This window comes from Amblyomma americanum, chromosome 9 (genome assembly GCF_052857255.1).
Source record: "Amblyomma americanum isolate KBUSLIRL-KWMA chromosome 9, ASM5285725v1, whole genome shotgun sequence".
Taxonomy (NCBI): domain Eukaryota; kingdom Metazoa; phylum Arthropoda; class Arachnida; order Ixodida; family Ixodidae; genus Amblyomma; species Amblyomma americanum.
This window is the reverse complement of record NC_135505.1, coordinates 69,292,067-69,364,155: the sequence shown is the minus strand read 5'-3', so window position 1 is coordinate 69,364,155 and position 72,089 is coordinate 69,292,067. Positions and strand designations below refer to the sequence as shown.

The following is a 72,089-nucleotide window of genomic DNA, read 5'->3' as shown; positions in this document are numbered from 1 at the left end:
TTTATACAGCAAAGGGACGATACAGAGGATTTCACAATCACTCGAACGAGCAGATACGAAGTGCTTTAAAAATACAATGCAACTCGTGCAAAGTAATCATGGAGAGAGATAGCAATTCAACCAGACCTTTGCGAATAGAGTGCGCTAACACACACAGAGAAAAACAAAACACAATTTGTTCACCGGTCACTGCGACAGTCCGACCACCTGAGGAGCACGACTGGGCCGATCCGCAGGTTGGGGCTCGCTGCCTCGCTGGTCCTTGGCTGGTCGAGTGGTGTTCTCCCGAGAGTCGAGCGGGCGTGCTTCTCGGAAGTTTAAACGGCGGCTCGGCCTAAGCGACAGCGGTTGAAACCCCTCATTTTTAGGCGCAGTCCGCGTCTGTTTGTTCTTCGCGCGAAGGCAGGCGCAAACATACACGCAGCTTCAACTGCACAAGCTCCTTCTACTTCTCGCGCCAGGCGCGTGGCCCCATTTGTCGAGCGCGGAAATAGCCGTGCAGAAAAATCTAGGTCATTCGGGCCACGCGGAGTCATCGGCGCAGGAGCGAAGAGGATAGCGTATCACTTTAGCGCGGACAAGGTTACCCCCTTTTCGTCGACAACGAGCAAAAACTTCTCCGACATCCTAGAGAAATCGACGCCGTGTGTGGGTATATGTTTACTTTGGCGCCGTGCAGGCGACCTGAGTGGAAAGTTACGCACCCCCCGGGGTTACTTCTCCGATGTTTTTGTTTTATTTTACCGCACACGGGCGCGATTGCTTACGCGCAGCGCCGTTTTTTTTATTATGCGCCGAATTTTGTGACACTGCCCTTTCCTTTATGAATATTGTACAACAATATTCACAAAAAACTAAATTCGTGCGCACATGCTTGCGCTCACAAACTCGGTGGCGAATGCCAAAACACACACATCACTTCAATGATGTCTGCACACACACACTTAACAACCGTCAAAATTCACTTCAATACGTGCCGCAACGCGGCAACACATTAGCAGAACATTACACAGGGAGCACACAAGTACGATGCATATTTTAGCCGATACTTCCACATACATTTCGTATTTGCGCTTCCGTAATGCGCGCGTGACGACCTTCACAGTTGCCTTTTGTCGCCACAAGAGTCTCTTCGACTCGCTGGTCTTTTTCTCGGTCAACATGGGCTTGTGTTTTGCTCCACCTGAACCCTGTAGATAATTTGCCGGCTCGGAAAAGAATTGTGCGCTTAGGTATGTACACACAAACAAGGCAATCGATGAATTCTACTTCACCTGCGTCAAAGCACACAGGCTCACAATATTTACCGGTGTGAATACCCTCTTGGTAACATTCCGAAATTTTCCTGTGTGATCGAATAGAGGGAGCTGAAGTAATGTGCACAACAGCACAATGAACATGTCTACAACATGCCCTAAGCTGAGCTTAGCCGTATTTTCGGACACCTTGTACTCTTGAGCTGCCTTTCTTTCGCGTTTCGCACAGCTTTCTGCTGCAGTGCCCGTCCCTTCCTGCGGAAATGTTTTTTCTTCCTCATGATGTTCATCCGCGGGAGTCTTCCGTTCTTCATGCTTGACTGTCTGCTTCACTGCTTCTTTGCTTGAGCTAGAACGCTCGCGCTTCCTTCACCACTTCGTTTTCGCTTGGCGATCACTGCGCCGTCCTGAAGAGCAGGATTCGGATTTCTTTGTCTTACGGCTACTTTTTGGGCCGCTTGGAAATTTCTCCTCTTTTATATTTCCCAATATGAGGTAGTATACGGGGCGCTCCATGCACAGTGTAGTTTGTTTCCTGCTGCAGTAGGGAGTCCGCACATTTACTTCAGCTTCTGGCATGCGCTGAAACGAGCCGTCCACTTTCCTCACAAGACTCCTCGTTCCAGTGAGATCCTTATCTCTCACTAATCTTCGTTTTATGGTTACAGCGCTGCTTCCCGTGTCTCGCAACACTGTAATTGTTTTTTTTCTCCTACCTTCCCTTTCAGGACAGGAATTCTGTTCATCTCGGCTTCGGGCAGCGAGTTCACTACGGCGTTCACGACTGGTACCGTCTTGCCGTTCTTTAGTTCTACAAAGCCATTTTCATCTTCTTCATCCAGGAGGTCATCTGAGGAGGCCCGTACGCATGACACCTGAGGAGTGGGCTTGCTTGGGTTCGGACAAGCCGCGGCTCTGTGCCCCCCTGTCCGCACCCAAAAAACAAGCTGTTGGGCTACTGTTCCTAGCGCTGTTGCGGCAATAAAAAGCGTAGTGGCGCCTGACTTGTTTCCCAGGTAGCACTTTGGTGGAGCCTTTGGGGTAAATCGGGTATCACGACAGTCGGTTTTCCCGCGCTCTCCAATTTCGTACTCTTAATCTTGGCCAGACTCGCTCCTCCTTGAGCTTCAAGAAATTGGTCGGCAAAATCTAGCATTTCGTAGAGTCTGCTCTTGATTCCTTCAGGTACAGCGACAAGCTCGGGTGACAGCTACTCAGGAATTGTTCCTTGATGAGAAGCTCGCGAAGTTCACTGTATTCCTGTGCAATTTCTGAAAGTTCTATCCACAGATCAAAGCAGTGCCTTAGTCTTGCGGCATACAGGGTTGCCGTATCGCCATCTGTGGGCATCCCTGTTCTAAATTTATCTGGCAATCCCTCGGTGGTCAGTCCAAATCGCTTAAGCAAGGCGGATTTTACCTTGCGGTAGCTTGCAGCATAGTCCGGAGAAAGTCGTCCGAATAGGCTTAGAGCTTCCCCGCTGAGACATGTGCTAAGAACGGTAGCACGTTCACCTTCTGCCCAATTCTCACTTCCCATGATCCCTTCGAATCGCCTGAGGAACGCGTCCAGATTGTCCCTTTTTTCCTCAAATCTGGGAAGTAATCTGCTGGCATCTATCCGCAGGCCGCTGCCTTCTCTAGCGCTATGAACTTCCGCTGAGTTGTTCGCAGCACGTTGGAGCTCAAGCTTCATTTCAAGCAGTTGTTTTTCGCGTTTGAATTTTCTCTCTCGTTCTTTCTCAGCTTGTTCTCAAGCCTTCTGTCTTTCTTTTTCAACCCTCTCTCTCTTTTTGGCTTCTTGTCGAGCCTTCTGCCTTTCTTTTTCAGCCTTCTCTCTCTCTTGAGTCATCCATTTCCGTAGTTCAGCCTCAGACATTCCCATCTGGGTGCCGACCTCCACTAGTTCCTTCAAGTTCATTTTCGGATACTGAACATCTCAAGGCAAAGACTACATCTACATGCTGAGCCTCAATAAAAGCTTCAGCGAGGCACCTCACAATATCCCTCTGCTGCTAAACACTAAATCACGACCTCTGCGTAAACTCCTTCCGACTCTTTCTTCGTTATCTGCGCTTACAAAGTACCAAACGTCCTGTCGTCTACGCCAGAATATGTCACCACTTCGCGCACTTTTCTGTGCGCTCCCAGACACCATTATAGCGTGTGGGGGTAGCGATCTCGGTCACAAAGGAGATGCCCTCGACTCAGCGTGGCAAGCTCAGCCGGAGACCAGCTACCAAATTACAAGGGGGTTGGTCGTTTGGTGCAAAGCTTTCGCCGGTCGCAAGCCAGAGAATGGGTCGGAGCGAAAGGTTCACAAAACAAAACAAAGTTTATACAGCAAAGAGGCGATACAGAGGATTTCACAATCACTGGTATGAGCAGATACGAAGTGATTTAAAAATACAATGCAAGTCGTGCAAAGTAATCATGGAGAGAGATAACAATTCAACAAGGCATGTGCACCGAAATTGCGCGAACACAGAGAGAGACAAACAAAACACAATTTGTTCACCGGGAACTGCGACAGTCCAACGACTTGAGTAGCACGACTGGGCCGATCCGCAGGTGTGCGCTCACTGCCTCGCTGGTCCTTGGCTCGTCGAGTGGTGTTCTCCCGGGAGCCGAGTAGGTGTGCTCTTCGGAAGCTTAACGGCGGCTCGGGCTAACCGACAGCGGTTGGTGCCCCTCATTTATACGCTCAGTCCGCGTCTGTTTGTTATTTGCGCCAAGGCATTCGCGCACATACACGCAGCTTCAACTGCACAAGCTCCTCCTACTCGCGCAGGGCGCGCGACCACATTGGTCGAGCGCGGCAATCACTGTCCAAAAAAATATCTTGTTCATTCTCGCCACGCGGAGTCATCGGCGCAGGAGCGAAGGGGAGAGAGTATGACCTTAGCGCGGACAAGGTTACCCCTTTCCGTCGACAACGAGCAGAAACTTCTCCGGCATTGTAGAGAAATTGTCGCCGCGCGTGGCTATGTTTACTTTGGCGCCACGCCGACGAGCTGAGTGGAAAGTTACGCACCCCAGGGGTTCCTTCCCCGCTCTTTCTTTCATTTATTTTACCTCGCGCGGGCGGGATTGCTTACGCGCAGCGCCCTTTTTTTTCGAATAAGCGCCGAATTCTGTGACAACGGTTTCAAACAACGCATGCGTGTTAGAGTTTCAGTCTAATTAGTGAGTATAAAGGCAGCAATTTTATGCTGGGGTTATTTTCATGCTTGTGTCATAAAAATTTCAGTTTAGGCAATAGCGAATAAGCGGATGTCATCTATACGGGAATTCCGAGATAAAGTAGTAGAAACTGCGACAACTAAGTGCTTATATTTAATCTCTTCCTGCAACCGAAGTCAGCAAGTCTACTGTCACACAGCTGGAAACAGATAAAATGCTTAACTGATCTGCTAGGAAAGTTCCCAAGCCTACCAAGTAATATTAGATCGAATAAGCATTTTACAATTGCATTTAAGTTTGCCTTTGCAAGAGCATTACCCCGCTGATATATTCTGTAATCACTCTACGGTGACTCGTCCTCATCATCCTATTATATTAGAAATGTGAAAAAACCTCAGTCCGGAAGATCATCAAGAAAAGCGAATTTGCGCCACATTCTTCTTTTTAGTCACACTCTCGTAGAATGCCTTATATGCAAGGAAGTAAATAGTATAATGCCCACGCTTTCTCAATTTCGGCGACAGGGACCATTTTTTACCCAATAATTCTCGAGTAATCATTAATCGTGCATGTATGTGCCAAGCTGCATCGTGTGGTGCATGTCAGTGCCGAAATTCGAATTCTAGAAGAATGTTTCATTACATAAGGCATAGAGACAAACAGAACTAATCAAGATAAAAATACAGTGGAAACAAAACTGTGCTGGCCACAAGCCGTAGCTGGCTACACAGCACATTACCGGTAGAATAGTTGGTGAATCTCTGCGAAATAGGCACTGTTAATAACCACGTCTTGCAGCAAAAAGTGTCACCTGGTGTGACCAGAGATATGAATTCAACAGTACGAATGCCTAAATATATCTATATTATAAAGTGGCTTGTTTATATTCTGGCCAAAAAGATTGTTACTCAGATGTCATGAACATTTGCGTTGTTAAAGCTATGTGTGTGTTACAGCGTTGTTACAGCAGGTTGTGTTGCCCCGTCTACATATTGACGTCTCTTGTTACACCAGCAAAAAAAACGGACACAAAGAAACAGGCGGTAAGCCGTCACTGTGCGTATCTCATGGAATAGAAGAATTATGGCAAAAAAATAAGGGCATCAATCTTCATATGGGTTGTGAATTTACCTAATGACATAATTTTTAGATATAAATGAAGCGAAAAGAAAAACAGAAAATTAAGAAACGTCGACAGAGAAGGACAGTCGCTCCACTCACAATTGATTTATTGCGCCAATGCAAGGCGAATATAAAGGCTGTATCGCGCATGCGCAGAATAGAGAACGAAAGGCACGTGCCAACGATACATCGAAAGGTACATCTTTTCTTAATGCACAAAAATATGTCCTACTTCAAATTATACAAGATCGAAACATCACTTACGAAGTTCTCGCCCCGTTTCTTTTTATGGTAGCTTCTAGAATTCACATGCTGTTTTATCTTTGCTTTTGCCGTGCATCTTTTCCCTGTCAAAATACGGTGAGAAATGGTTGCAGAAACTGTAGTGCTCAATCAAGCGCACATCTGCGTTTTTCTGGAAATTTCATCCAAGCTTCGTCAACAAGCCGTTGATGCCTCTGTCAGACTGGTCGACGTACGCTTTTCCACAGGGTAATCTCCTACACCACTCCGGATTGACGCAACACATAAGGCCTGGTATGTATTTACACATTCAGTTTTCGTGGCCACTTTGCCGGACATAGTAGGGAAAAGCTCATCGAGCATTACCGGAGCTGAAAAAACGACGGCTACCCCAAACCAGCTCTCAACCTACATCATGTTATGCGAAACTATATAGAGCTGGGGGGGCGACTTCCTGTCTTAACGACCTTTGACCATCCCACGTCTTCGAGCTGGTTGTGCACTTAACTTTTCTCAGTAGGGTCTCGCAACAGCCGCCACGACCGACTGAGGGTACCCGAAGCCGAAATTCTTATTTTGAGATTAAATCTCGCCTGCAGTTCAAGTCGCACGTTTTCTCATGTGCTGATTTCAGGCACAAGTTTCATAACTTTTGAATGAGCAGAATCAAAAGGCAAGAGTTGTTTCTGCAAACGCAGGGCACATGCCGAATACACACAGTCTTTATCTACCGTCAGCCGTATATCTGAACACTGAATCATAACCTGGTTACGCGTCTCATAAGTGAAAGTCGGTCCATTTCCATGCTTTCATAAAACGTCTAAAACTCTCGCGTAGTAGGGCAAAGGGCTCCGCTTGCCTTGATGATAAAAAAATCATCAACATCTTGGTGAACTGCTATTGCTTAGTGCGGGTTAAAAACAGAGGCCCAAGTCTGGTCAAGACTGGCTGAAAAAATATTGCTCAACGTGTGTGCCACGCAAGACCCACTGCGTATTCATTGAGTTCGTAAATAGTGTTGGCTGTTAAAAGCAATAAATTTACCTTAGAGGTAAAATTCTAAAACAGTTAAAAACCTTTCGACAGACAAAAAGCGTAATTATGAAAAGCTAAGACGCCATACCTGTCAATGCACCGTTTCAATAATGTGAACAGCTTGTTCTAAGGCATCGAATAAAAAGAACCTTTCAGGTCTACAGAGAACGCGAATCGATTGTTAGGTTTTGTGTTTGAGAAATTATTTCTTTTTTGCAGCTGTTTACAAGAACAACGAAGACGCGCGCTTGGTTGACATTGCAGTTCCTACAAGAAACGTTTGCCGCACTTTCCAAGCGCAAACATACTAGCAAAGAGGAAATTTTAGGTGTCACACAAACTACTCGAAGCCTATACTTTAAAAGGAAACGGGGTGAGCGACCCTTCAATTTGCTTTTATAATTTGGAGTGCCGCATTTTTTCTCCAGCAAGATAAGATATACCTTTCGGAGCGTTGCTGGCATATGTCCTTCATTGTCTATCCTGCGCGCATACTTGATAAAGCCTTTATATTCGCCTTGCCCTGGTGCAGCAAATGTTCTGGTCTGTGGTTGGTTCTTCTGTTTGCATTTGTTGTTTTCGCGCTGTAATTTTGTCCCATTAAACTAACCAACTTACCCAAAAGCGACGCTATAGGGCGCATAAATCGGATTTGGACAAGTAAGCTAAGTCAGCTGTAATTTTTTGAAACTGTCTTGCTGCGGTAGAGGAGCTATTTCGTCTACTTTGCATGCCTTGTAGGAACGCAATCGGCATGCTTTGAAATAAAGTGCTCACATCCTTTTACGCACTTATTTAAGCGTCCCTCATTATCACCATAATTTTCAGAAAAACTTGGTGTGTAATCAATTCTATGCATAAACTTACCCTCTGCTGTAATGCATGCTTGCTGACCCATGTACTTAATGACATAGTTTGCGCGAGAAATTTTTAGATAGCCAAAATGATCTTTCCAACTCGAGCGCCGGGTGAAATCATGTGCTACTGCGGCCAGAGGGACTGTATTCAGGGCGCATATTTGAAAACAACTTGCGCACAGCTTTCTGTTCAGATACAGAGCTCTAGACTGAAGAAAAAATACTGAAGGAAATAAATCGTCCACTGAGTAATGTGCACTACGTTCGGAGTGTTTATTCGGATTTAAATTAGCTTTATATAGGAGAGAAGTATCAGGAGGTGAGCAACTCTTTTGATAAACCACTTCAGGTTGAAGTGGACTTTGGTTCATTTACCACGAAGGCTGAGCGTGCTCGAACCAGCCGATGACTCACACGAAGTTCGCCTCACTCCGACGCTACGGTACTTCGGCGAGTTTAACTTTAATCTAAGAAATCCAATTGGATAACCTCACGATGTCGTTCAGCCTCGTAGGCATCAACAAATCCCTATTTTCAGAATGTCGTCGACTTCACTTGTACAGATGGTGTTTGGCACAAGAATAATTTAATGCCTACCATTAAGATAAAATTATATGAAAGCAAAAACGATGCTGACTTTACTGCTTAACTCTTCTCTTCCCAGCTGGCTGTCCGTCGTTGTCAGGAAAAACCTGTATCTTTTCAACATTGAGCCATGTAAAATGCATCGAAGAAAATAACAAGGTTTTTATTAGACACAGGTCTTGCATTAGCAAAGAAAGGGAAGAAGTCAAAGAAGAGCCATCGTCCAGCGCTTTGGCTCTCACTGGGCGGTGACTGTTCGTATCACTAGCTTCTGATTGCCTGATTGTCTTTAGCTTTTGCAGGGCGCTTGTAGGTCGCTAGGGGCGCATGTCGACGTCCTCTCCTGGCGAGGGGAACTCCCCCTGGTCGGCCAGCCTCCCCCCTAACCAACTCCCCCTGGACGCCTTCTTTCGGGGTGGCGTCGGCACTATTCCCGTGGCCTTGGTTCCAACGGATGGTGGCGCCATTCGACTCAATAACCAGGATGCGGTTCAGACTGCGCTACAGGCGATTACGCCTCACTTCTTAAAAATCTGTGATGTCCGGCAGTACGGCAGAGGAGGCGTGGTGTGCAGGTCGGCCGACCAGGCCTGCATCATGGATTACTTAACGTGCACAGCTTTTAGAAGACACTCGGTAAGCGCATTTATACCGCCGCACTTGGCGTGCTCTAAAGGTCTGTTGCGAGGGGTTGACCCACGCCTTAGCCCTAAGGAAACGCTAGAGAAACTCTCCTCCGCAGGGGTGTGTTCTGTACATCGGTGCACTCGGGTCGTCGAGGAAACAAAACTTCCAACTGAAACGGTAATTCCCACTTTTGCGGGTCTCTCCTGTCCATCTGAGTTGAAGGTGTGGCCGCTGGTTTTCAGGGTCGATCCGTATTCAAGGCCACTTCGATGCCGCAACTGCTGGAGGTTTGGCCACAGCGCGAACGCCTGCAAGTCGAGCTCAAGGTGCAGTGTGTGTGGTGGGAATCATGACCGTGAAGGAAGGCGTTCAAAAGATGAGATGTGTTGCTTGTGCAGCGGTAGTCACTCCGCCACATATTCTAATTGTCCTGCAAGGGCTGAGGAGGTTAAGGTGCTGAAAGTGTTAGAAAAGCGCCGGTGCTCAAGGCGCGACGCTATGGCTATTGTTAAGGAAAGGACGTACGGGTACTCAAGTGTGGCAGCACGGCAGACGACTGCGGTCGTGGATTCAAGCCTGTCAGATGCGATTGCTACAGCGGTTGAAAAGGCAATGGCCAAGGTCATGGATCGGCTAGTGAATTCAGTAACAGAGTGCATATCGCAAGTCATGGTGGCGCAAATGACCTCTTCAATAATGACCTCCAATGCTGCGTTGAAGTCATCCGTGGATCCTGCTGTACCTACTGAACTCAGTGCGGAGACGCCTTTCCTTGTTTTTAATGCAGCCGCAAAAAGAGCGCACGCCTCCAACTCATGTACCGAAGTCACGACCGGAGCAATTGATGGGTGTGTTGAGCTGATGGAGCTCGACGCTCGAGCTCAGAAACGTACCGGTCTCCTTTGCCCGTTGCTGGTCCGTCTAGCTCCCCTCAATGCAAAACAAAAAGGGAGTAATTCAGGAAAAACTGGTCACCACAGCATTTTGGAAAAGGAAGTTGCTGCTGCAGATCTCTCGGCAGAATAGGGTCTCTGAGAGTGCTGCAGTGGAACTGCCGTTCCATTCAATCAGCCTTCACCGATTTAGTAACTCTTTCAAATTGATTTTCTCCTCATGTCATTGCGCTTCAAGAAACCTGGTTGTCGAAAGATTTTTCATTTCAAAATGGAACATTATCGAATTTTTAGAATGGACCGCCTATCAAGGGGGGGGGGGGCGGTTTGCTTCTGCTGGTTTCATCCAGATTCTGTCACAAGGCACGATTGGTGTTTCAGCGTGTGGACGCTCATTGCGAAATTCAGGCAGTGGATCTTTCAGTTCCTGGTTTAAATCCCATTACTATCGCAAATGTATATTTTCCATCTGGGGTTCATGACACACGACCATTAGATTCCTTACTCTCTGTCAGCAGATCACATGTGTTGCTTGTTGGGGATTTCAATTCGCATCACTTGACTTGGGGTTATCGAACAGACCAGTGCGGTTTGCGTTTATGGGAATGGGCTTGTGTGAATAACCTAAACTGTCATAACTCGGGATTTCCGACCTTTCTCCGTGGGCACTCCCGATCAGCATTGGATTTAACGTTTTCAACCCCCGGGGTAGCAGTTTCCTCCTGGACTCCGGTTGACTCTGCAAAAAACAGTGACCATTTCCCACTCACTTTTGACATTGTGTGTCCGATGACTTCTATCGGCGGATTCAGTTGCACCCTAGTCGATTACAACAAGTTCAAAAGTTCACTCAGTTCAGAACTACACTCTTTGCCGAATTTGTCTCAGGAGAGCAGGGTGTTAGGCTTATGCTCTATTTTAGATCGGGTACGGAGGCAATCAGAGTTTACAGTGTGCGATAGCATAGGCACTTCTCTGAGACCTTGGTGGAATGCAGAATGTTCAAAGGATTATAGGCGGCGCAAGGCAGCCTGGAAGAAACTTATCCATAATCAATGTCCCCGGAATTGTATCGATTATATGTTTCTTGCAGCTACCTTCAATCGCACAGTCCCTAGGGCAAAAGAAAAATATGATGAAGAGAATTATGACCATCTATCAAAATCTAATAACAGACAAGCCTTGTTTCGCTTTCTGAGGTCAAGGAACAGGCTGCCACCGCCTCACAACATTCCCTCTAATGTGCTGACTCCAGAAGAGCTTGCCAGGCCATTAGAAGAAATTGGCAAAGGCTTGGAACACCGTTTTTCGGCTGCGCTCTCTCGCCCACAACTGCTTGGGAATCACTATGATGATTTCATTAATGTCTCGGTTTCTGAGCTCTCCCAGGTGATAAATCGGTTACCTTCTGCAGCTCCTGGTCCTGACCGTGTCACCTCTGCGATGATTAAAATACTGTTCGACGAATCCCCCAATGCTATATTGGAGCTGGTAAATTACTCTATTAGAACCCCATGGATCCCGGATGTATGGCGTGTTTCCAAAATTATCCCGGTGCTTAAAAAGCCAGGCAAAGGGTTGGTCTTAGACAACATTCGACCAATTTCATTGACATCGAATCTGGTGAAATTGGTTGAACGCGTGCTGTATGGACGAATCATGCCCATTATTACTGAAAAGGGACTACTTAACCCCTGTCAGATTGGTTTCAAGGCTGGGTGCTCTATATGGTGTGCGCATACTGACCTCGAAAGCCGTGTCCGACTAGCGCGCCGGCGTCGACAGTATGCTGCGCTGGTAACTCATGACATCTCGAAAGCATATGACAGTGTCAAACATGGGCCTCTGATGTACAGACTACGGGCTCTGGGCTTGCCAAGTTATTTTGTGGAATGGGTGTCAGCTTTCCTGGCTGACAGAGAATTTTTTTGTTGTCAACGCGGAGTTTCTACAAGGAAATTTCATCAATCTAGAGGTGTGCCTCAAAGTGCAGTTCTCTCCCCTGTTCTATTCAACCTCTTACTCAGTTCGATTCCGACTTCCCCAGACGTGACTACGTACGTGTATGCAGACGATATAGCTTTCTTTGCTGCTGCGAGTGAGTTACATTCTGTGTATATGGGTTTACAGTGATATTTAAATTCCCTTGACCGATGGTTATCTGAATTACACTTAAGTCTTAATGTAAACAAGTGCGCTTTGTTATCTTTTCCGGTTACTCAACAGGTACACATTTCATTGTCTTATTGTCATCATGTCATTCATCAGGTATGTTCCCTAAAGTATCTCGGTGTAACTTATGACTCCTCTCTCTCTTGGCGGTCACATATAGATCAGGTTGCTGCGAAAGGGATTCGGGCGGTAGGTCTTCTGCGAAGGATGAGTCACCCTCGCGGCGGTATGCGCAGACATGCTCTTCTGCTGATTTACAAAATGTATATCCGGCCAATCTTGGAATTTGGTTGCGTTTTGTTTTCTGGAGCAGCTGCATACAAACTGCGCCCACTTCTGCTCTTAGAGCGAGAAGCTCTGCGCCTGTGTTTGGGTCTCCCTAAATACGTGGCAAACAATGTTTTGTACCTGGAAGCGCGGGTGCCGTCTCTTACTGCAAGGTTTCGCCTTTTGACAGTACAAACGTTTTTAAAGTTTTGCGACTCGGAGCAGCATGCATCCGAGTTGATCTTCCTAGGGCAGCGAGCGGAGTTCTTGGGTGTCGGATGGTCTCGCCTTCAAACTCCACAAATCTGTTTCGTTGAATCTTTGCTGGGCCCACTCAACGTGCGAATACCTGAAATTGTTCCGGTGCGGTCCATCTCCGCAACTGTGTCTATAATCTACGATGACATTTATCCATGTAATGCAAAATTACTGTCTTTTTCATGGTTAAATGGTATGTTGCAAGGTTATTTGTCGACCTTCAGCTCACATGTTGCAATTGCGACTGATGGCTCGGTGTGTGCAGAAAAGGCAGGTGTAGGTATTTACTCCCAGTCCCTTGACTGGTCTCTTTCTCTCCGTCTCCAAAATTTCACTCCTATCTATCTGGCTGAGTTTCTAGCATTGGTTCTCGCTCTGCGCAAGGTACCAATTTCTTAATCTGCAGTAAAAAATAATTACGGACTCGTTATCTTTATGCACTTCCCTCTCGACGTCCACTGAATCGCAGCTCTTTCAGATACTAAAATTCCTGATCCCTCCACACATCACATCAATTCGATTTCTTTCTGTTCCTGGGCACAGGGGTCTTCTATTAAATGAATCAGCTGATGCTTTAGCGAAGTCAGCCCTGAGTGGACCGATTGTTGACCCGCTTCCAACAACTACTTACATCACGGCGGCACGCTTTCGACGGTACACTGTAATGAACGAATTCGGCGCATCAGCGCTTACTTCCTTGGACGACTTCCAGCACCTACTGTTCCCTTGGAGAAGCTCAGTCTGGCGTTCGCGCAATCTTGAAGTTTCCTTCACGAGTCTTCGTTGCCGGGTGCCGCAACTAAATTTTTACCTCTACAGGCCTGGTCTGGCGATCTCCCCATTGTGTCCGTATCGTGCGGAGCCAGAAACAATAGAGCACTTTCTTCTTTTTCGCCGTCGCTGCTCATCGATTAGGAGGCGACTATTAGAAGTTCCAATACAGAATCTCAGTTTGCGCCTGTCTTCTGCGGTTATTCTGTCCTTTGGCGCTTCTATGATTGGCCATACTAATGGGAATGTTTGCTCTGCGGTTCAAAATTATCACCTAGAATCAAAACGTCTACCATCATAAGCTTTCGTCCTGCCCGTCCAATTATCAGCTTCTGTATTTCGGTTTCTACAAACACTTATATTAATCCCTACCCCTTCTTTGCCTAAATTTTAGTTTGTATTACCCCCCTAACCTCCTGCAACCACCTCGGCTACGAAAACTGCGATTCAAATTTTGGTAGGTCATCCCATGCTTGCCACATGCAACTGGTCATTTAAATAGTCACCGCCTGGTTATGGCCAATCCATTTGTGGGTATGTGCCATTGTGTGAGGTCAACAACAACAACAACAACAACAACAACTACGGCGGCCAACTTTTGGCTGCCACAGCGGACGCTGAAGGACCCGACGCGCAACCAGACAGCCACTGTAATTTGTGACATGAAGTGCTTGCTGGTGCTTACGTTAGCCCTGGCTACCAGGAGCGAGGAAGGAACAGCACACGATCGCCACTGGCGAAACTACCTCACCAGCCTCCTCGTCCATCTCACACAGGTGGGTCCTGTCACCTGGACTCCATTTACTGCACCCCACTGCAGCGCAAAAAGTAGCTGTTTTCGGCTATCACTCATGACGGGCATACCAACCGCCGCAACAATACAATAGCCACCGAAATAGCGCTCTGCCGAAGCCAGCAATCCGTTCTTTTACAGAGAAAAACCGGTGAAGCTGTCCACCCTACCTACTTGCACTCCCCATTCTAGCAGCACGTCCCCCGTTGTACACCCTTCTACCAAGCGTGCAAACTTCTTAACTGGCAGAAAGGGTATACGGTATTTTTTATCAGTTTTCTAGCCTCATTTGGCATCACCTCATAATGAACGCTAAGAGATCTTGCGATAAAATTCAATTCAATCCAATTCTGTTCAATTTATTTCTCATGTATACATGGTGAGGGTCGAGGGGAAAAAGCCAGAAATTGTGGCTTGACATGCCCCTCGGCCCTTACATTGCAGCGAAGCAGGCAACATACATACACAAAAATCATCAGAAAAGACAATGAGGAAATGAAACGTACACAAAAATGATAACAAGAAAGCAACAGAAAAATATACTTCACAGAAAAACATGTCATTTGTTATTCAAATCAAGTCAACACTTTATGGAACGAAATAGATACGGAAGCAGTGAAAGCATGATGAAATCTAAGAAGTAGGACAATCATCCTGTATATTTTGGCGGCATGCTCGTGATACTTCAACTGATACATCAACAAGCATAATACAAGCAATATGTGGGAATAATCATCGGGGACAATCAAAGCATTTTGAAATGGCTTTTCACTAAATGCACGACGCTTAGCGGGAACACTTGGCATGTGGTTCCGCTTTTAGCACAGTGCCAAAAGCGGCTGCATTGTATAGTTGCGCGCTGTTTCACGCTAAAGACAAGCTGTCTTGGCGAGGATTGGCCGGTGGTGCTATTAAAACCTCATTACAGCTCATTCTAGTGTTTTCTTTACGCGTAGTGCATTATGGATCTATTTTTCTGTGAGCGGGTTCGCTCCTAGAAGTGGTGTGCACATATAGCATTGCCCCTTCACCGCTCCGCCATGCGGTTAGATTTTTTCGAACGAGCATACACAAAGTTACTGCCTAACGTTACATTGGGCGAAACTGAGCAATAGCAAAACCCTAAGTACAGGAGATAAATGTTGCTCTGCCAGGTATCGGTCATGATCTCTTTCTACCAAGCTGGGACGGTTTAACTTATAGCGGATAGAGTGTCGACGCCTAAAATCAGGCCATGGCTGTCAGAGTTATAATCATGCAGAATCCTGTGAGTGGTTCGAATGGGGCTGTAGTACATTGTAGGCAAGGAAATCGGCTTGGTCCGCTAACCTGCTCTTTTTGCTAGATGCACCTGCAGGCAGCACTTCCTCGTTTACCGATCCTTCAGAGTGCGTCCCCCTCAGCCACCTATCGGAACTGCTTCTCAGAGCTCACTTCTGGTGTTATCCTATGAAATTAATTCGTTTTCCTATCAAATCAATTAAAACGAATTATCCTTTCATGGAGGTGAATGACCGATCTCTACGCTTGTTCTATACATTCCTATTTGGAGAAACGAAACCTGCCCTAAAATGCCAGTCGTGTATGACAAAGTTAATCGCAGATTAAAAAAGTAATCAACCTTCATTCACATTACTTACGATAGAACTCGCTTCATCACACTCAAACTATGAATATGTTACTGATGATAATAATGCGCTGACTTTGACAACTGACTTAATCCTGGTTGGTTTTTCTTTTCCCTAACTGATAATAAAAACCCTACTACCTCCTGCTGAGTCTGTTAGGGGCCTAATTGAGAGCACTGAGTGATCAGTACTACCTTGTACGTAAGTTTCTGGCGTCTGCAGGAATTACCCAAGTGAGACTTGCGATACGAGCTGTGGAAGCAATTTCTCTCGGGACGTCTGCGATCATTCCTTGTCGGGAAGGAGAAATAAATTTCCAAGCAAGCGGGTGAGAGCGCAGACAACGACGACCTCTGCAATGGTGAGGATGACCCTTCAGACACCGGCGATGGTGAACCGAATGGTGGTGTGCTGAAAGCCACCTGGAGGAGGCACATGGCAGACGGCCTCCTTGTCCAGCTGGACTTGGCCCAGCGTCACCGGCGAGTGACCAAGGGCGCAAACCCCATGGAGGTGTTCTGGCTATACCGACACATCAGCACTGAACGATCAGCGAAGTCGGGCTTGCCGGCCATTAATTTAATGGCGCAGGGCATGTTTTATTGAACGAAATGGTTTACAGCTTTTTCCTGACTTTCACAAGTGCCTTTGCGCTTTCCAGTCTCGAGTGTTAAAAGTATCTTGGTCCAGCCACCAATTCAGGTATTCATGTGTGGCCATACAAAAACGAAACTAGCCTTGCTGTGGACTTTTTTCGAAGCCAGACATCACGAAAGAGTTTAGCGTCTGTTATAAAGTTAGCGCTGCAGTATAGGGGCTTCAATAGGAGCTCATCTACTCGATGTTGGTACCAGATGAGGTTAATATTAGAGGACCGGTCATGGATTCACAAACCTAGAAGAGAGGCCGCAGGAATATACGGGACCCTCCTAAATTCTTTTGGAGAACGAAATACCCCAAACCACGTGAAATTGAGAAATTAAAACTCGCTTAGGACGAATTTGCCTACAAACTTTATTTCATTGCATGGCAAAAATGTACACTGCATATCAACCTTCCTGTACTCAACGACTGACGAATATGAAATTGTCGGTCATTGAATTACCAGCGTCAAACTTAATTTCCTGCGCGAAACCGAGTTGCCGTCTTTCCTTGACAAGTATCTTTCCGCGGTCCAGTTCCGACTGTTCAATGATATTTTTCCACCTGCCGATTCAGGTGATCCTTGAGACCCGTGTATTTGCGATGTCAGTGCACGTTAAAGATCCCCAGGTGGTCGAAATTTCCGAAGCCCTTCACTACGGCGTCTCTCATAGCCTGAGTAGCTTTGGGATTTTAAACCCCCATAAATAGTAACCATTCAGGTGATCAGGTGGCTCCCCGTGAAAACCGGAATCCACAATTTCTTTGAACCTTGCGCACACCAGAGGGGTTCAGAGTCTCTTAAACAGCTATCGCTGAAGTATACGAACTTCAGTAGGAGCTCATCTAATGGAACGTACAGCCTAGATGATAGGGCGAAGGATTACACGGGCTCGTGCTAAAGATTCGACATGATAAGCGCAACCAGAATATACATAAAGTATAAAGAAATATTCTATAATTCTTGAAGCTGAGTGCCCTAGCAATCGCCTAGCATGACTTTACTTCCAAACTTTATTGTCATGAAGAATTGTACGCAAACTATATTGCCTACAAATTTTGTCGTTGCCTGGCGCGCATCGCGACTACTTTCCTTCGAAACCGCAGGCGGATACGCTACAGGCCTTAAAAATCTTGTCATCGTGGCCGCAGTCTGACTGGCAGAGGATAAACGCGTGTTTATCAATTTGTCCTCAAGACGAAATAATGAAGTGTGGCCAATTGGGTAGCTGGTAGATTAGGAATTCGGAAAGCATCAAAAATGTTATGGATGGCCTATAAAAAAATGAGAACTTAGGCGGTTACTCTTAGCGCGTGTGTTGTCATTGTTTTTGTCTTGCTCTAAACGTTTTTTCTCTCGTATGCTTCTTCGTAATGTCCTTAGGAAAAGTATGAACGCACTACATATCTTCAGTGACAGCTCAAAGCTGTGCCCTGAGAAGAAAAACTAAGTAGGGCTGATAGTCGATCGCAAACTTAACAGTCTTGGCTAGAACAGCATAAATCGCTCATGGTACTTTTAAACGTGGCGCCATGTTTTACGCTCCTATGGATAGGAACAGCGCCTTGTCAATTTAATCATCATCGTCATCAGCCTGACTACACCCACTTCAGGGCAAATGCCTCTCCCATGTCTCTCCAATTAACCCGGTCCTTTGCCAGCTGCGCCTACACTGTGCCTGATAACGTCCTATCCTCCTCCGGCCACCTAACCATCTGCCGCCCCCTGCTACTCTTGCCTTCTCTTGGAATCCACTCCGTTACCCTAAGGACCAGCGGTTATCTTGCCTTCGCAGTGCGTGCCCTATCCAAGCCCAATCCTTCCTCTTGATTTCGAATAGGATGTCATTAGGCCATATTTGATCCCTTACTGACTCTGCCCGCTTCAGGTCTTCTAACGTTACACCTATCATTTTCCTTTCCATGGCTCGCTGTGTTGTCCTTAACTTAAGCTGAACCCTTTTCGTAGCCTCCATGTTTCTGCCCCGTAGGCGAGTACCAGTAAGATACAGCTGTTGTACACTTTTCTCTTGAAGGATATTGGCAACCTGCTAGTCATTAACTGAGAGAACATGCCATATGCACTCTACCCCATTATTACTCTTCTAGGTATTTCCCTATCATTATCCGGATAAGCTGTCACTACCTGCGCTAAGTACTCTTATTATTTTACCACTGCCAGCCCTCTCTGCCAATTGTTAACTGTTGTTCCCTTGCTATACTGTTGAACATTACTTTGGTATCCTGCATGTTAATTTTTAGACGCACAGTACTGCTCAGTCTGTCTAACTCATTGACCATGATTTGCAGTTCATCTCCTGAGTGACTAAAGAAGGCAATGTCATCAGGGATTTGCAGATTATTTAGGTATTCTTCATTAATTATTATCTCCAACTGTTCCCAATTCGGGCCTCGGAATACCTCCTGTAAACATGCGGTGAATAGCATTGGCAAGATCGTGTCTCCTTGCCTGACGCCCTTCCTTATTGGAATTTTATTGCCGACTTTGTCGAGGACTATGGTAGCTGTACAGTTCCTATATATATATCTTCCAGTATTTTGACATAAGGCTCGTCTACAGCCTCATTCCGCAGTGCCTCTACAACTGCTGAGGTTTCCACTGAGTCAAATGCTTTCTCGTAATCAATGAAGGCTATACATAGGGGTTGGTTATCTTGTGCGCAATTCTCTATCATATGATTGGTAGTGCGAATATGATACATTGTAGAATATCCTTTACGAAAGTCTGTCTGATCATTTCGTTCATTAAAGACTAAGGTTTCCCTAACTCTGTTAGCGATTATCTTAGTAAATTCCTTATAGGCAATGGACAGTAAGCTGATCGCTCTGTAATTTTTCAAGTCCTTGGCTTCTCCTTTCTAAAGAATTAAGATTATATTTGCGTTCTCCCAAGCTTCTGGTACGGTCGAAGTCATAAGGAATTGCGTATACAGGGTGGATAGTTTTTCTAGCAGAGTCTCCCCTCCGTCTTTCTACAGATCTGCTGTTACTTGATCCTCACCATATGTTTTTTGCCTTTGCATTCCTCATAAGGTTTTCTTTATTTCCTCTTTCGTTACTAGCGGGATGTCAATTTAGGAGCACGCATATCTGCTCAACATAGTTTGAAACAAATAAGGTTACTCGCCTTTAAATGTAAGCGAAAATAAAGAAAAGTTCACAGAACCTCATGGGAATGCTTGTGGGAACTGCATGCAATGTAAGCTCAAAACCAAATTTTATTCTTCCTTTCTTCGGCTTTGTTGAGATTACATAGGTTGCGAAAACTAAATTTATACTGAAGAATTTGGAAAGCAGTGACGAATATTATACTGCAAAATGCCAAAATGATGGCGTCTATCTGCAGCCTTGGAGAGTCAAGCTTTCAGCCTCCAGGAGCACGAGGCATCAGGCCCCTCCTCATTTCCTCCCTCAACACACCTCTAAGGGCCTGTCCACCTACCTACCGCCACCCTCAATCCACCAACGCCCACATTCACACTATGAATTCCGTACATTACCCAGCCATCACAGTCTTCTCTCTAGAAGCGCCTTCCACTGCCACAAGGCCTCTACGTAGTATAAGCCGGCGCAACAGCAGAACGAAAAAGCGAGGACGAACTCGTATCGAAGCACACAGTGGGAAATGCAGGAGCTCTCCAGAGGTACCGCGCACAAGCCACCATCCAAACGACATAAGTAGGCACTGCGTATGCAACTCCACCGCACTTCATCAATGTTCTCTCACGTAAAAGCGTTCATTAAATTATAAACATGAATAGAACGTACGACGGTAAATCCAACTTCCTCGCTGAACTATCGCATCAGATGTCAAATCGTTCCTTATTGTTTGCCTTCTGTATGATTATAACTCGCGTTGTTTATGCTATCAAGGATATTACGGACCGTACGATCACTAGTTGGAAATGAAAGATTGTGAGATGCAACCGAAGATGTCGACTTAACAAGCTCTAAAATCATTCTGGTCTGCTTCTGTAAGTGCCGGTTGGGGCAATAATTGTATTGATTTTCTGGCGATTTATAGGTTAAAATGGTCCGTTTTCAATAAAACATACGTCTTTGTCATGCCCACTGATCTCTTTGTAATCAACCCTCGCTTCCACGACGCAGCGGTGGAGCTCAAATTCGACTGATTCTCCTCACCTGCACCGCTTCCTGGACATCCTCAACGCGCACGGTGCCCGGAATATGCGCCAATCACCCCCTCGCCAGGTGCCTTTGCTCTGCCTCTCTTCGCTGGGGCAGAATGGCAGCACCAGTGGCAGGAAAGGCCTATTAACAGCCGAATCTACGAAGCCGTCCCGGACAGCATCGCATCGACCTCCGCTTCTCGTCGTACCCGGACTGATGGCGGCACCACGTGACGAGGCCTTTGGCGTTTTCGTAGACAGCAAAACGACAAACAAAGTGATCTGCTGCCGCATTCTGCTCAAACAGCTGCGTCGACGTCAGCACTTAACCTGACTATCAAGCTTAGAAGAGTTCGGCAGAGATTTGTGCTGCTTCTCGTGACGTTCACTTTGGCTCTGTCGGTGTCGCTTGCGTACTACTTGCGTTCATACCTTGCCAAGTACAAGCAAGAGTACGAGGTTATCAGAAACGCTCAATTTCTCTGACGTACTGCAATGTGAAGCGTTTATCTGGAACCCGGCAACACCAAAATGTGCGGCCAGAACGTTTTTTACGGCGTGTTTGTTGCTTTTTTTTGTGCTTCTGTGAACACAGCTGTCATGGTATAATCTCTTTTTAGGCATGTTTCACCACAAATTCTATTCGAACCAATCGCAAAGCGTCATTACCTTTTGTCAGGATCTCGAACGCAAGCGAGAAACCTGTGTAAACATTTGCTTGTCTTTTCCATAGTTACTGCAGTTATTTTAATAAAAATTATTTGATGATGGCAGATTTATATTTCCTTTTTTTCATTCGCTGAAGAGCTCCGTGACGACACAGGCTGACGAAGGAACAGTTTATCACAACACATAATCCCGTCAGAAAGTGTTACTTGCGAAGCCCTAACAAAATGCTCTTTTGTTGCGAACTTGGCGCCGAATTATATGCTAGCGTAGAAATGCGAACTCGATAATTTACTTCGACTCGTGTGGTTTATTCGTCACCGTGCACTCCATATGCCCACAGGTCCTTAGATTTATCTTGCCTACTTTAGTGAAGTGTCAGTGATTAGGCTTCCAAACATCTTGCCGCAAAAGTACAGTTGACACAAACCTGTCTAGAGCGCTCTAACGGCTCACTCTGTTGCACATCTTTGATTGTCGCCAGTGCATTTAGGGCCGAGGCAGCTTTAAAAGTCATCAGGAGTTAAACATAGCCCATGGGAATCAGCATGCACGAAAAGGTGCTGGTGGAGAGCGTAGACGCATTCGTAGCGGACAGACTGGTAAACTGCAACAAAATTATGGGCGTATAGACCGTATTCAAACCTTCAATCAGGCATTTGCCCGCGCAATCGTGCACTATTCCGTTCTCCTGAAGCCATACTGCAAGAGAAAGCCGCGAAGCAAAAGAATACTTTTCTTGGTTCTGCTTCAAAGCCCAGTAAGAAGTCCTAAGAATCGCGGCTATGGCGCTGTTTCAGTATCGCGTCTTGCGCACGTCAAAAGCAGCGCAAACACCAGAGCTGCCTCCCGCCCCCCTTTTTTTACAGCAGATATCTGTAAGGAAATCCGGGGTATTAAGAGCACGAGTGTAGTCCACTGGGCTTGTTGGCAGCTTGTGATGTCTCCTTGCTTGTGTCCCGTCCTTCACGCTTTTTTTTAACATGAACGCAGTAGGAGAATACTCGCGCGACAAGCACTAGGAACGCCGTGAAATGTTTTGCCTTCCTTCTACAGATCTTCTGTTAGACTGAATGCTGTTATTGGCTCAAGTTGTGAAGAGCTAGAGCGTGAAGGAATAAGGGGGACCGTTTCCAGAAAGAATAAGGGTATACTTTCGCCCGCATTCCCTGCAGTTGACATGAAATAGAGTTCTTGGTTGGAGTGAAGCAAGGGAAAAAAGAAGGAAGTATTACCGCGCCTCGGCGTTATACACCTTCGTACGTAAAGTTTCGATACTGATTTCTTTTCTTGTCCAGAAATGATTCCCCAAAACAAACGTTGGGGCGAATGTGCAGCGCCATGTTTTCGGGCTAACCTGAGCTATTTATGTTAATTGTTCTGGCAGCCGCTACACGACACTACATGTAGAAAAATACGTTTCACTACTCGTCAGTGAATTCAACTTTGAGTGAATGCAGCGAGATTGACGTCCACCAAGAACAGCGTGTAAACATAAACTTCTGTGTGAAGCTTGACAAGAGAGCCACACAGACATATGAGCTCCATCGTGACGCTTACGGGAGCGAGACCTTATCGCGGGCACTATTTTTTGAGTGGCACAAGAGGTTCGTTTCGGGCAGAACGTCGCTGATGGACGACACAAGGCAGGGGCGCCATTCAACCTCGCGGAATGAAAACAACGTGACTCGGATTAAGTAAATCGTTCACCAAGGCCGCACCATGACAGTCCTCATGCTATCAGATGTTCTCCGCAATTTTAAGACAACATGCTACCAAATTTTGCGTGACAACTTGGGGAAACAAAAGTTGAATGCCAGACTTGTGCCACACTCCCTCACACAAGACCAGAAGGACACGCGGGCGTCAGTGCGCGCTATTTTCTCTCCATGGCAGAGAAAGATGCTGCATTTATTGACAGCATTATTTCTAAAGAAAAAACATGATGTTTTCAATACGAGCCTGAAACAGAGGCAGAGCGCCAAATGGCGGTCCACAAGCTCTCCAGCGTCGAGAAAGGTGCGGCGACGGAAGACAAAAAACAAAGACGATGTTGATAGTTTTTTTTTCGAAGCCAGAGGTGACATATACCACGAGTTTGTCCCACAAGGGCAGACGGTTAATCAGAAGTTTTATATTCGCGTGCTCCAAGCCATGCGTGATGCACTGCGACGCCGTCGCCCTGACTTATGAGCATCAGGACAATAGAGCCCTTTTCATGGTAACGCAAGGCCGCACACTGCTCTCAGCGTGACGAAATTTCCCGCCAAGCACAGCGTTACTGAAATTCCGCATGCGCCAGACTCGCCTGACCACTCCCCACGCGATTTGTTTTTGTTTCCTCGCGTGAAGAGAGCCCCAAAACGTAGCTGGATGGGGAGCGTGGAGGCCATTCAGGAGGCCGCGACAAAGCAGCTGACAGCCCTGCTAAAAGAAGCGTTTTCCAACTGTTTACAAGACCTCAAGAAGCGTTGGAAGCCGTGTATAGATTAATGGGACACTATTTAGAAGGTGTGCTGCACAAAAGTTTAAAATGTTAAACGCATTTTTTTAAATAGACGCAGCCTCGAAACTTTTCGGACAAAGGTTTTAATTTTTCTGAAGATGCGTGCGGCTCGGCGGGCACGAGTCGACCTACACAAAAATGTTGTTTTCGCTTATTCTTCCACAAAAGTTATACTGTCGTCAATATTTGAAGATTAATATAACCAAAGGAAACCAGCGGTTTCGCTGCGAAGTCTCAAAGCAAAATACTAATGTGTTAGTGAAAATATTGTAACGTGAAGAAGCAGAAGATGAAGGACTGACCCGCGGAGTTAGAGGAAGAAAAAGAGAGAGCTGAAGGACGCTGCTAGGCTTCCTGCTTCCATCCTGCTTCGACCGGTCCCCTCTTTGAATAAACCCCCGTGCGTGCAAAGCACGTAACAATATGTTTGACCACCCAACTCCGTTTCCTTGCAAGATACACATGGCAGGACTGTGTATTTTTGGATTGACAGCCAGAATCTTGAACGAATCAGCAATGAGTATTAGGAGCTGCGTTCGTAAATAACTGTGAAAATTATTAAAGCTCATAGCTTTAGGCAGCAGATGAAAATCCTGTATGCGAATTGCATGTTTTTATACATTTCAAAGATAAACATTTTTCTAGTATTAGCATATCCAAATATGAGCCTGTCTACGATCAGATTCTATATTAGGCACCGCGTTTATTATCGCATAGTAAAATTGATGCAAAAGAAGTGACTGCTCTTTATACAGTGGTCTAAAAAGCTCAAAATGAGGAAGTCCCAGCCAGGGCGACAACAGAGCTGCCTATAGAAAAAGAAATTTGCATTTTTCTTTCATCCCGTGTGCTTCATCGATACATGCAGCCCTTTCTACCAGTGAGATGAATTAATCCATTATTAGTGGAGGTAGGAGTGGCGGTATACCAAAGAAAACCTTGCAATTAGGTAAGCGGGAGTCGTTTGCCAAACCTTTCACTGGAAAATGGTTTCACTGTATCGCTTATTCTCTATTTATTTTCGGGTGCAAGGTCGCCTTTTAATTCGCCACGCTGGAAAACAGGTGATGCCATATCAAGTAGCAATAATATTTTAGGCACCTTAGCCACTGCTTGAAGGGGTGAGGGAAAGAACCAGCGTAGGTCACAGAAAAGGGTTTGTGAGCATTCCTGCGCCCTTTCTCAACATTAGCATTCCAAAAAGAAACCTTATTCCCTGTTTTCACTTAACAGGCCGATAATTCGCTGCAAGAAAAAAAAAACACTCCAGAAAGGACTATGGTTTAAACTCAGAAAATCATTCATTTCTCTGGCGCACTTGGTACACCGCAGGCAGATTTTGAAAACATATTTTATGCGTTGCATATTGCAATCACTCAGTTCAGCCCTTGGGCGCGGCCGGGCAGCCATCAAACCACGTGACGTGACGTCACGACAGCCGGAGGAAAAGCAGGGCCCCAACTCGAGCGGTCGCGCGCGGCCGCAGCCACCACCTGACTCCCGCTCCTCCCGCTAGAGGCGCTGCGCCGGCGCGTGACGTCATGGAGGAAAAGCTTCTCCCCAACTGGCGCCGTCGCGCGCGGCCGCAGCCACCACCTCACTCCCGCTCCTCCCGCTAGGGGCGCTGCGCTATGATTGACGTCACGGCATATGTATAAAAGAGCTGCGCTCCTTCGCCGGGACAGACTTATACCCCTGTCACACGGGCATTTCGAGGGCCCTCAAACCGATAGTCTATCGACTCAAAGGCGATCGAGCGCTGCTACATGGGCAGTTTCAATGGCGATCGAGTCAATAGCCTATCGAGTCAACGGAGCAGCACGGAACTCCATCGAGATAAGCAACGCATTATTGGCTTAACCAAGCTAAGCCTGGCCATTTTTAATTATCCTGACATCAGAACGTTGAGAGCTATCAGCTGCCCTCACGAAAGCGATATAACCAATCTTCATGGTCCGTTTCCAAGTAAAGTGAGTAAATCGTTTTATTCATAAAATAAAGGCAACACAAACGGAGAAGCATCAAACATGTGTCCATTTTATAGTTGTTTAGGTGGAATGCCTAAAAGAGTGGTACAAAGCTTATGTCTTTCAATTATACTGACACGCCTTAACGCCGACTATAACACCGATGTTTCATTTACGTTCTTACATTCTGTACTAGCCGGAAAAAGTGTTTCAAGAACGACCGTGCATAGACTGCGAAGGAAAATAAAAAGGTATTTATACTGCAGTCGATGTCAACTTTGTACTGATGATGGTTCCGCGGCGCAGTTGGCTGTTCTTTATCATGATTTCCCAAGAGCAGTAGAGTTTTAGAACGGCTTCAGGCAAGTGTTCCACAGATATTGTTGATGATGATGATGATGATGAAGTCCTCAGGCTGAATGGCACGTACTATATACAATTTTGTATATAGCTAACAAGATAATCGATTAGTTGCACTTATGTAATCGTGAAGGTAGCCGCATACACTGCTTAACGGGAATCCCTTGGCACTCGCACCGAACGATAGAAGAACTGTAAGAGACAGAGGCAGTCCTAGTCTCGAAAGAGGAACCTCCAGATATTGCTTTCTCTGAACCGCGAACCGCCGGCAAGAGAGGAGAAAATAATCGATTGATTCAACTTGCCCACATGATACACAAAGGTTTGTCGCAGCGAACCCGCACATGCATAAGTACAAGTTTAAGTGAGGGATTCTACAACGCAGGAGCGTCATGGACACTTCACAAAGCCTTGACTTACACCACCGGATATTCCATGGGTACTTTAGGAGTTGAAAGTCCACGGTATTGAGCAACGGATCACTCAAAGTGGCTGAAATATGTTGGAACCGCTGGAAACGTGAAGCTGCTAACAGAATGAGGTGAGGGACGGAATATATTACAGGTGCGCTGAGAGCTGACCTTGCCAAGAAATCAGCCACTTCGTTAAAATAGACGCCTGAATGCCCAGGTACCCAGACCAAACGGATCTCGCGCACTGTGCTCGGAACAAAAAACCTAAGTGAACGAGTCAAGAAAGATTTTTCCGAATTTTGGAGAGATACAATAACTGAAAGGCAGTCTGTAATAATAAGAACCCGTGCGACATGTCTGGGAATTTTGAGAAGAGCCAATCCAATGGCCAAAAACTCTGCGAAGAATTTAGGAGTATAATCAGAGATATGAACGGAGTAGCTCCAAGCTAGATCCTGTGAATATATGCCAATCGCCGCCTTCACACAGCTGCCGGAGGCATCAGTGGAGAGAACAGTATGATGTGGAAAATTCTGTAGGTGTTCAGAAAGAAGACCATTTAGGGTATGTGAGGGCATATGCTTCGCATGGGACGGGAAAATAAAGTCGTAATAGAAGACGGGATCAGCCTGCGTGTCAGCAACTCGTTGCAAGGAGATCAGATCAACCTGAAGCGGAGCTAACAGATTCTGCGTGAACCTAACTTGCGGAAGCTGATAACGTGGCCAGTGATTAGTCAAAAAAAGGTGTGGTTGGGATACAAAAATTGGAATACTAACGCCTGGAGCCGTGTCAAAAGACTTGAGGAAAGTACGCACTGTTAGAAGTTGGAAGCGGGAATAGAGTTTGGGGATACGGGCTTCCAGATAAAGGACAGCGTTGGAGGCTGATTTTGGGAGCCCGAGGCATAGCCGTAGGGCACGCCTTTCCAGTAAGGCTAATGGCTGCAGCTTGTAGTTCGCGCTACCAGAGTACAAGGGGCAACCAAATTCCAGAATCGGTCTCATATAAGCCTTATATAGCAACAGTAGCTTGTCACAACGCATGCCAAACTTTTTATTGCCAACTCGGGTCAAACGGCTCAGTGCACGTTCCCCTTTAATAACATTATTCTTAATATGGTGTCGCCAGTCCAAATTTTGGTCATAAGTAACACCTAGGTATTTAACCGACTCCACCTGCGGAATTGGAGTGGAGCGGTAGGCTAGCGACATGTACATAGGAGCGTCGGCACGAGAGCCACAGGGATGATGTCCATTCCATTTTGACGAAAATTTTCTAGCGGCAAGCTTTGGGTGGGCAAGCTGGCAAACCAGGTTGCCGACCCTCCACACGGGGAGGTCAGCGACATACCTGAGCCAAACGCACCCTCAAATGCACATTAACCTGGCCTACAGACCTAACCTGAGACCTGGCCAAATCCCCCACACATAACGGCCTCACCAGAGTGACCACGTAGGCACCACCAGGACACCACAGTTGAGCTCGAAGCCAAGCACCAGCAAGAACACGTCAGCACCGTCCAACACCTCCTCCTTCTTCTTCCTCTCGCTGTACGCATCTCTCTCTTCTTCTTCTTCTTCTTCTTCTTCCACTGCATCCACTGGTTGCGTCTTCGTCCTTTTAGTATTCTTTCTAATGCGCTGTAATGTCCTCGGTTGCTCATCTCGGCGCTGTGATTGCCAACAAAGGCAACAGAATTTTTTTTTGCGTGAAACCTTTCGACTGTGAGCATAGAATATGCACTGCTGTCGGGATTAGAGGCAATGCAGTGTACAGGAGATTCTCGAAATAGTAAAATTGCGCTAACATATCGGGCTGTCCTAAGCTCGTGGCACGCGGTACGCCGCACTGAAGAAGATAAAGTCAGCCCTTTACTTGTGGTGTCTTTCACAGCGCCCGCATTTCTGCACGAAAAGTACCCGGCGTAGCAAGCGGAGACCGTTCAAGTCGCGCACACAGCCATCATGGAGAACCAGGATATCTTTGGCTTGCTCCGCACCGACATAGGAGAAGAAGGTGGGTGTCTCTCAAGTATGCTGGCGCGTACACTGTTAGGACTAATCGGGGTCAAGGTTAAGGATAGCAGCGCCTCATGAGTTTACGCATCAGTATGTGACATTTAGAACCTCAAATGCTTTACTCGCGGCTCATTTCGCGGCTACTGCTGCTTAAAGTGTTTATTTCCTCCTAAACCTGTCCGTGTATTAGAAGATTGTTTAAATTTAAGCTTTACACACATCTTGACTCTTGTGTGTCGCGTATCGGTGCGAAGGAAGAATTCTTATACTTCCGTCTTAATTTTTTTGCGTGTGTATGACGAAAGAAAAAGCAATAAATTATCTGAATTTTTTTATCGCTTACACGGTTTCATCGTAACCGTTTTATAAATCCCCAGAAGAAACAGCCAGCATCTAGAAAGTCATATTGCCTTTTCATTGCTGATGCCACCGGAGTGCATTACGTCCAATCTTTATTCAATTCTGCAATGTTACATTATTGGTAGGCAGATAGCCGGCTTACTGTGAATGTGTTTCCCCTTAGTGGCACTTGCAAAACTAAGGTCTAATAAGGTAGTGATTAACCATTGGGATCCACCCAAGCGTAGTCATACGGATACAAAGGAAAGCTATGCAGCTTGATCAGAAACCTCCCTGTCAAAGAAAAATTTCCTGGTCCGGGGTTGAAACCTGTGACCACGTCTTCAACGGAGCAGACGCTCTGCCAGCTGCGCTAACCGGGACGGCAAGCTTATGGTAGGGTGATGGCGAATTGATCAATAATTCGAATTTGGAACAGTGTTGGTCATTTGTTTTAGGGGAATCGCCCGAGGTGAAGTAGGTTTATAGTAAGGAAGTAGTTACTCGTTGACATCCATCCAAGCGCAGCCATTAGGCTACAAAGGAAAGCTGTACAGCTTTATCAGAAGCTTCGCAGTTAAAGAAAAATTCGTCCTGCTCCGACGTTCCAACCCGAGACCACCGCTTCACCGTAGCAGTCACTCAACCAAGTGAGCTATACAGGACAGCAAGCTTATACTAACTACTCCTAATGAGTAATTATTATATTATTGCAAGTCTACTCCACCTTGGGCGATTCCCCTAAACATTTCAGCAGCCCTAGTGAAAAGCGAAAACATTTTTTTCCCGCATACCATATCTGAACACCTCTTTTTGCCAATACAGACACGAATGAGACGCTTGTAGATCATATTTATTGGTAAAAAAGCGGTTCACTAATGGAGGGAGCACTAAGAACCAGTAAAGCTAGCTCAAATAGTTAATATACCTAGCTTTTAACAGCTTTTCCATCTTCACTCAGAGTGACTCAAATGGCACGAGCCAACACAGCGGGCACAATTTAACCAATGTGGAAAGTATCACGTAAAACTACATATATAACTTTGGGGTTGATGCAGAGGTTTTGAGCTAAAGAAATCTTTGTTACAAGCTGAAAGTTTCTGATCGATCTCAAACATCAACTGGCCATCCAACATCGGCGTGGTTGCGCCTATTTGGCGTTTTGACACGACAGCTTAAGAGGCCCCGTGTCGCGGAAAAGCCGCTGTCGTCGTCAGCGTCGGCCGTGAGCGAGAAATTCAAGAAGCATTATTAAATCAAACCGAGTAAGAAATTTCTTGACTTGGAAAATTGAACGAGAGCCTCCGGAGTGAGCGACGGGCACGGTAACCACTCCACCACGCTAGCTGGATGGTTTGAAATGAAGAAAGGCGCGCCTAGTGAACACGGTGTCGTTTTATAAGGGTGCTTTGTAGGCATGTACTGTAGATTATATAAGTAATTATGGGCATATAAATTACAGAAGTCGCAGTTAAAGAAGTAGCAAAATACGTTCCCGCTACATTTCCTCTTCGCTTGGCGCGCACGAGGCGCCATCGGGCGGCGCCCACTAAAACCACTCCCTCTTCCTCCTCCTCCTCTTCATATCCTGCTCCTCCTCCTCCTCCGAATGTACGCCACTGCCCCAACAGATAGCGCGCGACGGTAGCCCCTCATTGGCGCATCCCGCTAGTTTCTTTCGGGCGCAGTGGCGCCGTGCGGGGTCGCAGGAATCACGCGGTGAGCGGCGAACAACGGAGCGCGCGTCCAAGGCGCGTTCACCACAAAGCTTGCAGCTTGCTGCCGGTTCATTCGGCGCGGAAGCTATGCTGGCGTTCGTGGCATCGGGTTTGTCGAGAACGTTGTGCCGACGAACTACGACTGCAACTTGAGCCCTGTGCGCTTCGGCGGTATGAGGACGCCCAGGGATCTATGAATGTATAGAATGACCTGCAAATATGAGAATTAAACAATTACGCTAACGCGTCATATCCTCAAGGCGGAGCTTGAGTTTCCCAATTTTTTTTAACTTTTTTGAGGCGGTCTCCGTCTAACGTGCCTATTTTTTAATAAAAATAATTCTGCGGTGAATTAGCACATTTTTTATGTTATCCTAAATTTTTATTCTAAATCGAATTTCACGGCTTATACACACCTTATTTTTCTCGTACAAAGTATCCTCGGGGAAGCTTCCGGCTCCGTGCATTGTTTAATCTCTAAAATAATGCTTTTGGCGGAAATGGCAGTTAAAATCGGTAAAGCAGTGCGGACAGCAACGCTGTTTTGGCTCGCAAAATTTGGTGCCTGAACTAGCTAATTCATGCTTGTGTTTTCCGACTATCTGCCATTTTTTGTTTAGCTTCACATTTCTGTTACAATTATTATTTTTTATGTTTTAAATAGAAGAAATACAAAATATTTTGTGTTTGTCGAAACCTATATCGTGTAAGCATTCATTTCTGAGCAATCTGTGGTGATTTCTGCTTTTATTTTTCAGGAGTGGCGAAGCAACTCGAGCAAGAACGCCGCAGGTTGCAGAAAAAGAGAAGTAAGCAAAGTTTTTCTGCAGCCCTGCTTGAGATATCTGCCATAGCGGAGCATTCAGAAAAAAAATTCAACCGGTTTAGCGTAGCTAAACGCATATATCGTGCAGCAGCCCCAGTTACGGTGTAGACGTAATGTCCTTACGTGCTAAAGGCATTTCTCATAGAGGCGTTTATCATACATGCCTTTGGCCTAAATTGCTTCTGCCTAAAAATATTTCCCCAGAAGGCATTTACCACGAAAGCCTTTACCTTAAGTCTATACAGTAAATTAGTTTTTGCTGAAGGCCCTTACAGCAAAAACCATTGACGTAAGGTCATTTACCCTAAAACAATTTACCTTGAAGGCCTTTGCCTGAGTGAAGGCCCCCGAGATTTACGCCCCTGTAGGTTGCACGCAACCCCGTGGACAGGTGGGCTGCCAGCTTCAGGGAAGTATGTATGTACGTAGTAGTCCTACTTCACTAGAAAGAAACAACCGAACTATCATGTTTGAAACTTTGATCGTTGTGCCTCTTGCGTTGAACTGAAACCCATAAAAAGTCTGTTCTAGTGCGTCTTTTATAGCCAAAGCTATAACGTGCATCCCTCTACCTCGCAGCAACAATGTTTATGTGGAGGCTAAATATTATCCGCACAACCTTTGGTTTATTGGTTTAGTTAGAAACTTGAAGTTACATGTACTCCACTTTAGGTCAACAATTACAAAGCAAAATCAGTGCCTTACCTTGTTGGAGGTGGAATCCGCCACGTAGGCAACTGATTATAATGAGATTTCCTTCCACTTCACAACTGACGTCAATTGAAGTTCAAACATTAGCGCCCTCTTCAAATCAAGAATGAAATAAGTGCCTGTTATTATCCTCTTTCCAGGAAATTCGATGCAACATTACGCATAAACTTTTCTTGCTTTAAGTTCACTACCACGTACACGGCATTTCACTCCACGATTTAGACATAATTTTGCAAATTTTTTGTGAAACGGCGCAGATTCTCACACAAATTTCTATTGTAATAACGATTGTTACTTCACGCATAAATTTTAGGAACGTTCGCAGTGTTAATGGCTAAATTGCTCCATTCCTAATTCAGTACAGATAAGTAATAAATGTTTTCTCCTCCTTAGGCTTTCAGTTACAGTCGAGCTAACGCTGACTAATACCTGAAGAAGTAGGGTACATCACAGCCTTAGATCACAGGGGTGCGAGCTCGTGATACCTTTATGAGCAATTACATTTCCCACGGCAGTGTTGTATGACTCTATTCACGGAAAATTCTGCTTTCAACAGGGAGGCTGGAGGAACAGATGCGCATGGAAGTAGAAGCCCTGGAGTTAGAGGAACAGCAGAAACAGCTGCAAGCACAGCGGGCTCAACATGAAGATCAAACCGGTGAGTCCTATGGCTAATTTAAACGCGCGTGCAAATAAAAGGAATGGAAAATTGTAGTGTTCCGCTCGCATGGCCGTTCAGTATACCGTCACGACTTACATTACCTGAAAATGGTAAAGTAAAATAGTATTTAAGTACTTCCAATGAACTCATTACCTGAGTGGTTTTATGGTGGTGTACAATATTGCAGCAACTCATGAAATGTATTTATCGCATATTTGAAAAAGGGTCCGCACTTTTTATCAGGCACACGATCATTGCACCATTTATTTTCGCTAGGGGAAAAAATTGCAGTAATGTGCGCTATTTTCTCGTTGGCTGGTTTTCAACTGCGCTTAAATTGTATCAAGTTCAATGAGCCGTAACACAAAAGCCAAGATGGGAAAGGAGGCTGCGTTTGTTGCTCGATAGGCGGTTCTTGAATGAATCCCACACTTGGGGATACCAATGAAGGTATGAACGCCCCTTGTTTAGAGAAAAAAAATTGACAGAATCAGCGCATATTGTACAAATATAATAAGTTTAGGCCGCCAAAAAGACGCTCTACCATCTAGCCCACTTGGCTGCGCCTCGGCTGTTTTTTTTAAGGTAATTGTGTCGAAGACTAGATTGCGTCTTTTAATCTAGGTTCCCAGAGGAGCGTCAGTGACGAAAGCGAAGGAGATGCATGCAATATCAGTTTCAGAAAGTCGCCTACAAGGTATTAGGAAGGTAAGAGTTACTAGTGTCAGGGAAACCTTAGACTTCAATCAAACCAATGATCAGGCAGGCTTTCGTGAAGGATATTCTGCAATATGTCGTATTTACACTATCAAAATGTGCAGAATGTAATGGACCCCTATATATAGTCTCAATTGTTTACTAGAAAACATTTGAGTCACTGGAAACCTCAGCAGTCATGCAGGCATATCGGAATCAGGGTGCACAAGTTTATCTGAAAATGTTCGAAGATATCTATAGCAGCTGCACAGCTACCATAGTTCTTCATAAAATCAGCAATAAAATTCTAATAAGATAGGTTGCCAGTCAGCGAGACACAATCTCGCCACTGCTATTCATCGCCCATTTACCGGAGGTATTCCCAGTCCAGAATTGGGAACAGTTGTGGATAAGAATTAATGAAGAATATTGAGATATTCTGCGATTCGCTGATTATATTGCATTGCTAAGTCACTTAGAATGTGAGCTGCAAATTATGATTAATGAGTTAGAAAGGGAGAGCAGAACGTTGGGTCTAAAAATTATGCAGAAGACCAAATATTCAACAGTATAGAGAGGAAAGAGCAGTTCACGATTGGCAGCGAGGCGCTGGAAGTTGCAAAGAAGTACGTCTACTTCAGGCAGGTAGTGACCGCTGATCCGGATCATGTGGGGGAAATAACGAGAAGAATAAGAAGGGTGTAGAGCGCATATGGCAGGTTCTCTCAGATCCTGAATAGCAGGTTACCAATATCCCTCAAGAGAAAAGTGTACAACAGGTGTATCTTACCGGTACTCGCCTACGGGGCAGAAACGTGGAGGCTAACAAAAAGGGTTAAGCTTAAGTTAAGGACAACGCAGCGAGCCATGGAAGGAAATGTGATAGATTTAACGTAAAAAGAACGGAAGCGGGCAAAGTGGGTGAGGGAACAAACACGTGTTAATGATATCCTAGTCGAAATCAAGACGTAGGAATGCTCTTCGCAGGACATGTATTGCGAATCGAAGACAACTTCTGGTCCTTAAGGGTAACGGAGTGGATTCCTAGAAAAAGCAAACGTAGCAGGGTACGGCAGAAAATAAGGTGGGCGGATGAGATTAAGAGGTTTCGTTTGCGGGCGTAGGGCTTGCGCTGCTAGCAAAGTACAGGGTTAATTGAGAGACATAGGAAAATCCCTCGCTCTGCAGTGGGCGTGGTCAAGCTGATGATGATGATGATGATGTTGAATATAAAGAAAGTATTTGAACTTTTTAGCAGAGCTGCATTTCACACAACTGACACATTTTCCTTCGGGAAATGCACGCATAGCCCATGAACATTCATGCGATGGGTTAAATATATATTATTCTAAACATTTACTTCGAAAGAAGTGATCGAATAATACCCTGTATACTTTGATATTGAGCAGTGGTAACGCTTAAAGTCGTACGACTGCTATCCCTTATAAACTGAACTTTTTCGAAGAAAATAAAATTAAACAACTGGTAAAGCCACCCTGAACATACGCACAGACGACGGTCCTCAGTAGAAATCAATGGCACTGCTGTTTCGAAGAACATTGTAAATGGCATCCTGAAGGTCACTTTAAAGGTTTCATACAAAAAACGCATACAGTATTAGAATCATGCTTGCAAACATCCTACGAACATGTAAACTTGTTAGGCAAATACTGCTGCCTTGAGCAAAGCAGCACATCTCTGGAAATCCTCTGGAAATCGGGGCTCTTTTTATTCCGGTTTGCAGATATTTTACGGCCTTTTGGCCACGCCGCAAGGATGCAACATTTTGACAAAATTCATCAGGATAACATCACTAACTTCCAATGCGATTTCTATATAGTGTGCACAAGAAGCAAGCTAAGAAAATCGCCTTGTCAAGAACATTGACACAGCAACGAGATATCAGTGCTATGTTTACTCCAAAGTGCAGAAGCCGGAGTTAAAGAGCATAAAACAATCGAAAGGGAAACAGTCAAATCAACTTTGAATCCCTGTCTACAGTGTAGATTCCATGCTGAGTACACTAGAATATGGTTTAGCCAAGGTGTAAAGCGTCGTCATTATAATAATCATATGCATCCTTACCACGGCCTCTGCTGTGCAAAGTCCTTTCCTATACCTAGCAGATTAACAAGGTCCTGTTCCAGCCGAGGCGCCCTCTTCCCGTCTAACTTCGTAAATACTTTCGCCCACATGAAAATCGCCGTCGTTCGCTGTGCTTACTCTCTCTTATAATCCAGTCGGCTACCACTAATGGCCATCGAATATATTTACTTCGCATTACAGATGTTCCTAGTCAACATTACTTTTTTTTTGTTTTGCATAGGATATCAGGATCTCGCCTTTTTGCTCTGAACCGCAGCACTCCACTTGTGGTTCTTAACGTTATGTCCTTCATTCAACTTGCATAGCTTGCTCCGCGCTTTTTCACTTCAGTTCAACTCTTTTCTTTGATGTCAACATTTCTGCATCTTGAGATAGTGCAAGAAAGGTTCAGATTTTGTGTAGTTTCCTGTTGAAGAACACTTACGAAATTCAGTGCTCAACCTGTGACAACCTGTCAAATGCACTTCGCGCGTTTGTTGTTCTGGAAAGAGAGAAAATCAAATCTGCTCGCCATCAACGGAACGAAATCCGGCTGCTCCGGTTTATTCGGCTCGACAGACTTGTTGATTCCGGGTCTGCTGAGTTTGTGACAGTCAGGTACGACGCCCTTCAACTTCTGCGCGTCCGCCCCACCAACCCCCGCACGAACGCCGGCGACTTGGCCCACGGGCCTTCAAACGTAGAGTCAGCCATTACTCAACATTCCTCATTGGACAATAGCGCTAGACACGCAACGTAGCGCGGTCCTGGACAAGATAGCTGAACGGGTAGAAACCGAAATGGGTCGAGTTACGTGGCGGGCGTATTGTGGCCTCGTGAACGTGGAGGCGGTCCGGGGCCACGTCGACCACTCCTGCTTCGTTTCGCTGATCTGCTGTGTCTGTGCAAGCACGTAAATCAAATGGGAAAAAGGACGTCCAATGCATTATAGACTATCGCGAGTGATTCGTTACTTGTACTGAAGGCGTCGCGTATTCAATTCGCTTGTCTTGTGGCCATGCGGGCCCAGCCACACCGGCAGATTCCGTAATAAAAGATTTTCAGAGTGCCACTACCGGGTTTCTGGACATCTGAATGTTCACTACCGATATTGTAAACTCACATGTTGAGGGACATGAGCTTGCTGCGCAGGTATGGCGACATGACACGCCTGAACATATTGAGGCCGAAAAAATCGCGAGCACCGAAGAGCGCTGTGTCAGCAATCGTTGCATAAACCTTCTGGATAAAGAGTTCTGTGCCCTGCTCGATAGTCATGGTTCTCCTGCGTGTTACCACGTTCCGATGTCTGGCTATCAGATATTGTTGTTCTTGTTTTCGATGCTTGCTGTAGATTCACCGATGTGTCAAAACGATAAACATTCAGTTGTAAGCTAGCGCAAGCGTCTCGTTTTCCCTTTCTGTGTCCTTTGTGAAGTTGTAGCCTCATCGGTTCTTGTGTACTTGCCTCAAGCCCTGCCTAATTGATAGTTTGGTAATTTTTTTAGAGCAGAGCAGCATCTGTGCAGCCGCTAGATTTCAAAGTAAATTTCACATGCGAATGGTACTTCCTAACTGTCTTTATGACTGCTGAGGTTTTGGCTACATCCGCTAGATTTTAAAGTAAATTTCCAGATGTCAATGATATTGCCTGTTTGACTTTATCCCTGCTGAGGATTCAGCTAAGTCAACTGCTATCTCATAACCTGTGAAGGCTATATATAGGTCTTCGTTATTTAACCCGCGTATCTATATAGTCAGAACCCTAATGCATGTTTGGTCTTTGGTCTACTATTCCTTCAGAAGGCCAGCCTAGTGTATTGTTTAATAAACGAAAGGGTGACTTAATAAAGTTAGGGAGTAACTTAGTATACAGAGTGTTTCACCTAAGATTTTGCACAATTTTTAAATATAGGCTTTTTCAATTAGAAGAGCTCTTCTTTCGGCATAGCATTATCAGAGGTGTAGCTCATGAGAATAATACTAGGACGCGCTAAATACAAGGCTTGTTAACTAAAAGTAAATAATTAACCTTCTAACTGTTATTAATTAGGATTCTTAATAATCAGAGGCGTGCAGCCTACCGTAGGTAATACCCATATCAGTTATTAGAATTTCAAAGAATGGTTATCCTCGGCGCTGTGTCCCAACAAATCTTGGCGACATCGCGCAAACATACACGCGCTGTATAGAAGCTTGCAGGCAAAGCAATCTCTCCACTGCACTTAACTCGTCTAAATAGCCAGAACTGACTGGGCGACAGCGGCGAGTGTACATGGCTATTACTTACGGCAGGCTCTACACGCTTCTCAATAATTAAGGAGCCTAACAGTAATAGATATATATAAACTATATTAGTTAATAATCCTTCTTGTTAGCATGTATTTTCTGTATTCTGATCTGCTACACCGCTAGTATTTGTGTGCCGAAAAATGTGTTCCTTTAATTTCAAAAATACTATTTTTAAGAATTGTGTAAAGATTTTCGTGAAACACCCTGCATATCTTGTACACAATAAACAGATAGCTGATCACTGTATACTTTTTAAAGTTCTTCATCTGCCTTTTGTTATGAATCAAGATATTGCTAGCAGTGTTTCATGTTTCCAATAAATTCAACGCCGTGAGGGACTGCGTGTAGATGGCGCAAAGTCTCAAATGCACTAACTATCCACTTCGCCACTACGGATCTGTGCTTATTTGGGCCTGAGTAGCCGTTTTAGCCTTTGCACTGTTAGAGTAGCTTTCCTTTTGCTTACTTTTGCTACTCCACTGGACTTTACAGTCGCTCACAGACTGCCTGTGTTACAGCTGTCCTGCTTGTTTTGCCTACTTTGTACAGTTTTGCCGAAATCCTTGGCTACTTCTACTTATTATCGGTACATGTACCGAAATTCCTCTCCTGGCGTGCTTGTGCAGGTATCCTAATTTAATGCTGAGAATGTTCTTCCGCAAGCTAGGATAAACAAACAAGAAAGAACAGTGCGAAGTTTGCATCAGACTGCCTTCAAATGTCATTCAGGAGTTTGAAGTCGTTCCTCACCATATTGACGCTCACGAGAGAACACGTTCTTGTTATATTCGGGACAGCTTTTCGGTTGTTGTTTCAGCCGTAGGAGAAACCGAACTTGAAAAGCCGACCGGTAAGTACACGCTGCTCGGTACTACGTACGCTCCTTTAGTGCTTGTCTTTAGCCTCTCGGTTACTAAGGGTGTTATCAATGTTCAGTTGAGGCATAGAAAAAGCCGCACTTTGAGCGCCTCATCAGAATTAGTGTCTTCCGGCCAACCTGCTTACCGGCTTGAGAGGAAAAAAGAAGAGCACGTCTTCTTGAGTCATTTTTGTTTTCAATCCAAAATAGCTGAGAACATACAAAATATATTTAAAGTGCTGTCCGATAAAGCCTCTGTTTTGGTATCTAAAAGTAGACTACCGTATAAGTTAATAAATCTAAGCGTTCACGGCGTCCAGCTGCTAAGAAGAATTCTTGGGTTTGAGACCTTAGAGATGATTTTGCCAACTCCGGGCATTAAATATGAGCGTACCTTCGCGCGCCGTTTTCGTCCATGCGTATATTTCAGGCTAGCCAATCTCAGTGCTGTGGCTTGGGTTCCGGGGCTCTGACAGTTTTTCCTGGCCGTTTTCTCCTTATTTATGTCCATTTCTTTAGCGAAATTATTTTTTATGTCTGTATATTTTCTTATAATCTTTATGTTTTTCTACCCTCTCTTTTTAACTACCGAAATATCCTGTCCTTGCTTAATGACGTCGTATATAGGCCGGTCACAGTAAAACATTCTGACTTGAATCCAATTAAGGGAGACTTGTAACTGCCTTCTCACGCATGTCCCAAACTGTGCACCATCACTACCGCCTCCACTTTCGCATTAATACTTCAAGTTGAGAACTGAAACGTTTTCTTTCCGCTTATATGAATATGTACATTTAGGCGTGCCCTATATCTTGCATTGGGACAAATATTCATTTTCAGTCCAACGCGGCTTGGCAGTATTGTAGCGATAGCTACATTACGCTTGCATTTCGAGCCTTCAGCATGGCGGCGCAACCGAGTGGGGTGGGGGGGGGGGGGAGTAGAGAGGAGGAAAGAACGAACCCAAGTCCAGGGACGAAGATAAAGAAGGATCGCCCAGCGAAACCGAGCGGCGAAAGCTTGGCTTTGCAATTCGACTGATAGAGTTCCTCTCGGCCAGCTGTAGCTATTGCGTCACTCCAGGTTTAACCAGAGCTAAACCACAGCTATTTTTTAATATTTTTTTCGCCTCGAAGTTACTGCTACCGAGAAGTCCAAAGCGCGGGGCTCTCCGAAGAGACAAGCGGAACGTCCTTCGAAGAGTTCCGCGAGCGGGAAATCGACTCCTGCGGCATCGTTGAAAATCATGGCTGAGCCGCTTGCCGAGGTTCACGGCTACCCGCCGGTGGTCACCAAAGAAGAACCGGAAGAAGCTCTATCAGGGGAGCCAGTCATATCCCCCGAAGGCGAACAAGGAGCAACCGAGTGGGAAGGTGAGCTTAAGGCACTAACGAATCACCTAGTCAGCCGAGACAACTTCACACAAATATATGATTCAACAGAGAAACCACACCAGACAACTTACCAAAAAAAATCTCGGCACTTGCAAAATTCAAATAACTACGGTAGGAGCATTCGTACAGCAAAATATGTTTCGTGTTTATTAAAAAAATAGCGAACTATTGCCTGAACTTCTATCTTTCTATGTGTGAAAGTACAGGGAACTGCCGCCTGTATTAACGTGACAGGGTGAAAACCTAGGCTGTTAAATCCGCAGCTGTTTCTTATGAATGAAATTGAGCACGGTGTACACTTCTTACTCCTGCGAACATACCGGGAAAATATATAGCAAACCTCTTCAGTTCAGGTTAGCTTCTAGGATTCCGTAGTTCTGCAGGTTTAGAAAATTTGCTGTGGATTACACTTGCTCGGAAACATTTGGGCATTTATGCCTCTTTTAACCTGATGTACATGTGTAGCTGGACTGTAGCCTTTGTAGTAGGCGAAAAAGCTGACTAGATTATTCTCATCTTTTGCACATTGACGGACAAGTTGAAGACGAAGTGGTGTTAGGAGAAACTGCAAAGAACATTTCACCAGGGGATTCACGGTTCTGTCCACGGAAAGTAAAATCCGAGCTACTCAACAGGTGCCTATACCACGAATTGTGGGTAAAAGTACAAGTTCACGAAGAATATAAAGATGACTCGGCCGTAACCGCGCAAATAACACACGGACGAAGAAACGAACCCGACGAATCGAGTTCTGTGTCGCCCTGCTTTTTCTTCGTGTCTTTTCTGCGTTGTTTCATCATGATGAAGTTCGATCATGCCCTGTCATTCGTCATAAAGAGCGAAAATTGTGAAACTAAAGTCTGCGCAAAACTATTGCGCTTCTTGAGACGACCCAAAAGCCAACACTTCTTGCGAGGTCTCAGTGTAGTGAAATATATGTTTTTAGAAGCCTTTAAATCCTTAACGATTACTTTTGCTCAATAAAGCTGATGATTACTTGCCTATTTGTGTTCCGGTAAACAATAAGTTAGGGGATCTCTCTGTGCTCTGAAAATTTCTCAAGTGTTCTTTCGCTCTAATAATGGCTAATCAAATGGTTCATGGTTAAGCAAATAATGGTTAAGCAAAAGTAGCCGAATTTTTGGATTATTCAAAGAGTCTACGTCCCTACAACTTCAACAAAAGTACTCTAAGAGATTTACACCATCTATGCGGGCACGCATGATTTGTACCCCGATTAGCGTGGTGACTTGCGTGGGTATTTTTTTAAGGAAACAGGCCTATACAAATTTCTTTGGAAGCCCATTGAAATAGTTTCAAATCATGCGGCTGACGTCAAATCAAGAAATATGCAAATAGGGCCAAACGTTAAAGGAAGGGATTAACAATGGAAAACAATAACACCATCGCCGACGTTTTTTAGAGAATGTAAGAGTATATACAGTGGTGGTGGTGGTAGTGTTTTTTATTAAAATAATAGTAAAACAGAGTGAAAAGATTTTTACTAGCCCCGGCATCTGCATTCGATACTGAAGCACCTAGGCTGGGGCAGCGGAAATAAAGAATAGCAGGTAGAATGGAGAAATGAAATGAAAGAGGTGAGTGGACAGGAAGTCAAATACAGTCAATATAGAAGACAAAAATATACAGTCAAATACATAATCTGCGATACATACTCCAGAAAAATTAAAGCTCGAGCAATGAAGTACGACTGCCAAAAATAATTTAACTTTTGGGCACTATTCAGTTTATTGAACGGCTATTTTGTGGTTATACCTTGGTTAACGAAGGCCACGTGTAGCATCTTTAGTAAAGAGGGGCGTAGGATTAGCCTAGACTTCTCCAGAAAACCATAAAAAAGAATGGATAACTGAAATTGTCGGTTAATACTTAGGTCGACTTCAGCAAAAAATGGCAGAACAATGACCTGTTCGTTCTTTTAATTGTCCTTGTTCTACCATTTCTGCAGCAGCCACCCTGAAAATTTAAAGGGAGCAGCGGAAATTCTAGAATGAAATAAACGAATTAAAAGTAAAGAGAAACCAGCCCTTTTTCACAGCGTAGTTCAACAGAAGGCAGTTATTCGAGCAGAGTGTTGACTTCATAAACAGAAACCTCATCAATCTTACTTAGGAGTGTACAAGTGCATGGCAGATGCGCGGACTTCGACACGCCCTCTCTAAACAAAAAAAGGCTCACCATTATTTAAAGCAACCAAAATGCTTCTATTTGCCGGTGGTGTAAACATTACTGGCGAGTAAAATCATGTTTAGTAAATTGTCAACAAAGGAGCATTTCAACAACTCATCTTGGTGTTCGCAACCATGCCTTCATCCTTCACAATTAGTTCCAATTGATACAAGATGTGACATTCTCAAGGTTTCGAAAATGAAGCGTCTGTGAAGAAAGCCGTTCTCGCTTCATTATTCGCAAGAATATCTGAAATTGCAAGGTGGCAGTTAGTAACTGATTTCCATGCGAAATAAAGGTTGAACTATTCTGTATTCGTCACGGCGACTTTCATCAGTCCGAAAACAAGCATTGGAGGACAAAGCATGTGCCACTTAGCTTCAATTCCTCTATCCTGCATCCCCGATACCTCCCCAAAAGTCGTTCGATTTCTGGACTTTGTGCTGCCCCCTGCGACTTCTCCGTTCTGTTGGAATGCACTCCGTCCTCTCTACGGACCTTTTGGTGGCGGCATTCCCCATCATGGTGCCGTTTTATATCTTTTTTTTTAATTTGTACCAGGATGCCAACCTCACGTTAGTCTCCTAGCTCGATTTCTTTTATATCCCCTAACTAAATCATCTCTTCACTCAAGTACTGTCGCTTTGCATCAGCTGAGATCACATTTAAATCCTGGCTGCAGGTGCGGACCAATTTCCCGAGTGGGCTCCAGCGGCGCCCGAAGGCCCCCACACCAAGGACCCTGAGCAAGAGGAAGCGCGGCGAATGCTCGTGACTGCTCTTGTCATCCTGGCTGCGCTCCTGGTGCTGGTGCTGGCGGCGCTCTTCTATTACACCAAGCCGCTGGATGTGATCACTAACCGCACCCTCAAGATCACCCCCTGTTCGTCGCCCGGCTGCATCAAGGCCAAGGAGATCGCGGAAGACATGCGGCTCGCCACCACAGGCAAGCAGGGAAGAGAGCTTCACCCCTGCGACAACTTTTACCTGTGAGCACCTCAAGGTTTTGGTCTTCTTCGCCCAGTGAGCTGCTGTTCTGCTCAGCATTTGATCACGGCTGCGGTATTTCACCAAGGAGATAATACCGAACAAAAGGACAGTCCTCAGATAAAAATAGACGAAAAGGAAAACCAGTTGCAATTGAAGGTTTCAGCGGTAGAGAGGCTAGTTCGTTCTATAGCGAACGCGCGAGCAAAGTAGTCTCCAAGCCGCAGGCACTTTCACTGCCAGTTCGATGCCCATTTTGCCCTACAGCCCTTAGCATTCCAGTAAAGACGCTAAGTCTCTACCTCCGTAGATGACATGCCACTGTGTTGGAGACTGACCAAGATTAATCGAATCTTAAGTGTGTATGTGCAACGTTCATACCAGGGACTGAGTCTACATAGCCAGGAAAATTAAGCCTGACCGGCAAGACATGTTATAATATGTTTGTTGGTGTTTTCTTCCTCGTGGTTGCGTTGATTGTGCAATTCTATGGTCAAATATTAGCAAGTGTAAATCAGCACCCGCTCTCGTCCACTTTCTCGGGCGAAAACTATGACAATTGAATAAATTGTAAGACACGTTATGGAAATATTTATGGTAATGGCCCATTATTCATACATGTAACAAAAACTTTGCTTTAATGTGTTTCAAGCTATCGGATGGAAAAGGAAGAGTGCCATAAAAAACCAATGCGGAGCACTTTTAATAATACCAAAAACGTCAGTAGAAAAAAATACAGAACTGCCATCGAGTGATCTGCGGATATCTTGATTCTTGTAGTGAAATATTAAATATATTAAATAGTTACGTTGATGAACGGTTTTCCGCTCAAAAAGTTTTTTGTCCAGAATTGCTGCCTATGATCCTTTCAAAGGAGTAAGTACCATTACTACTATTTTCACCATAAACAAGACCTCTACATGCGAAATGTTACAGAAATATCGCTGCACACACTAGGCATTTTGCGAAAGTGAGCGCTTTTTTGCTTGGCGATTAAGGTTGAGAAAACATAAGTATGGATTGCAGGAATATACAAACAATGCTCCCGTAGTCTCGACCAGTGAATTTTTAGGCAAAGGAAATAGGGGAGGGGGGCAAGGTACAGTGGATGGATGATAACATATAACTGGGCATGACGAGGTGCCTCAGCCGGAGTGGGATGGATTTAATTATAGATAAAGCGCACATGTCATCATTTAATGGGGATCTGAGCTGAACTTTGCAATAATGATAATTACGTCGAATGTCACATTTCTCGTGCGCTCAGAAACATAACTAGCTGCAGCTGTCCAGATTTGGTGCTTATACCTCTGGGCTGGTATTTCCAAATAGCTAAATATCGGTCACTATTCAAGCCGTACATTCCTAACAGAAGCATTAGGAAATTCCAATTTCGAAAATACATATTAGAGTTTTTTCTTTGCCCATGCTGCGGGTATTTCAGTAATGTTCATATTTCCCTTCACTCGATCTTGGCTCCAGGTACTCCTGCGGCGGGTGGGCCAGCAGCCAGCCTCTGGAAATCAGCGTGCGGGAGGTGTTGAACAACCTTCTTATTGAGAACATGAACCAGACTCTCTCGACGACCCAGGTGGATGCCGGAGAGAACGAGCCATACCGTAACCTGATCGTGTTCTACAGGTCCTGCCTTGACTTCCACACCAACCCCATGCCGGCGGACGTGCGGGTGCGCAAGGCCCTTTACCTCCTAGACCTGAGCTTCACCGAGTGGCTGGAGCACAACCAGGACCCCACCGTCCTCTTCTTCTTCGTCATACGACTCACTCTTTCTAAGGTATTGAGGAGGAGGAGGAAAAACTTTATTAAAGAGAAGGGGAGTTGGGCAAACGTATGGGTGGGGCCCTCATACCAGGCATCCATTGGCTTGAGCTGCCATGCGAACCTGTAGTAAGAGGGCCCGTTGGTCCTCCAGGTTATCGCTGGTCAGCAGCGCCTCCGACGTGTTTTCCGTCTGTAGAGTGTTTGGTTTGGCCCCACATCCCCACGAAAAGTGGAAGAATGTAGGGCGGGCCTGGTACCAGGGACAGGTGTTGGAGTATAATGTTTGGTGTATGGGATGTAGTCTATGGAAGTTTGGAAATGTGTTCGTCTGTATCTGCCGTCAAGAGGTATTCAACTGCAAATTGTTAGGATAAACATTCGACGCAACGCATGGGCTGTGAGGGACGTCGTAGTGGAGCTCTCCGGGATAAATTAAACACGCTGTATTGATTAACGTGCACGCACATCGCACAGCAGCAACAATCCATCCATAACGACAAAAGAGAGAAACACCAACTGTCTCGCTTCTCGATGGGCTCGAGAACCACGCTGGAAGAGAAGTGGTAAAGACAGCAGTAAAAAAACGGGAGAAAACTGATGTTATAGAGGGATCAGGAATTGCATCGAGCACCTGGCGCTTTGTAACGTGCACAGACATCGCCGGCTCATCTGATGACCACATGGCAATTGATTCAATTGCGGTTGCGGCGGATGCAATTCGACGTACGCCAAGCGCAAAAACGCACCCGTGCGCTGTGCGGTAACGTTATAGATTCCCAGGTAGCCGAGAAGTTTACGGAGCTGTTCACCATAGAAGCAAAAACACAACCAACATCCTACAAAAAGGGTAGCGCAAGTCATGAACAAAGCGCAATTATGCACGGCGAAGCTCACAAAAGACAACTTGCCCAGGCTGTTCTATAGAAGCTAGGCAACGTTTAGGACAATCTAAGCGCAGCCGCTCCTCCGCGATTTTCTGCTTCAATATCGCAGCACAAAAACTGCTCTCACCGTATGGAGATGAATCCCTGGACGATGACATCACGGAAGCAGTAATCCGACCGCTGCTGTCGAGCTTCGCAGGAAGAACCCCAGATTCGGCGCATCAAACTATCTGCAAAATGCAGAAGAATTAGGGCGACAGCTAGATAATCGCCCTTTCCGCATTCCGCAATCAGAAGTGAGGGACGGGCAACCACTGTCAATTACGGTCGCAGGAACAACTAACCACAATCCAGAAACTGCACACGTAGCTTGCCGTCAAGAACTTCATGCGAGAAACCATGACGTTAGGCTTTGTAAAATTTCTCGAGTATGTAGTGTTGAAGCGACTCCACATCCACTTGAAAAGTTCCTGCAATAGATGCTTAAGCTCTGCCTGAGGAATTTGGGCTCGATAGCCTTAGTCGGCAAATCCCCCTATATACGGAAGTGGAAGTTCTCGACTTCTTATTCATATATATTTTGGAGTCGCCGCAACACTCCAGGCGCAATCGAGCAGCGGTTAAGCGGTGCGCCACTACCCTCCGGTGGCATGTGATGCCTCCGATGGTGTTTGTGAAAACCAGGTTGATCTTCCCGAACAATGTTTCGCAACCAACCATTAAATTAACTAGCAACCTGGCCGAATGGGTAGTTTTTTCACAATCTGATGGGAAGGTTGTGATTATGTCACAAGGTGACTGACCCAGGGGCCCCACCTGTTCTCTTGGTTGCTCCTGACAATGCCGTCTCATGATGATGCCCGCTTGTCTGCGACACAAGGACTGTAGCGCTATGGCGTTACAGTATTTCGTCCATGGTGGACATCATTTATGGGTACTGGCTTATTTCTTCGCCCAATACGGGCTTCTGCAAATGCAGAAAGATGAAGTCGATCACCCGGGCTGAATGCGAGTGAGCTACGCTGTCTTTAATTTTGAACGCGGTATTTGAAAACCTATCTCATGAATTCATCTTCATGGAATCTCCAAGTGACACTGCGGCTGGCGTATGCACTTTATCTGAAACGAAACCGGCACCATATCGGTAAGAAACACTCAGTGCCACCTGATTCGGCACACCAGCCGAGACACCCAACAAGGCTTTGTGTTGTCGCCAACACTTTATCTAACATATTTGTTCTTGACCTCTCACTATGTCTAGAACTCTTGACGTGCACCAGGTACTTTACACCGACAGCGTCATTATGTATACAGGACCAAGGGCGTCTCAGGCTGCTTCCAACATAGCCTGCAGAAGCCATAGCGGTGACGCAATGCTACGCGAACGAGACCGGCCGAACGGGCGCGGAAGAAAACGTTCGACTAATTGTGATTCGTGTTAGGAAGTGATGAAGGGACTGCAGGTACAGCTATTTACAGCCATTTCAACAATTAAAAACTTATATCATACATGTACTGGAGCCGCAATGCTAGTATGTGGCGCCCCTCTGATGATGCAGCGAGTTTGGGGCTTGGCGACACCGCCTTGCTCCTACCTATACCATTTTCTCGCAATGATTGCGCGATGCTTCTAACTATAAAATCATGGCAGACGCAACGCTCTTTGTGGTGTGATCCGCATTGTCAATACAGACCCCTTCTACATATCGGCCCAAATTGTGACTTCCGCATGCCATGCAATATAGCCAGATGTTATCATAATTGCCTCCACGGAATTCGCCTGGACGTTGCCTATACTAAATCTTATTGATATAAAATTGGTGAATCAAGTAGCCCTCTGTGCCCAACATGTGGTGTGCCCGAAGATCTTATACATTTGATTTCCAGCAGCGAAGTCTTCAACAATCATCGCAAGGCACTTTTAAGTGCTTTAGGACACAGGATGGCCCCGTGCTCATAGAGCATGTTCTTGGACTCTGGAGGGACGCGGCTTCGGATATGCGCGGGTCGAAAGCATTTTAAGTATTTTTAAGAGACACGTTATTGATGGACATTCTTTGACAATCCAGTGTGTGATTGTGAGTGCGTGAGTGTGCTTGACTTCACCATTCACTCTTTCTCTTTCTCTTTCCCTTTTCTTTTCGCCATCTTATTCTCTACCCTTCTCTTCTTTCACCGTCACCTGGAGTAGCATGCCAGGCCGACAACCGAGACCTCTCCTGTTTCATGAAAGGTCTTCTTCTCCTCCTCATTCGCGGCATCACTCACAAAGCTGCTGGAGGAACGAGCAAAAAGGCGCTATTCGAATCGTGCACGAATGCTGATCTACTGCTGCTGCCGAAGCCTCTCTGATCTGAGATGCCAGGACGTCCTCTTCCGATCACCGCACAAGACATCCCTCCGCTTGCGTCCGCATACAGACCCACCGACTGCTCCAACTGGACGTGAAAAACACGCCGGAAGAACCCGACGAAATCCACAAGACCGGCCAGCGTGCGTGTCTTCGTAAAACAATATCCCGGCACACAGCTGCCCCAGAGGCCACGTGCCATTCCGCCCAAAATCCCGCAGCCAAGAATTCAGCTTTGCCCGTGGCATGAAACGTATATCCCGCACTCCACGCTGACCAGAGGACACCAAGTCCTTGAAGACCTGTTCGACTAAAGCAACGACCTAAGCGGTCGGTGCGTCGGCACGACGAGCTGCCCGCCCGGAATCGACGCCGTCGGAGTCGGCTCACGTTCGCAAACACCGCGAGCTCTATCAAGTGAGGAGCTAAATACAGTTCCCGAGTTTGAGCTGGATGGCTCAGGAAACCACAGACAGCGTCAGTACATTCATACACAGCCCTTATCTAACCACACAGAGAATAACACGCCAGACTGAAATCAACGATAACCGCCAACTTGTAGGCCTGCGTGAAGAGCCCATGCGAAGGTAGTTGTGTCTACGAAAGCAACGCATGCGCAACTCTCAACAGCCGCCCCCCCCCCCCCCCAAATTTTCCTCAGTTTTCATCGTGTGCAACATCATTTGACCTTCCTTTCTGGAAGCGAGAACCCGCATTTGCCCACCCAAACGAAAACACTGCGTGCGAGGTCCGCTGGTGGAAGAAGCGTAGAAAGGAGCAAATGGAAGATTACGCAAGTTGGTTTGTCATTACCGACACAGCGCAAAACACGAGGATGAGAGGAGCACAAGGACACGGCGCTTAACTCAGAGCTGAAGTTTATTGAGGGCGTGCCACGGCTTAAATACTTTGGCACACGATCTCAAATGAAAAAAGGAAACACACCCAGAAGAAAGGAGAACACACCTACTTCCTTACGCGGTCGGAAATAGTGGTGTGAAACCGCACCCATAGAACACTGTCCTCTCCAGGCCAACCCACGCAGTCCAGGAGCAAAGCCACGGCGTGACGCCAACTACTCAGGCTCACGTATCCCAGTTCTATGAAAAATTGTTATTCTTCGCGACCGGCTACAATAAAAAAGGCGAGCACTGTCAAGAACCCCGACCTGCGTTATGCCATTCCCTTCGGCTCTACGAGACACCGGCGGGCGCCTTCCACATATTATCACTATCCATCCGTTCCTCCTGGTACTAGTGACGGCTGATGGAATGTGTCGTTTTGGTAGCGGGGGCCGGTGGAGGTCTGGGTTGAGGGCTATTGCAAACATGGGGAACAATACGATGACATGCAAACGGGTCTTTCTAGCAGGGTCCCCCATCAACGACGGTAAATAACAAGAGTGGCGGGGCGACCCGACAATTCGCGCGGAACGTCTGTCTGAACAGTGTACACAGACCAATAAAGCGGCTCAAATTTTTTCATACAAAGCTAATTTGGGCACGCACTTTCAGCCTGAAACAATCTCCAGGGCAGAAAGAAAATACAGTCAGTTTGGGTGAGATCGAAGGTCTGACCCCAACCAACCAGGTAGCTTCATTCTCATTAACTTCATTTGCAGGAGGATGCGCTGGTTTCTCTGGATGCACCGCGTTGGCTGGAAGATGGAGGAACTTGCATGGTTGTGCTTAGAATGCTGCTGTGCGGTCGTATGGCATTTCATAGCGGTAGTTTTGTAAATTAAGGGTGAAAGATAAAAGAGAGAGGAATACGTATGTTAGGTGAAGAGAACAGGAAGACGTTCGGTCTTAAAACAATTGTGAGATTTCGCTTTCTCGCAATTTACATTGCAAAGAATAAAACACGTTCTCAACCTTCGCCGCGGCAACAGCACCCTTTAATCCACACATATGCTCTCAATCCTGTTGTCAGTTGAGAATATTACCAGCTCCAGCGAGACTGGCTGTTTTGCGCCGTCTGCTTTGCTAAAATGAACTCCCACCTGCAGTACTAGCTCTCAGTTTAACGCTCGAAATTTGTGCTTGTGTATGCATCTTAACTGGACATGAACCTATTGAGATCAGGGCTTTAATCTTTCATGCTGAAGACCCTTGGAACAGGCCTGAAGGCCTTTGGAGGGCAGTCTATAAGGCGCAATGACGGCGACTTTTTTCATTCAGTACACACCACTGCAGGTCCTGCAGATTGCTAATGTTTGCTGAGATTGCTAATGATTTATTAGTGCGCCTGCAATGACTTGAGAGTAGTTGGTAGATTCCATTTCTGGGATTATTCAAATGTCTGAAAGTCCAAACTGCCTCTCTATTTCACTTATCCTATATTTTGTGTAATAGATGCAATTGAGGCGTGTCATTTAAATGTCTCGTCTCGTGCCATACTCCAGAACGACATATTTTAAACCTGTAGTGAAGACCACGGCACATCATCCAGTCGTACGCGCTATGATGACGCATGGCATCGCGTCTTAAAGTAACCACCTTTTAATTATGTAGACCATGCACATGAGTGAAGCCGAACTAGTGCTGTTTGGTGCCATTGATCTCAGCGCGTAATATTTTTATTCCGCCTAATAAGAAGTTTATTACATTTTTTAAGTTATCTAACTTCAGAGCGGTTGACTTGAAATAATATCCAGTGTAAATACTGCCAACCATTTTTGAGAACTATAGTATTGGAGTGTTTCCAAACAATTTACACAAGCCTAGAAAATCTAGGGAAACTTTAGTAGTCTCCACGATTACCCGAAGCGAAATATCAATGGGCGGATTTGAAATGTTCGGTACGTCTCATTTACCTTTTTCGGAATTCCGAAACGGTTGATGTGGTGGAGAAACCATTGGCAACAAAGGCGAAGAGTAGGCCACGTTCACATACGATCTCACTAGGCTTCCTGGTTTTCACAAAATTAAAGGTATGAAATTTCTCATCTGATTTGCCAGCTGTACACTATTGGCGGTATGCAGATGATTTCCATCGCTTAGTGTCCAGGGAAGGTATGCATAGTGTACTTAGTTCTTTCCGAAGCACTAAAACGTCTGCGAGGCATAAAACCTCCCTCCTGCTGGTATCGTTGTCGAGTGCTTCTATACGCGCACCTTAGGCAATCAATTCTATCGGAGAGGTGCTGCCTGGTAGGACAGTCGACTCTTGCTGTTGTCGCGAGATATGGAACGATGACTACTGACGATTGGCGTAAAGTGAGCGTGCGTATGCGTAAGTGTCTTGGGCACACTATTAGAGATTGCGATATAGGTAATTCGTTTTTGCAAAGTTGGTGGAAAAACCTCATCACTATATGTTATTTTAAATTTAAAGATACACGGAGACATCGTTACAGACAGACAATAATTACAGACAGACGTACAGCAATATACATTGATCATCGATCTTTGCATGCTGTCTGACTTTGCTCTTGAAGAATGCGATCGGATGCGGCACGAAGCGGCTAACACGAAAGATTTGTATTTCGATATACTGCTTTCATGATCGCCTCGAAAATTTGGTGAAACATTTATTCTTTGCACATACTCAAGGCATGTGGTTTCCATGGTTATCTAAAACCTGTACCGGCACTGAAATGAAATGATTAAAAGAGGAAAATAAATGCAAAAATACTGTAGTTTTAAGGATGCCTAAACAAATACCCTAGTGTGTGCCAAGAAACTCCCAGTAGCACCTAGTCACTTTCCTTACTCTCAGATGATTCTTTTAATAACCACGCTTATTTACACCTGCGACACCGTGTACAAACTCAATTCCCTCTTGGCGGTAGAATGTTCTCCTTTAAAGACGTCTTTACGAAGCTCAATGTCTTGTACGCTGCAGGGAATCAACACGGTGCTCAAGCTTAGCGTCATCGAGAAAAACCGAGAGGCACGCGTCGTCATGGAGGTGGGCGAATCAATCAGGCACAAGTTCTACTCCAGCGGCACACGCGCCTACGTCGAGAGAGACTGGACGCTGTACATCAACGACGCGATATTCAGCCTCGGAATTGAGGCCATTACGTCGCAAGTAGCCACTAATACGCTGGCCTGGGACAGACAGCTGTCGCAGAAGTGGAATGATGCCGTCAGCCGCCTGATTCAAGAGCACAGTGTCCACGAACTATCAACGGTGAGCACTACAGCCATACACTCAGCAGCTTTCTAGTGATTAGAACCAGGCGTAAAATGATCACCTTGCGGGAAGAGCAGACAACTTTCGAACTTCCATGGGTGTGCGTAACCAGTTTGTTTTGTGTAGAGTATTTCAACAGCGGTGGAAAAAAAGACATTTTATGCCACGCTGTCCAAGCAGCCGGGGTATATTTGAGCGCGGCGCTCTAGTTCGCGGCATCATTGTGAGTATAACACCAATAACACTCCATAAGCGAGACTTCTCATAACTGTAGTTATTTAAAAGTCGCCGACTACCCTTACTCGGAAGACCTCCAATAAAGTTCTGAATGGAAATAGAGTACATATTTATTTATTATTTTTTATTTTTATTGTTTATTTCAACATACTGCAGGCCCTTTTCGGGCCCTTGCAGGAGTGTTAAGAAGGCATCAATGTAATCAAACACAAGAATACAGAGATATTCTGTGATCTAAACACAAAAATAATAGAGAAAATTAAACGGAAAAAGTAAATTTTTTCAATATAATTAACAAATAATTTCACGGACGTACACTTCACCGCATCTTCAGGCAGTTTATTCCAATAGGATATAGCATCTGGAAACAGGGAGTACTTGTGGATATTTACACGGCTGACTGGTTGACGGACTGCTTTACTATGGTTAGTTCTAGACGAGTGTTTGAAAGGAGGGTGTAAGTATTGTGAATTTGTTATTTTGAAGTGGCCGTGAAGAAGCTGGAACAAGAACTTTATTCTTGAAATGATTCTTCGCTGTGACAGGCTTTGCAAATTTGATTGAATTATTAGACTGGTATCGGTAGTCTGGCGAGAATACTTTGATTATACAAACCTTACTGCTGGTTTTTAGATGCGCTCTAATTTGTTGATTAAAATTTTTTGATGAGGGCTCCAGACTATATCCGCATATTCTAGGGTAGGTCTGATGAGAGTTTCACAGGCACTGAGTTTAATATGGGCCGGCGTGTTACGCAGCTTTCTCCTTAAATAATTTAATTTACCTTCAGCTTTAGGGCAAATGGATTTGATGTAGGGTTCCCACCGCTGGTTGGATGTTAGGATGAGTCCTAGATATTTCACCTGATCATATATTTTGACCTGTGTGTCGCCAGGTGTGTATGTAAAACTTAGAGGCTGCTTCTTATTAGTGAATGTGATGCTTTTGGTCTTATTCGCGTTAAGTTTCATTCCACAGGTCTTACACCAAGTGTGCATTGATTCTAAAGAATTGTTGAGGAGAATTTGATCTAATTTTTTAGAGCTATGTATACGGCACGGTCGTCTGCAAAAAGGCGAAGCTGAATCGATGAACTAACACAGGAATTATTATCATTTATGTAAATGAGAAACAAAAGAGGTGCAAGAACTGATCCCTGGGGTACACTCGACTACACATCCAGGTTCTGCGAGACGTATTCACCTATTTTAACACATTGTTTTCTGTTCTGTAAATAGCGAGAAATCCATGACACAATGTTACAATCAATTCCAAAAGATAGTAATTTTGTTATAAGGTCATCGTGAGGAACAACATCAAACGCTTTAGAGAAATCTAAGAATATTGCATCTATCTGGTTGCCTTCATTAATTGTGTTAGCGATGTCATGAGTAATTTCAGCAAGCTGTGTTACTGTTGAAAGCCTTGTTCTGAAACCATGTTGTTTTTCGTAAATTAGATTATTATTTTCTAGATATGAAACTATGGCTTTTAAAAATAACGTGTTAAATCATTTTGCAGCTTGTACTTGTTAGTGACATTGGACGATAGCATATTGAGCAAAGCGCGATTTAAATACCATTTTCATTGACGTGCACTTCAGAATATAACGTTGGATTTAGATGGTTGCGGGCTTATTACTGCGAAAAAATGTGCATGCATGAATTCCACTTTTCTTCAGAAAAAAAAAACAGCCACTTTCACCTTATTGCATAACAGTGTCAAATTTGTGGTCGAATGAAAAATTTATTTATTCAAAATGGTGTTTCTTGTTGATAGAGCCATAGGTGAAGCATGGGCGCACAACCAGCCTATTCTGCATAGCCGCCCCGCACACATACACTTCGTGTCCTTCGACTTCCAACCAGGGAACAACACATATGTCACCTAAACACTTTGCACTATGCACGTGTGTCGCGAATTGGTGGAGCGTCCCCGACTTTCCGAAGGGGAAGGTTATTGCGTGCAGATTCGAACAAGAGGACAAGAGGACAAAGAGATCAATGAAAACAAAACGAAGCCGTATTTATAATTTAAGGGAAAAGGGGCCAATCAGAAACGCACATAAAATCACGAAAACACACTCAACACGTGCACAACACTACAGAATAAACGGAAAGAGTTCAGCAGGTACTGGCGTCCCAGGTGAAATGGGGGTGCCTTGCAGATAAGGCGAAAGTGGGTCGATGTAGTGCGACACGTCGTTGGCGATGCGTAAAAGGAAGCGACGGAAGGGAGCCAGGTGGAATTAGGAGCGGAGAGAAATGCAAGGAGATGCCGCAGTCTCCCGTCAAGAGCCCGAAGATCTTGGTACCAGCAGGAGAATCGAATCATAGCCTGGTCCCGTCGACAGCGACCCGAAGCGCCAGAGGCTTAAAACAGGCTGTCTAAAGGTACCTTTAAGCACTACGGACCCTCAATCCATCGGCTGTCACCACCACCCTTGCAAGGAACGCAGGAGGCTTGCGGCGGTGATCCAAGGAAGGTCCGCGGCAGCATGCACCCAACGTCCGACAGCTGCCACCTCCCCGCTTGAATGACACAATCTACATTGCGCTGTCTTCCTTTACACCTCGGTTTTCGGACAGGTCAGCTCTTCGCTCCTCGTGCTCGCCGCGTTCTTAGTCGTCGTCGCCTTGCACAGACCCTTCGCATGCGCACGCGCGCAACGCTGGGCTGCACGCGCAGCGCTCCGCTGTCCGACGCACCAATTTCGACGTACTGCGTTCACAAGTCCTCCGCGGGTCTTTCGTGCCCCTCACAATGTGTTATCACCCTCCTCCAATCAGGAAATCATTCATCCCGGCTCTAAACTGATGAAAGGCAAAATAAAGCGTCACTGAACAAGACAAATAAAGCACAAAACAAAGACAGCAAAAGAACAAAGGCATGAACACTGAAATCAATGTGAGTGCTAATGTTTCATTTTGCTAACATTCACAATTTGAGATTGATGACTGTGGAGCGAAGAGCGGACAGTCTCTTCAGGCAGCAATTCTAATCAGCTGCACTAATTCGGCGAAACAGCCTGTAGGTTCCAAAAACAGCCGCAAGAGTTTTTAAAAGTGGCCTCTGGCGGATGACGCCTCACGCATGAACCTGGCCTCCTCGTTGATATTTAATGTTCCTATGACGGGAATGTATCTCTGGGCGTCTCTACATTGTTGCTGACGATTGCTGGACTAGGCGACGTACGCTAGAGATATTCGGTTGTTTTGCAGCCTTACGTTTTATTTTTCGACGCATAAAAAGTAGCGATATTCCCAACATGCAATCTGAACAATTCTGTCTTGACCATAAAGATTTTTCTGCCGATAGCATCTTTTCTGCAAAGAAGAAAGGTAGGATATTTTAACTCACATATCGGTCTTTTCAGGGTGTGGCATGCCATTCTTCTACAACTAATGCTTGGAAGATATTTCCAGGCAGGTTGCACTATGAATGCTCCAATTCTAATCTCGTAGAGTGTGAGCATACCTGCATGTCATTGACCCTCTGAATACCTTTTGGCGAACTTCTACTGTTATATGGATATCGTATTTCAGGTTGGCATTTTTGTCAAAGATCTGCATTCAAACTCATAGCACTAGGCTTGCAACAAATTCCATCATTTTAGACCTCCGTATGTGCCGACACTACAAGTCTCTATCCCATGTTTACGAGCCGGGTGTCCGCTACTGGGGCAACGTTGTACGACGTAATCACGCAGAATATCTGTGTGCCAAATTACGAATCAAATTTTAAATCGCAACTCGAAATGTGACTTCCTGATGTTATGCTCCCAGAGAAATTATGCCATGAAATGAAGAAAAAATTACGATTAGGTAGCGGAGATACTGAGACATTACCCCTTGCAAATTTCTTGTCTCGATTAGAATTCTCACTTCGAAATTTTTGCGGAGGAATATTCTATACCCTTTGGACACTTGTCGATGCTGACTGCTTTGTTTACGAATTGTTTATGACCGAGTGCGAGACACTGGAAAAAGTAAACGGCGCACACGAAGTGCTTGAAGCACATATATCATTCCGCCCGAGCATGATAACTTCACATTCTTCTAAGGCGAAAAAGCTTTTTAATTTGATGTTTATTATGCTGAGGCACTCAAACACATTCATCGCTAATTCACATTTTTTTCCGTGATACGAGGTTAATTTGCCGGAAAAGTGCAAGGTCATTGAAAAAGTGAATGGCACACACTGAGAAATGTCAACCAGCTTCTTTACTATTATCATCTTCAGAAAGAGTTCGGGTCCACAGCTTCATTTCTTTGCCTTTTCTTGCGAAGTAAAGTCTTCAGAACTTAGCCATACACCAGAACCGTCTCGGCAAGAGTAACAGCAATACTTTTGTTTTCCAGGAGCGAACATGCCGTCTAAGGAAGTTCAAAGCTCTTTACGTGCCTAGGAAGTTTAAAGGGAGACTAAAGGAAAATTCATTGACTTTTTTCTTCATTAAAAAAAGATTTTGTGCCCTTTATGCTATGCCGCACTTTGCCTGGTAGTGAAAGGCACATTTATTTGCGAAACAATGGCACCTGAAGTTTCACCGCATCTCGATTCTCCAGTATAACAACTCTCGAGTATAATAACGTCCCAGATAGGAATTGTATGGCCATTTTGCTCAACCACAGTGGTCAGCGCCAAAATATTTTCCTCGATGCACCGTAGTTCGTTTGTTTGTTTGACCGTCAGAGGATAGCGACACTAATGTTTCGTTTTCCCGTTTTCTATATTTATTAATCAGTGTTTAAAGCACATAAGCCTAGCTTGTGATTCAAATTCTTTATGCCGCCTAAACGAACGAAACAGAAATTCTCACTCTCGCTTTAAGCAGGGACGGCTAACGTGGCTACGCATTTTTTGGCGTTGTTTCTGTTCTCTCATTGAAGCCTCAAAATCAAGTATCTGTCGCCGATTGGATGGAGGCAATCAACGACAACCTGCCTATCACGCTGCACCTCAAAAACAACTCTCGTATGGACACGCATGACCTGGGCATTATCGGAGACCTGGTCACCGCCTTCTTCGACAAGCCTAAAGTGGAACTGGTGACCTACGTTGCCATGCAAGCTATTGCGGAGTTGCTTCGCTTTGACTTCAACAGGTATGGGAAGTTGCGTCTTGCAGCGCTGTTCGGCTGGTCTCACGGGCAGTGAGAACGATCATTTCTGACTTGCATGCTGGTTTTCCAGGCCAGCTTCAAATAAAGAACAGCAGAATTACTTCAGTGACATCCAATACAAATCTTTCCAAATTGTTTGCATTTGCGGAACGTTCTGCAATTTTCACCGACAACGCTCTGCTTCAACAGCTGAATGAAATGGCATCTCTCGCCATCAGCAATGTCTTCAGATATCGCTTTGAGAAATAGTTCTATCCAACTGCTTTCCAGTTAGATCAATTCTATCTTCAGAAGCAATCAGTAAGGAGCTAAATGCCATAAGCCCTTGCAGACTATATTTCGCCTGAATTTTTGTTGCGTTTGAGCTGCTGCGTCTATTAGTCATCTCATTATGGCCACTAAACAGTCTCCTGAATGCGTCTGTTGGCGCATGTGAGCTAGGTGGGTTTATTGCTATGTACGCTTTAAGTGCGCATCCATGAATTTGAGAGCGCTTCAGTGTCACTCACTTTTACTCGGAAGTGGTAGTGAGGTACAAACAATTGATGACGTTCTCCTGATCAGCGCTGTCATCTCTGGTGCAGGTTTTCAGCTCGCAGTAGGGCGTTGTTACGTTACGTTATATTCTACCCAAAGAAAGCTGTCTACCTGCTGGGCCCGATCATAAAGTACAGCCTTGCACAGAGGATTTCCCGGCGAGAACGTTAAATTTTTGTGCCGCAACAGTGCTGTTATGAGCATTACTGAGCCCTAGAAGTCTACAAGGTTAGGCGAACCCGAGTACTCGCCTCCTGGGTTTCTCTGAGCTCTCGACAAGCGCAGAATTTATGTGCCTTGTGTCTGCAAATCGCGGTTGGCAAGTTGGAGCTCTGGAGAATGTTCCGACTGCTAGCGTCGAGCATAGTCAATCTTAGAGGCGCCATCCTAAAATAATTCTGTGAAGGTGTACCATTCCATCCAGAACTCATTTATGGCCTGCCAATTGCGAGACAAGATAATAGCCAAGTTACCTACATCATAGTTTAATGATGGTGCGAACATTACCGATCCTCTTTCTGGTCTGCTTTCATAGTTCAGTGACTATCGCTTAGCTTGGCGCCATCACTTTCTGCCTCATCGCTTATTTCAATTGATGAAATCTTAATGGACGACAGAAACCCCTCTGTATTAACAGGTTTCATTCCAGGACTTCTTATATAGAAAACTCAGTGAAAATGAAACTTCTTTTGCGGAATATATATCATTCCAGTGTTTTAGCCATTGCACGTTTCATTCGAAACTACGTTTCTTTAACCCACATTCTGGAGAGTCTTTGTCTGCTCGAAGGTCAACCGGAAAAACAAAATGTTTGAAAAAACATTTCCATCCGCGGAGGTTACCGATGAGGGTTTATTGAATTTCTATTTTGATGTAACGCAGCTTACGCTTGCAGGTAACGAATATTAGCTGGTGTGAGGTAAAATCAAGTAATGAGGCTCATATCAATGTTAACCCCAAATATGTTCAAGGGCTTTGCTTCACTTGTTATTAGTTGTAAATAGACTCGCTTTTTCTTCATATCGTCTTGTCATGAATATGCCAGACAATTATTAGCCCTTCACAACTAGTCCAACGCAAAGGCGCGCCCAAAATTTATCTGCCTCTTACCTTTCACTTTTTCAAACCCCCACCGTCTTCGTGCCACCCGTTTACATCTAACGGCTTTGAAACATCAGGTGCCAGTTCACATAAACGTTCTCAAGCGCAACTACAGCCATTCAGAATCTAATATAAGGGGGAGGCGAAGCGCGGCAGCTAAGCTTCGGAAGGCATTCACACTCCCAACTTTCATTACTTCCGCTCCGCTCCACTTCCGCCTTAAAGCGAGGACCTCAGGAAATATAAAAGCTAAGAAAACAATGAGTGACAGTTTTAATTTAGCGACGATGTTCCGCTAAGTTTGGTGTGCAGAGAAGAACCTAGGTTTCAGCGACCTACGAATCGTGCGAGAAGAAAACAATAGCGAAAACTTGAAAAGTTAACTTGAAATCCTTCTAACGCCTCTTCAAAAAAATAAAAAAAATAAACGAAGCAGTGTTCTTCAGTTTCATAAACGAAGCGTCTTTTATGAAAAGTGTTTTTGTGTTCTTTCAGTGGTTCGTTTGAAAATTTTGTTAAATAGCAAGGAATGTAAACTCCTCATACCGGAGGCCTTTCAGGAAATAAAAAGTGTTACCCAGTTAAGACAGAAATGTGTCCCTGTCGTGCGTGCTAATATTAAACACTCGCCTGTACCCCAGTGGGGATGCTGCAGGTAACTGGTGTAAATAAAAATATATAAATAAATAAATAAATAAATAGCTGTTTATTGTACCTCTGAAAGGGCTGGCGGCATAACCGTGGAACTAACTGAACCAGCAGCGGCGGCAGCAATACGGACTTCAAGAGCAAGCTTGAGCTCTAAAACAGTGCACATCAAAGATCTCCAGGTCGTCGAAATTATTCCGGAACCCTCCACTACGGCACCTCTTTCTTCCTTCATTCTTTCACTCCCTGCTTTATCCCTTCCCTTACGGCGCGGTTCAGCTGTCCAACGAAATATGTGACCGATACTGCGTCATTTCCAATCCCCAAAAACCAATTAATATATTATTATATTATTATTATTATTATTATTATTATTATTATTATTATTATTATTATTATTATTATTATTATTATTATTATTATTATTATTATTATTATTAATATTATTATTATTATTATTATTATTATTATTATTATTAGCTGGTCTCCGAGGCCGCCCAAACCTCTTCATCGTCGTTGGTATTGGCGCACTGTCATCTTTTTCATTACAAAATAAATAAATAAAATATAACTAAATAATAAATAAACAAACAAATAAATATCCTAGGTGTCTTGCGCCATGCCACGAGTTCTGGGGGCCGTGCAGTGACGACATTGTGTAGGGCTAAATGAAAGTGCTGCCTGTCGTAGAACCTGCTATCCTTCGTTATTGGTCATGTTGAAATACGGCAAGACTTTTAGATCTTTGCTTCCCACAGTTTTCGAAACCTCTACAGAGCATCAATTGCCTTTGCGAGCAGGAATTACAAGCCTGTCCAAACGTGCTTGAGAGCATCTTATGACAACTTCAACGATCCCATGGTGAGCCTCTTTGTCACCAAGCACCTGAAACCGAGCATAACCGACAGCTTCAGGACGATGTTCGAAAACATCAAGGAGGGAGTGGTGAGTAGAAAATGTCGCTCGAGCCTGTGTCAAAATTCCTATTCCGTGATTCGACAGTCTCCAAATGTGTCTTCCTTAATATTGCTCCACAGAATCCGCTTGTCCTTAGAGCTCTCTTATTAATACGGACATATCCGCTTCAGAAAAAAAAATGTTTTCGAAGGCTAAGTGTAGTCCTGTGTAAATGCATTATTATTCGCTATATATGTCTCCGTTCTTCGTGAACACGGGCGGTGTTTTTGTTATGAAGGCAAGAGTTGCGAAACAATTTTATTCTAATGCAACGATTTCTTTGTATATAATCACGCCTAACTCAAACTAAAATGCAATACTGACTCTAACCGTGCCGTCGAGGAAGGCGTGTGCACCTGAAGTTTTAGAAGACTCCTAATCAGGTACTTTCAAGGGTATTATGAGCGCCATCATGAGTGCACTCTGAAGTAGATACTTTCAAGGATGTTATCGTCGCCAGCATGAGCACCTGCAAGTTAAGCTCGATGTTCAACGAAAGCTTTTTTCCTCGTATCTGAAGCTAGCGTTTACCTCGGGCTGATGCAGCGATTTTCTTCCGCTGAAACACGTATTCTCGCCAATGAACCCGGCTGCTTGCCATAATGCTTAATACCATCTGTTGTATACTGTATCAATGCTCTTAAAGTGACAGAACGTATTGCATGACACCGCACAACTGTATTCCGTAACAACTTACATTTCGCTCTTAAGCGTTTCACTTTTCACCACAAGTGATAGCCCTCACGCTGAAATGCATCTTTATAGGACCGTGTCGTGGATGTAGGCTTGCCTATCACAATTTCTATTATTCTTGAAAACATCCAAAACTATATTATTTTTATTCCCTGTTTTTGAAGCGAAAGCTTCACTACACCAAGTTTTCAAGAGGGTACCGTAAGTGCCTCCTTGAACAACTTTGGTCGCACCATCCCTGCGGGTGGCTTTAAAAGGAGCAGCCACCTGCCAGTGCAGTGGCGCTTCACTTAACCGCTGCCCCACTGCGCTTATATAGGTATGAGGACTCGCCGCTCTTTATGAATGTTAAGTAGAGAATGAGCTATTCTGCATATATGGACATTAAACCACAAAATACATCGCGTCATGCCCTTAGGGCGGGGCTTAAGTGCCACTTGCAATTGTAAAATAACCACCTGCTTTCACACGTCTGCCCGGTTTAACTGAGTTGAACGCCTACCAATTTTTTTCTTTCCAGCTTATGTTTAATGACCGCCTCTATGCTAAGGACCGGATATAATTTTTTTACAGTGCCGTTCTTTCATGCGCGCTTTTAATGAGTACTTTGTCCACTGTTTAATTTTTTAATAAAGTCGCACAGAGATCGAGGGCTGTGCAAAGTCAATTTACGTTGAAACTTCTCCATTCTTGAGAACATTTTTTCGCAGCCTTCCACAACAGTGGGTCCAACTACCCTCCTTTCATTTGCTTTCTTTTTAATACGGTTGAGATTTCCGCCAAGAAATAGGAGGGTTATTGTGCAGCTGTCTCTCCTCAAGAGCAGTTTTAATATCTGGCACGTTGTTATATCTTTGAATACAATGCAAAAATCTATATTTACAACAGCAAAGTAATAATCACAGATACAAAGAATCAGTTTTTCAGCGGGCACTGCGCCCCAGCTGAAGGTTTCCAAAAGGCGAATCTCTTAGTTCCCTATATATTCATATGGATTATATGGTCTCAGTAAAGCGCATAAAAGTTGGTATAGACGTTATCGAAAGCGCCTAGGAAAATTTCTGATTCCATATGACATCCTGCACATGTTATGGAATTTATGTAAAAAATATGGGACGTTTATAAACTTCATACAAAAACGTATGGATGTCCATATATTTTTCTATATCATATGGACTTCGTATTTCAACAGTTCTATACGACCGACTTGTATGGACGATTTCAATACGGAAAGTCCGTTGAGCTTAGGACACTGAACGTTGGGGTATTTTCTTTCGCTGGTCCTCTCGCTGAGCGACAGCTAGGTTATTGCCCGAGCCGTGGCATAGAATCCTTGGAGAACAGGAATGGTATTTCGACAACACCTAACGACTGCATGTGCTAGGAACTTTTCTGTTATGAAAGGCTGCTTCTATACCTGACTTATTCAAAACTCTGGCCACTTACACACACACCATCATTATCACATTTTATTACGCCCCTAAAGGCCCAAGATTGAGAATCATGTTAGGTAATAAGTACCCCGTAAAAATAACAGAAAAATAGACGGCGAAAGCAGAAGCTGCATGTAAAAATAACTCAATTACAAGCTTGAAGCTCAACTGAAAAAGGTGCTGTCCTGAGGAGCAAGATCTATCAACATTTTATAATGTCTGATGAAGTATTACGCGTTTTTTTTTATATAACTGATTTCTGGTCATCGAAAACATGTTTTTGAAGTGGTTGCCTTTTTCTATCGGGGCTCGTAAAAAAGATTTATTCAGGCGTTAGTTGGTTAATATAAACTTCGTATGCTCATGAAGTTAAACAAACAGGATGTCGTGTTCACATGTGGGACTAAAGTGAATAACAGAATGCATTCCGAAACTGCGCAAAAAGAAAAGGGTTGCGGAAGAAACCAACCGGTCAGAACGCGGAACTTCAACTGACTTATTACAATGGTGCGTCACATTTATGGAATAATCGCAATCACACTGTAACGAAGGTTGTGAAATTTCACTTCACTTCATCGCGCAGGCACTGGTGAGAAAATTAACGTCTGCTTGCGGACTGATATAGATAGATGACTTTATACTGCTCTTGGTTCGGAGAACGTAACAATCTCTAGACATAAAACGGACTGAGCGATTCTTCATGCATTCTATGTCTTAAATAATTAGGCCCAATGAGGGGACGGTATTGATGGTAGGTATCTATGCTTTGTAGTGGTCAAAACTTTTTACACATGTGTACTAATGGAGCGCAGCGGTAGTTCAAGTGACCTCAATGATTACAGTGTTCTTGATATGTAACAGGCAAGTTTTGTCATGTGCTCATTCAATTTTACTTTGTTGCTGATTATTTCGCCAAGGTACTTGCTTAACCTGACCCGTGACTTTATAGTTGTATCGAGAAAATATGCATAGGTAATGTAGGAACAATTGCCTGTGACTTGCAAGAATTTACCCTTAAATATTTTGAGCCGCATTATCCAACATGACTAGCATTTTTTTATCTGTGTAAGTCATTCCTATGAGTTTCTTGGTCATTGTGAGGAGACATGCGACGATATAGCTGGGGAGGTAACGTATGAAGATCAGCAAATGAAGCGGCCAAGCTCTGATCTTTGGTTCACGTTCAATGTTATTTCATTAGAGGCAGACCGGTACGCTTCACTGATTGTTGCATTCAAAGTGGTACGTGAGAAAAACAGTCAATCCAGTGCAAAGTCAAGAGTGAATGTACGGCATGAAATTTTGAGCAGTCATTGAGAAAGGGTGCGATCTAATGCTCCTGAAAAACCTTTAAACATGACGATGGTTTGGTAGGATGGTTATGAGGTTAAAGTGAAGGCCGGCAGACAACGGAAATAGTTTTGTATCACATGGGCAATAAAGGTGGCGGCAACGCTAGTTTGTAAGAAAAAAAGAAAAATTATCAACGTGGCATGACACTTTGGAGTAACAATTGCATCATGATCTAACAGGCGCTCCAAATCAGTGAAATGATTCTATGATTGAGCAAATCAGAATAGTTCAATGTACTCTACCAAGATCCTACTTGTTCGCGCATTACTATTGTTCACTTGTGGAGGGAGCCCTCTCAAAAGTGTCATTTCTATTCCGGCAGGGTGCGGCCGCTTCAGAGTGAAGTGGAGAGTTGATCGCTTAAAAGGAGTAGCAGCGGTTTTAAAGAATTTGAGAAATATTCAGGGATGCCAGCCAACGCAAGCAATTTCAAAATTTTTGTGCTTGCTTTTAAGGTGTCGACGAAATCACCGGTTAAAGATACGAAGGTGTCTTGCCTTCTACACATAACCTAAGAGTAGTGTTGAGCAGCTCTTTGGTGACTTCGCGTGCTTTGCCTTGGTTAGCTTTCGTTTCCTTGCTTTGAAAAAACTTCTCTGCGATGAAAATGTGTGGTCGTCACTGAATACTACACAACTGGGCTCGAAGCCTGCAGCGTACCAGCGTGAATGCCATCGAGGCTGCATTCGGCAAATGCGCGTTTGTAGCCATTGCTAGCACGAAAGGCTTTGCAAGATTCATCTCCAAGTTTCATATATTCCTTCCCGGTAACTCATTTATATAACTGCGGGAAGACGAAACCGTTTTTCGACTCGTTCAACTGATTTGAATTTGAGCACTGACGTCGCGCTGCTGAGGCGCAGTTGTTGCTTGGCTGCTGATGACACCACCCGCCACAGTGGGCAGTTTGCTCCCAGTCCAGTTGACAGGTTGTCATCACGTAACACTTGGAAAGGTCGCGTAACCTAGGATGTAGCGGACGGACACCGCGAGGTCGCGTGACCGGGCGGACGGTCACCGCGAGTATGAGCCATTAAAGGCTTTCGCCTTAAAATTAGGTCAAATATCAAGTCCCCCTGACAATTTTTCTCTCGCCCACGCAGAACCAGACCGCCGGGTCTTTTGACTGGATGGACGAGACGACGCGGGTCAAGGCACGCGTCAAGGTCAACACGGCGACGCTGCAGATCGTGGAGACCACCATCCGCGAGGTGAACGCCGAGGAGGAGTACATGACGGGCGACTTCCTTGCAAACTACGTGCGCATCGCGCGTTACAACAAGGAGCGCGCAAACCGCTACCCGCAGTCCGGCAAGAAGCTGGAGGAAGCTCTCAACCTGCTCGTCGGAGGCGTCACCGTGGATCACCAGGACATCGTTATCAGTGTGCCCGCGACCCACCTCCTGGAGCCGGTGCTTTTCGAGAACGTAAGACATGTCTGCCAAAGGCCGGCCATTGCTAGTCTTCTACACGCCATAAAAAATCCGGATGGACGCGTTACTTTGAGCGCTTTCCTGCTACCTTCCTCCCCACCATATTTGGCACAGGACTCTAAGGCCCAAAATAGAAGTTAAAATTAGAAGTGTTTAGATCACGGCTCTGAATTTTTATTTTTCACGGTGGTCAAAACTTACTGGTGGCAGAGCATGAAGCACTTTACAATACAGATTATGCGGCTTATAGAAACAATAGGCAACAAATAGCAACATGTTCGCTCAGGATCTCACAGCAACCTGTAGTTTTCGCACAATTTCAACTAAATGTACTCTAATTGAATATGGCCTCAGGCGGGCACAAAACCCTTCGAGAGCTGGCAGAAGCGCTCCTCACAGGTCAATGCCATAGGCTCTAGGTACCAAAACTGATCAAACACTCCAGCACCAACTGGAATCAACGTCCCCGATGGTTACCACGGACACTCGCTCTTGTCCAGCTGCTGTCAGTATTAATCTCTACATCGTGACACCTCGTAAAATCCTGATGGCCTAGCTCTGTTATGCCAGAATATACGTAGCGAAAGTGCCGAGACTTCTGCATCGGAAGAGTGCATTCACTAGATGCGCCTTTATTCATGGTTGGTGCTTGAACCGTCTTGGCGGAGTGGTAGTGTCTACGCCCCAAACGCCATAGGCCGTGGTTCGATTCCGAGCCTCAGCTTAGGTTTTTTTTATTCAGTGAGTGTGCGGGGAGTTTCAGTGTCTCCCATAGATGCCGCCACCGAATACGGTGGTCAGAGGATAAGCGCAGGTTCTGTTTAGGCGCGTTTATACTCCGGCGTAACGCGAGCGCTGCACGGCGACGTCACGTCGGCCAAAGCGAGACCCTCTATACTCCAACTGCGCTTGACCGCCGACGCGTTCGGCGGCTTCCGCGCACTCTGATCGCACTGGCGGAGACTTAGGGCACGTCTCTATTTAGCGCCAAGTGCGCCAGCTGCCGCCGGCCCGGCCAGACCGGTTCGGCTCCGCGGGGCGGCTCGCGTTGTGACGCCATGTGCATCCTCAGAGCACCGCCACAGCGAAATCGCAAGTTCGCGGCCAGTAAAGCAGTTGCATTAAAAACTCCCAACCATTGCATGATCGAGCGAGACGACAAGCTAGACACCAGGCTTTGCACAAGTACTATCCGAATCCTACTCGCACAGTTTACGTAGACGCGTCGTAATATTTAAATGGACCGGGTTGAGTCGTCGTTTCCATTCAAAATTTGATCCAGTACGCGGGAGAAGCAGCAGTTGCCTTAGTAATAGCACACCTCTCCGCTAAGTATATATATTTTTTAAATACCAAAACAGCAATTATGAATCACGGCAGAAGCAAAATCAGTTACGCGGTTGCTGATATCCCGGAGTAACCCCCCCCCCCCCTTATCCGCCTGAACACCTGAATTACCTTCCCTGGATCCCTGAATACAGCGAAAATCCACGCGGCAAGGTCACTCACACATAAACCCGAGCACTCGTCAACCAGTCGGGAAGTGACCTGGCTTCGTCTCACAGAGCATGGGTGACTGCTCAACTCCTCGATCTGACCTCTTTTCATAGAAGATACCGCCTAATATATCATGCAATGCATAAACATGTTCCGAAAAGCCAGCAGATTTTGTAGCCAAGGCTTCAAACGGCCATTTCCACCACCACTTTATTCTTTTCATGCTAACCCACGGTGAAACCTCTCATCATTGCCACTTGTGTCCGAGCGCCAAAGCCCACTTCAATCACTCTTCTGAATTGCTAGAACAAATCTAAACCTCCATGGCAAAGGTTAGAAACCCAAGAGCGATTTGAGGCTGCTCTTCGCAGCTTTCAGCCGCAGCTACAGCTTTGGAGAGTGGGCTCGGCCCGAGGGGTTATCACTAATGTTATTATTAACAGCCTAGCTACACCCACTGCAGGACAAAGGCCTCCCCAATATCTGTACAAATAACATTGTCCTGTGCCAACTGCGGCACCCTATTGACAAAAGCCTCTTATTCTCAGCCGCATACCTATCTTCCTGCCGCACCCTGCTATGTTTGTCTTCTTTTGGAATCCGGTCCCTACGAGCCGATCAAGTCCGAGCGGTCACCAAAGCAAAAAAGTGCCCGGCTTTCTAAGCCGGCCCGAGGGCCCGTCGTTTTTCAGCTTCCTCCCCCCCCCCCTACCTTCCTTGCACTGCATTCTGTCGTCAGATAATAAATAATTTTACATACGCGCCTACACTTTCCCTGCTGGTGAGCAAAAGATGCTCCAATCGAGCATAAACCAGAGTTCATGGAGAGAACAGTGGAGGGAATGCTGGTGTGTAGTAAAGCACACATATAAATTATGGTTCAAAAGATTTAACATGTTTAATGATGTGCAGAGGCCTGAGTAGGTCCCGAGCGATTTCATAATTTCAAGCAGTAACATTACTGCTCTGAACATACACTAAGCCTGTTCGTTTCATGAATCGATAGTATCGCTCATTCGTACGCTGATTAGAAATATTAAGTGCAGCACTTCCAATCTGTGGGTGCGGGCTTGTTGGTAAACCTATCACCTGTAATGCAACGAAAATGCGTTTCGTCTTTGCAGCATTTCGTCCTTGGAACATACTGGTTAACTATTTCTTCACGGATGTTGTAATTATTGGTTTCTGAAAAAGTCAACTTTAGTAGTACAGTTGCTTTGTGTGCATATTACTCTGCTGTGAGTTTCTTGAGCTTCCTTCTCTTACAGAGGACCGGATATAATTACCTTCCTAAAAATTTGTTCTAAATAATGCTTTCCTTAGGTTCAACCTTCGACAATCCCTCCGTCATGTGATTTTTTTTCCTTCATTCCTGGCCCGACGTTCACAGTACCGCTAAAGCTGTAGAGGCCACCAGGGTTCAGGAAAAAAATATTTTTAATCTTGTACTATTTGGAAAGAGGGCATTACGGTTACTTGCTGACAGCAGAATTTATCTCCTGGGCTCTTATAACAAAGATGCACCCCTGTGATGAAGGGTCTTCAACAAATGCTATTTGTTCCGCCTAGTAAAACAGTTCCTGTTCCCAGAAGCTCAAAAGCTCTTGAAACGTTTATACGAGAATGTACGTGATATCTGTCATGGTGCTTCGCCACAACTTCGCATTCCTTCGCAGGTACGGGAGAAGTTCGTCAACATGTCTGTGGTTGGATCCGTGCTCGCTAGCGAGATCGTCTCGGTGGCCTTTGCACCTTCGGGGTCCATGTACGCAGCTGGAGGGCTCAAGATGCGATGGTGGCCAGAGCGTGTCTACCGTACTTACGAGCAGCGGCTAGCGTAAGCCTGATTGTTGACCGAAGAGCAAGGAGCTCTCTTGGATAGCAGTGCACAGAATTCGCTTCCTTAAAATTAGCAGTGCGCAAAGCGACCCGTGCGACATGCTAAAAACGAATGAGTGAAGAACAACGCTGTGCGCAGAAGAGTTTCCTTCTTGCCACTGGTAAAAAAAGAAAGAATGCAGAATTACAGGAGCAAATGCTGGACGAGTGTTTGTACTCTGCTGATGTGAATTTTGAGGAGGTCTAGCAGCCACAGGAAGAAAATTTGAGAAAGAACAGGTCGCTTAAGACACAACTTCCGAATAACACTCAGACATGTTGCTTCTAGACACCTCACCTACATTTTATGCTCGCATTCTGGGGAACATAAATTGATAAAGAATTAACACTGCGCCCCAGTGCCCATCGTTTCCTTTAGCTCTGCACTAATAAAGAATGTCACTTTTCTTTGCTGCAAAGAATGAGATGCCTTCCCAGCCATGCTAAATCATCGCGATAAGTGCCACTGCCTGAAATAACGAGTTATGGACCAGCAGATTTAGGCGCGGCAAGAATAACTGATGCAAAAAAAGGTGCCAGCAGATCTACAGGTACTTCATCGTAAAATATTACTCCTTCAGATGTGTTTCGTGAGACAGGCCTTTCGTAAGGAATTTGCTCCTGGCGCTCAACCCACTTAGTCCTGAAAAAACTCCTTTCTTTTTCAACGTTCCGTCTGGCAGCGTGGCCCTAGTTCTATATTTTGCTTATAACTGTCTTGTTGCATGTGCTACATTAGTCTTATTTGTCTAACTCTACCGTTGTGTGTGTATCGCCCTCAGGTGCTTTAGCTGGCTGACTAGCTGTTGCGCTTCGTAAATAAATAAGACGATAAAGTAAAAGAAATGTTTTGACTAATTTGTGTTCTGCTTGTTAGCACTCTGAAGCGATAATATATAAGAATACATAAGAATACAAAGAGGTAACTGTTGTTAAGCAGATACCCGTAAGGCTTCATTACCACATTTTGAAGGAAGCGTGGACGAACATTTGTCACGCTACGTTTACAAGGGAAGACTTTCATTGCTCAAAGATTTTGAATATTTTATATTGTTTTCCTCCTTATGTTATCAATTTCGGTGAATAACACATAGGATGAATAAACTTTATTCACTGAGGAAGATCAGCTCCTGCACGCCGGTAGGGATCCTAAAATCTGGGAACCCATTTGTTTCCGCTTTGCGCCTCGCCCTAATCGCCAAACTCCGCTGGTTCATCGCGTCAGCGGGATGGGTTTATGATGATCCTGACAGCCAGTACTTGCCGGCAGGCTCAAAGCTAGTAGTAGAGGTCGGCTGTTAGGGCCTTCCAGGTGGTGCAGTGAGTAGAGTGGAAGCTAGGATGGTTTTTTTTTGTATACAACGACCGATATGTAAAAGTTAGTGAGGAGTTCTCTTCAGACTGCGCTCTCTACTGCGTCGAGGAACTGGTGCGGTGGTTGGTAAGGTGGCTACTCTGGTGTGGTAGTCCTTTATGCCTTCGTCGCCGCTGCCACGTGAGTTCGGAAAATATTCTTTGGGAAAGGATTGATGCTAACCTTCATTGCTTCTCGATGTCCCTTTTTAACTGTGGCAAAAAAAGTGGCGCAGTAAGCAGGTACAGTTTTTGCCGAGATAATTTGGTACCGTCCACCAATTTGCACGTGCGCGCATTAATTACGGCCACCTTAGTGCTATCGAAGCAGCTCGTTCTCTGTTAAAACACCCTGCATCGTCCCCATCTTTCACCCGCAGATGTTACGAGAGCGAGTACTACCGCCTCGAAAAGGATTTCGTGACGTCCAGCAACTCTAGTACCGGGACCCGGCTGCCTGAGGACGTCAGAGAGTTTCTGATGACGTACACGCGGGGCCTCGAAATCTCCTACGCGCTGGCCGACATCAAGTACAACAACAACGCTCAGCTGTTCTTCATGCGCTACTGCCAGCAGTTCTGCGACAGCAACGCGGGCAACCCCACGCAGCAGCGCGCGAACCTCAACGTCCGGCTGGCGTGCATGTTCCCGTTGGTGCACAACGAGGGCTTCCGTGAGACCTTCGGATGCGAGCACACGCACACGCTCTACCCGAAGGTCAACTGTGCGCGCCTTTAGTCTTTGGCGGCCCTAAAGAGGCCGTGTTACGGTGAAGAATCATTAGATTTTTCTATGCGTTTTGAGCCGTCGCTTGCTCTGGCGCTTGTGTTGCGAATTATGTTGTTCTTGTACGGTGCCTTGCTCCAACGGGACTATTTCTTAGGATTCGTTTCTTTTTCGCGCCGCGGAAATTGTGTTCTTGCGTAACAGTTTTTCGTAGCCTTATGCTAGTGAAACTGCTCTACGCACAACTGATCGCCAAAATATTTGGAACTTCTGTGAAACCAAATTGTAAGGGCTGACTGAGAGATAAATAACCGTTTTGTGTGCACAATATTGCCGCGAATATTTTCAAAGCTGCCGGCGCGCAGCTTTATCGCTTTCTTTGCGAAGCAAGACGGGACCAGTTTATTTCGATTGATCGCATCGACGCAGAGCTGATTCTACGTTGTTCCAGGATGTTCTAGTAACGTTGCGCGCTTTAACTCAAAAGTTCGCTATCAGGTTTAAATTGAGCATGGCCGACAGCGGCAGGCATTCTGTTCGAGAACGCCGAGCACGCTTAGCGCTTCGCCGCCGCCGAGTGATTCAGTCCACTGGGGAGGGCAAGAAAGCAAAAATAACGAGTTTTATTTAGACACCATTTTCGCTGTCTTTCTGTTGTGCGGACTGCAGTCATCACTTCGTAACAATATGTTGATCCGTCACAGTTGTAAGTAATCGGAAAAAATATGAAGTAAGGCTTCAAACGAAAGCCGCAATGCAGAATTTTTTCTGGGGATTTGCAGTCAGATG

General features: G+C 45.2%; 1 protein-coding gene across 1 annotated transcript; it reads left to right on the top strand.

The window, feature by feature from the left end:
* Positions 1-28,285: 28,285 nt before the first annotated feature.
* On the top strand, positions 28,286-71,479 carry LOC144104234 (neprilysin-1-like). Its single transcript, XM_077637118.1, has 13 exons — positions 28,286-28,413; positions 31,231-31,281; positions 32,566-32,667; positions 38,561-38,593; positions 39,739-39,975; positions 42,869-43,175; positions 44,656-44,968; positions 52,036-52,326; positions 57,459-57,673; positions 60,778-60,922; positions 65,517-65,840; positions 69,020-69,180; positions 70,955-71,479. The coding sequence occupies exons 1-13, from the start codon at positions 28,362-28,364 to the stop codon at positions 71,310-71,312; spliced, it is 2,589 nt and encodes an 862-aa protein (XP_077493244.1). The 5' UTR covers positions 28,286-28,361; the 3' UTR covers positions 71,313-71,479.
* Positions 71,480-72,089: the final 610 nt, after the last annotated feature.

What these genes read in the sequence shown, in the direction of transcription:
- LOC144104234 (XM_077637118.1), top strand. Translation starts at nt 28,362, where the DNA reads ATGGAGAACCAGGATATCTTTGGCTTGCTCCGCACCGACATAGGAGAA. An exon ending in TCAACATGAAGATCAAACCG is followed by an intron (nt 32,668 to 38,560) that starts GTGAGTCCTATG and finishes TTGTTGTTTCAG; the next exon opens with CCGTAGGAGAAACCGAACTT. An exon ending in CGAACTTGAAAAGCCGACCG is followed by an intron (nt 38,594 to 39,738) that starts GTAAGTACACGC and finishes TTCGCCTCGAAG; the next exon opens with TTACTGCTACCGAGAAGTCC.